Source organism: Cornus florida, unplaced genomic scaffold, assembly GCF_030987335.1.
Source record: "Cornus florida cultivar Cherokee Brave unplaced genomic scaffold, ASM3098733v1 CherokeeBrave_3.0.0_Hap2_Chr02, whole genome shotgun sequence".
Classification (NCBI taxonomy): domain Eukaryota; kingdom Viridiplantae; phylum Streptophyta; class Magnoliopsida; order Cornales; family Cornaceae; genus Cornus; species Cornus florida.
Window position 1 is genome coordinate 60,282,526 of NW_026775572.1, and position 72,089 is coordinate 60,354,614.

At 37.4% G+C, this 72,089-nt stretch overlaps 2 protein-coding genes across 3 annotated transcripts; one reads left to right on the forward strand and one right to left on the reverse strand.

Moving 5' to 3' along the window:
• Positions 1 to 18,268: 18,268 nt before the first annotated feature.
• LOC132295104 (uncharacterized) lies at positions 18,269 to 21,508 on the reverse strand. Of its 2 annotated transcripts, XM_059793195.1 has the most exons (5): positions 20,908 to 21,508; positions 20,596 to 20,814; positions 20,360 to 20,495; positions 19,992 to 20,034; positions 18,269 to 18,519 (listed from the first exon to the last, which is right to left on the reverse strand). In XM_059793195.1, the coding sequence occupies exons 2-5, from the start codon at positions 20,680 to 20,682 to the stop codon at positions 18,411 to 18,413; spliced, it is 375 nt and encodes a 124-aa protein (XP_059649178.1). In that variant the 5' UTR covers positions 20,683 to 20,814; positions 20,908 to 21,508; the 3' UTR covers positions 18,269 to 18,410. The 2 variants fall into 2 exon arrangements, with proteins under 2 accessions (XP_059649178.1, XP_059649179.1); XM_059793196.1 differs by lacking the exon at positions 18,269 to 18,519 and adding an exon at positions 18,526 to 19,700 and having other exon boundaries at positions 20,596 to 21,507.
• Positions 21,509 to 23,840: 2,332 nt separating this feature from the next.
• LOC132296298 (uncharacterized) lies at positions 23,841 to 24,233 on the forward strand. Its single transcript, XM_059794508.1, has one exon. It carries the CDS (start codon positions 23,841 to 23,843, stop codon positions 24,231 to 24,233), a length of 393 nt encoding a protein of 130 aa, XP_059650491.1.
• Positions 24,234 to 72,089: the final 47,856 nt, after the last annotated feature.

A 72,089-nucleotide genomic window follows, 5' to 3' on the forward strand; every position in this document is an offset into this window, starting at 1 on the left:
TTGATAAATTGATGATATTGTTTTGTACATTATATCATGATGAGTACTTGTCATTTATTATGCCATTTTAGACTTAGAACCCTAAGGCATGGTTTGTGTGGTTTCAAAAATACTTGTGCATGGAAGATGGTTTACTTGCCTTAAATTATGTTATATAAGTCTTGAACTTGATATATTTTGGATTCTCTTGGGACATTGTTACAAGTGGCTTGGCTAGAGTTTGGCTCTAGTAGGGGAGATAGAGAGCTCCCTACATTAGTGCGCACGGGGTAGTATTCCCATCAGGTTAGCGCCCAAAATAACCGTTTAAGTCTTAACTCTATCCGAGATTTGATGTTTAAGTTTTCCACTAATTGATTTCGCATTCAATTCCAAGTTGGCGACCAATGTTTAATTGTAACTTGTAATTTTTACTATTTGCGAATTGATGTTGTTAAGTACATTGATATTGTTATTGTATTGTTATAAAATCATTTAAGTTAGCTTAAGATGATCCCTTAGAACACCTTAAACTTAGACGTTAAGTGGAATGCTCCCTTGTATTCGTCTATATTGATCTTGCAATGATACTAAAACTTTAGGGTATACGCATATGCTTCTTCCTACGAGTAACTTGATTACTCACCCTAGTGGTTTTGGTTGTTTTACAGGTAAGGAGACAATGTTTTTGGATGCTCATCATCCTTAGAGGCTCATGAGCCATTTGAAGCATTTTTATATAAGGGCATGCACTTGTTTAGCATGCTTTACTTTTGGATGATATATTTTGTATGCCATGGATGTATGGTATTCTAAAAGCTAAGATGGCTTCCTTCTTGTAATGTGTATCTAAGTACATTTGGACGTGTTCATTTTACATGTATGATATGAGGCCAAGGGCCATTAACTTGAAAGGTTACAAGTATGTTTTTTTTAAAAAAACTAAAGTATTGCCATTATAGCTTTTTTGTGAGAATTTGAGGCTTAGTATGCCAAAACTTGTAAATGTATTGTAATGAAGCCATAGGCTATTGTAGCACATCTATTTTATCATATTACATACACTTGCATGCTCACTTTGGCAAATAATACCCTTCTTGATGAAACAAAAACTTAAGGTTGCATTTTTTTGAGTTTTACCCTATTCTGTTCCAGGGACGTTTCGGGTATTTCACAATGTGTTTTTTCATTTTTGCCCACGCTGCTGAGTAGAAAACTCGATTTCGGGGGGGGGGGGGGGGGTTCTTCTTTGTGCTTTTCCAAAAAACGTCGTCTCGGACACGAAAACCCCATTTCAAATTTAATTTTTCTAATAGAAAAAATTTGCTTGCGGTCAGCCTCATCTAATCGATTAGATGAACCATCTAATCGATTAGATGGTCATCCGTGGGAGTTTCAGCATTCTGTTTTGGCATCTAATCTATTAGATGGTCCTGAGTTGCATATTTTGACCCTTTTTCTTCATTTAATCATAACTTTGTCATCCGGACTCTGAATTAAGTGATTCTTGAGTCTAAGTTCATTAATTTTTTGTTATCTTTCTGATGGTGTGCTCGGTAGTACCCACTTTTACCTTTGAAATGATCATTTTACCCCTAGGTTCATTTTTGTCCATTTTTGAAACGTCACTTCCGCAATTATTTTCTTTGGGTTCCGTGACCTTATTGAGGGTCACATTGTTATCCTAGAGACGTGTTGTATCTCTAGAGATCGTTGTTTCACCTTTCGCTTTAGCATTTTGGATCCGTTATCGGGTCATCTTTTGGTCATCACTAACACACCGGGTTTACAAAACTTGGGCCGTCACAAAAACACACTGTAAATTACCCAGAATGCCCCTAGATCAGAAAAGGGTAAGAGGGTTAAAAAGCTGCTACAAACATAACAGAAAACTGAACTTTGCATAGGATTTCCGGCACTAAGACGACATTTTATGAAAAAATACGAAGAAGAAACCCCCCATAAAATCACGTTTTCTAAGTGACCATATTAAACCCGGAATTTATTTCCCGAAAGAAAACCCCAAAATGCCCTTAAAACCGGATTATGCAAGAAAAATGTAAAATGAGTCCATAGGAGGCTCAAATCACAAAGAAAAGGGTTTTTCTTGAAAATGAACATGCACGAAGATGTAACTTACTTATTAGGATGCGCTACAATGATCCACGATGTAAAAATACTTCCGATGCAAAATATGACCCCCCAACGACCAAAAATGGCTAAAATGAACTAAAAATGAAAATTTTGAAAACCAAAATTAACAAATGATATCAAATTACCGTTTGGTTCTTGGCCATACTTCATACATGATTAATGAGACCCTATGAAAGAATAAAAACGGAATTCCCACACCCGATGCAAACATGGTGAAGCAATAACTTGGCATTTTTCAATATTTTCATAATAAACCTTGAAAGTGAAAATGCATATAATACAAATTTGATGTCATTGGTCTATGGCCTCATCTCATATATGTCAAATACATTGTAAAGAGCGTACTTATATACAAATTACATGTTTATAATCAAATATACACATTTCGACATATAAGGCAACAAGTGGCTTTTCAAGCCAACCTTTACAAGAATTGAAACTTTTGAGTTTACAAATCATCCAATGAATGATGAGCATCATGAACCAAGCCTTCGTACCTGAAACAAATCCCCAGTAACTACGGGGTGAGTAACATAAAGCTACTCATAGGAGATGAGCATGCATAGACCTAGCATTTTACAAATTTATCACCTTAAGGTGAAACATGTTAAAGGGGCTCATGCCACCTAACGTCTATGTCAAAGTGAGACTCAGGGACCATCATAAGCTACCTTAGAGTATTTCTAGCATAAACCACATCATCCATACAATTTAGGCAACATAGAAGCATGCGATACACATAACAAGATATTCAATATACAAGTATACGTACACAAGTATACAATCAATATTGAAATGCACTTAAGACAAGTATACAATCAATATTGAAATACACTTAAGACAAGTATACAAGACACAAGTATACTAGGTAATCTAGAAATCAAATCATCAATATGCAAGTGTACATACTAAATGCGCTAAGCAATATTGAAATAGAATACAACATATATCTTCAAGTATACATTTCTAAGTATACTAAGCAATATTGATATACATGGCATACAAGTTACAAATCCAAGTATACAAAGCATTTTTGATATATACAGGGCATATAAATATACAAATACAAGTATGCTAAGCAAGAAATGAAGTACTATGCGTCTAAGCACAAGTTAAAAGTAATCCACAACTATAACTAGGAATTGAATAGAAAATCAACCAATGGCGGAAAGACAAAGGACATATGGTCTCAATGACCAAACAAGTGATCTCGAGTTACTAGCCCGCAAGGAACTACCTAGTGCGCAGTTTATGTTGTAGAGGGAACTCTCATCCCCCATACTAGAGACATACTCTAGCCTTAACATATTATAATGTCCATACAAGCTTCCCAAAAATCATCAAGTGTGCAACAAGTATATCACATATACACAATAGACATTGTCAATTACCATGCAAAACCAAGTTATGGAATATACACAAGATATGCTCTAGGCCTTCAAGCTACAATGGCATATTAAATGTTATATAAGTATAATGTGTATACAACAAGTTAAATCATAACTTCTACTTATGGAATACCGTCTTGTAATCATACACCAAGTTACAAATTATAAGTTAAGCAAAAATATAACATCAATACTTAATTACCTTAATGAAAGCATACAAATGGAACTTAATTAAATTAAATAATTAAATTCTCAAGATTACAAAGCAACTCCAAAAATTCTAAATATATTATATGTCAAAGGTCATAGCAAAGCCTAATTTAATTTTAAGTTACAAGCCAATTCTACCGTAGTTACAACAAGGTAAATTAAGATCAATGCCAAGAAAATAATTAAATAAATTTCTCAAAACTCATTCAAATATTCTCTATGTAATATATATGAAATAACATGTCAAGATATTGTTTAAAATCAAGGTATAAGTTAATTCTACATTAGGTACAACTAGGTGAATTAAATTTCATACAAGAAAATAATTAAATAAAGTTTTCCAAACTCATTCAAATATTCTCAATTTAATATATGTTAAAGAACATACCATGCTCATTCCATATATCAAGTCAGATGTCAATTTAAATGAATGTAACACTTGAATAAAAATTAATTAAACTAACTAATTAATTTCTTTAGTATTTAAATCAATTTCAAATGACTCCAAATAATTATATGCTAATGGTACTATCATGGTAATCACATATATCAATTCAAAAACTTAATTAAGCAAGTGGATCAATTAAATAGAAATTAATTAATTCTAAAAAATTAAATCTCTAGACTCTAAAACAACTCCAAATGACTTTATACTAATACAAGTTATAGATCAAGTCATGGCCTTCAAGAATATCTTGTCCTAACTTAATGTCATGCAAGGTACTATAACCTAATAATTTAAAAATTAAGTATAAGACTTGTAAATAATTTATTAAAGGCTATAAAAACAATTAAACACTTAGATTAAAACCTAAATCACTCCCTACCTCACAAGAGGATTGTTCCTCTTCAATCCAAAGCAAACAAAGGAATTTTTAAATTTCCTTCATGGTTATGTAAAGGAAGGTGAAGCAAGTATTTTGTGTTCCAAGCTTTTAGGTCTAAGGTGAGTGGAAGGAGATCAAGACTAAGGTTTTAAGCTTAGGTTAATGGTTTCCTTCAATGGTAGCAAGGGTTCTAAGTGAGAAAGAAGAAGTTTAATGTGTAAAATGAAATAAATAAAATACTTTAGTGTATTTCTCCACTCACTTGGTCAGTGGAAGTCAAACACACCTAGTCTTGCACCATCCCCTCACACACACAAAAGGTAGACTTTAATTTGGAGTCTACACTTGTCATTAATCCAATGGTTCATTCTAGGTTTAATTTAAAGCCTACACTTGTCAACAATCCAAGCCAACAAATGCACCAATGCTAGGTCAACAAGTGGGTGAATCTCCACCCTCCATATGTCATCATCCAAGGCTTCCAAGTGTGAACCAATGAGATACTTATAAGTGGACCAATGAGAATGCGACACTTGTCACACTTTTCTGTAATTGCAAAAAGGTCCTTTTTGAAAATATTTTCCAAAATAAATTACAAAAAGGTCCCTAAAAAGAAAAATAATTACTTTCTAAAATTACGAAAAAGCCCCAAAAACAAATAATGTTTCCTAAGAAACTATGTATCCATGCCCTTTTACGTAAAAGTAAACAACTAGCATACTTTTCTAAAAAAGTAAAAATACACAAAGCATGTAATTTAAATATCATAGATGCAAGTAAAATCGGAACCAAATCTGAGCATAAAAAGTAAGGTTACGCGAAGAAAATCATTCTCAGAAAAAAGACGAAAAATGAATAGTATCAAATAAATGAAAATGTTGAAATGACTCAGTTCTTAAAGGAAGTTATCAATCCAAAAGAAAGAGTCTCAGAAACCATTTCCGAGCACTCGAGACGACACTAAGTGATAAGTAACTGAACTCAGAAAATAAAATTCAACGAAAAAAATTTATTCGTAAAATTTCAGAAAAAAGAAATGAAGTAAAATAACTGGGTCATTACACTATGTGATCATGCTTTTCAACAAGTTGTTCACTTACTAATGTATGTTCAATATTATCACATAAAATTACAATATCCGTATTAATTCTAAATGATAGCTGGGCTACGAATACTTCAATTTTTCAAAGATGACCACCAACACGGAAACACTCTCCCATAATGCTTTTCATGATGAACTTCTAGTGAGATGTTAAACTCACACATGATAGAATCATATCCCATTTCATAAAACTCACACACCAGAATACGTGCCGTAGCCCTATATCTATAACCTTGCTTCATGGGTTACTAACCCACTGGCAACGAATCTTGTTTGGCCAAGTTTTAGGACTTTCAATCCTAGGGCTCCAAGCCCTTCATATTTTACTCGATTCAATCCAAATCAATTTTAAACGTTGAAACTTAACATACACCCAATGCCTAACACAACCCATACACGCACCGTGACCATTCCACCACATGATGTGTGCCCCATGCATATGAACATCAATAGTAGTATATATATAAATATATCAGTCCAAATTCCTTTCCAAATGTTATATCATGATAGCATCAATATCAAGTCATTCCATGGCATTTATCCATATAGGCATCTCATTAAACACATGTTGTGTATACGCAATATCAAATTACTCAATTTCAAGATAATATTCCTAACTAATCATTCAAACACACAATATGGGGTAGCAAGCATACACATACATCATCTTGCACATTCATATAGTAATTAATCGTCAAAAAGCACATCCTATGCATACATACATCAATACTACCCATTTAACATAAAGACCCATATCAAATTTCCACCACATACAACCCATTTCATCACCCACACATATATATAGGTATATATACCATGGTTATCAAAATCGCGATTCTGAGTCGAAGAATCGCACGATTCTGCGACTCAGCTCTTAAAATCCACTCAAATCGGATCAGAATCGCCCAATTGGTAGAATCGGTGGTAGAATCGGTAGAATCGTTGGTAGAATTGTAGAATCGTACGATTCTACACGATTCTACCGATTCTACCAAAATGTGTGTTTGGGCGGGCTTTTATACTATTTGGTCTTTGGGCCTTTATTCTTTTAGTTGTTTGGGCCAAAGCCTGGCCCAAATTTTGTATAGAAATTTACTAAATTATATATTTAATTATTTATTCTATAAATCATAAAATACAAAACCTACTCTATTATAATATTAGAAACGGGGACCCTATCTCAGAGAGGAGAGGAGTGAGGACTGAAAAGAGGCGGCAGTGCAGAGGCTTATAACGAGCAGATCGGAATCATCGAATCCATACAGCAGCTTGCAGGTTCGGCCAGGTATGTTCTTCCTTGATCAAGAAATTTCTAGAGTTTTTTCTAATCTATATGACCCTTCGTAGCTTAATTATTCTAAGATTGTTCTAACCTTGATTATTCCTTGATTATTCTAACCTTTTATCTACTTGTTCTTAGAAATTATTCATCATGTTTTGATAATCTTTTGCATTAATGGTCTAATTTTAGTTTTAATTTTAAGTTCTGAGTCTTCTGACTATCTTTTCCAATTTCTTTAGTTTTTGTTTTAATTTTACCTGGCCATTTAAATTTTTATCACTATTTTTAGCACTATTTATGAAACTAAAAAAATTAATAGAAACTGAAACTGAAAAAATTAATAGAAAGGAAAACTAAGCAGAAAATCACTATTTATGAAACTGAAATAGTGATTTTCTGAAACTAAAAAAATTAATAGTGCGGAGGATGAGTGCAGAGGATGAGTGCGCAAATCACTATTTATGAAATTGAAAAAATTAATAGAAAGGGAAAAATAAGAAGAAAAAAAAAGTGAGTAAGAAGGAACAGTGTAACATTGCAATACTTAAAAGTATGTGACAAAATGAATTTGATTTGTAATATAGACATTTGTTTCATCAGTGTGAATATTCCAAAATCATACGAAGTGGACTCCACCACAAATGCGGATTCTACATATGCCCTAACTCTTTGGAAAGATTTTTTAATTTGGGCATCTTTAAATTGGAAACAAAAATTAAAGAGAAGCAGGGTCATGATTTGGAAGCTAACCTCAGCTAGTGATGTGTATCATATTTGGAGGGAAATGAATATCAAATAGAACCTTAACTCTAGGACAAACAATGAATGATGTGATCAATTTTGTGTTACATCTTCTTTTATTTATATTCAGACTTTGAAATATTTTCTTTTACTTTTATTTATATTCGGACTTTAGAATATTGTTAGGATTTGAGATTTGAAGTCATGGATATGTAATATGGTGTGTTTTGGCCTTATTTTGGTTATATTTTACATATCTTATTGTTTAGGAAGTTAGTTTCAATTTTTTTTTACAATTTGGTAGAATCTTACGATTCACGATCCGATTTTACGATTCCGATTCTACGAAGCCCAAAACGATTCTACGTAGAATCCCGATTTTAACAACCTTGATATATACACACACACACATATATAGGTATATATATACACGCATATATATAGGTGTATATATATATATATATATATATGTATACATATATCATTCTCGTGTGAATTTTTATCAATCTAAGGACGTTTTTTCAAAACAAAACACATAAAATTACTCGTAGACATAAGAACAAGAAGGTTATACACCCCTACGTCAAGAAGAGTTAAGAACCCCAAATTGCACCGGACCAAACTTCTTCAAAATGGAAAAACAAGCCAATCGATTTATAGAAGAGGTCGAGGGTAGCAACATTTCTTCTTGGAGCTTCTTCAAAACTTCTCTAAGTACATCAAATCAAGGGAGGAAGATGGAGTCTTATTGGGTTTAGATAATGGATAAAGAGGTAGTGTGTAAAGATGAATTAGTGGCCAATAATTATAATCTCTTTCTTGATATAGTCAACCCACTTTTATTTATTTACAACTTAATCCCACCTTTCTTTTTTTCACCCTCTCTCCTAAACACTTTAGGGAAATTACACAAAGGTTACTTCCCACCACACATATATCATTTTGGCCCCTTCTAACAATTCTCGAGTACTCGGCTCGCCCGAGCCCACACACCCATTATTGCAGACCCACGCGCCTGACTTAAAAATGCACTTGCCCAAGAAACTAAATGAACTCGAAAAATCCCAAAACAAGAAAGAATAATCCCGAACACCCAAAACAATATCTCATATGGTAAACTCTTGTAAAGCCCATAAAGAGAATAAAAGAGAGAAAAAAAAATCCAAGAATTCCGGGTCTCTACATACTAGCAATTTCAATTCTGTACAATCTAGCAGGATTTACACAAGACCATATCAAATAAACACTTGAAATGGGGAGTTCGCTACATAAGTACTTATAAATCATCAAAACTTCTCTAATGGAATAATTAAAGTGGAATAAAAGGGATATTTTTCATCTTTGTTTCATAGCATTGTGGAGAATACAGTAATTTGTTTGAAGTAGAGCAAGAGCTACAACAAAAGACCTAATTTGAACAAATTGCAAAACAAAAGCATGATTTGGGCTAAAAATGTTGAATTAAGATGCAACATTTTTATTTACTGAAAAAAAAAACTAATTTTTGCCTTCTTTTGGGGTTCCATAGACTTTATGTTTACCTTTGGTACCGTAGAAAAACAAATCTTGATCAAACCATCATATGAGTTTGCTCAATGGATACCATCTGTTCAGTATAAAACTTCATATGAGTCTTTAGGTTTGACAATGTCCTGGAGTATTAAGGTTGACCCAGCTACTTACTACGTAGAAGATTGGCCTCAACTCTCCCTATACACAAATTTGGTATGGGCCGCGAAGATTTGGAAGATCGTAAGTGGGGTAAGGGTCTCCACCCAACCGAAGGGCTTCTTCTGTTTAGATTGCCCTAAAAAACTGAAGCCCAATGGGTTTTGAAAAAGGGAAAATAGAAGTGAGGTGAAAAACAGTTATTCTTGGACCCTTGATGCTCTCGTGTTGGTTGCTCGGGTCTAAGGATGAGATTCAATGGCAGAAGAATCATCATGTACAGATTTCCTATGCATTTATGGTGCCAGAAGCTCTTCCAAAGTGTAGGTGATCTCTGCGGAGGCTCTAAGGAAATTGAGGTTTTTGAAATGTGTGATATTGAAAGGACTGCGTGTAGACACTAAAATTTTAGTGGGCTTCGATTTTGACAAATGGACCCGTTAAATATGGGCCTAATGTTTAATTAAGTTATTTAATTGACCCAAGTTTGGTCCACTTAAATTATTTAATTAGCCCAGCCCAGATGGTTAAGTATAAAGGTAATTATTCCTAATAAAATATATTTGGAATAATTATTATAATATAATCGACCCGGCTCAGTTATTATTTTATCCTTATCAGGAGATGACACATGTCATCATCTATGGATCCAAGAAGCCTATAAATAGAGGCCTTGAGGAAGAAGACAGGGGGACAGAAATCTAGAGAGTCCAGAAATCAAGAGACTTAGAAGTCCAGAAGGTCCAGAAATTGAGAGAATCAGAAATCCAAAGGGCCAGAAATCCCGAGGGCAAACCTAAAGGGGAAGAAAACCAAGCAGATCCAAAGTCGTGCCGTTTTTCACCAAATTTAACAAATTATCTCCTCTCTGAAGACGAAGAACAACAAGCACATCCAAAGACGTGCCGTTCTTCCTCAAATTCAACAAAGGACACAAATTCAGAATTTAAAAGTTCAGAAATTCAGACACAAATTCAGAATTCAAAAGTCCAGAAACAAATGACACAAATTCATAATTCAGAAGTCCAGAAATCTAGAGACTCAGAAATCTAGAGACTCAGAAGTCAGAGACACAAATTCAGAATCCAAACTCAAAAGCGAGGAACATCAAGCACATCTGACAACGTACCGTTCTTCATCAAATCCCATGGTGATCAACAACAAACACATCCAACGATGTGCTGTTCTTTATCAAATTCCACGGTGATTCAACAACAAGCTCGTGCCCTTGGATCCAACCAACAACAAAAAGGAGATCGAATTAGAGGACCATTCTTTTTGTAAAAGATATCACAAAGGATTGTACTCCAAATATTTCTGATTTAATAAATTATTATTTTTCCCATATTTTGCTTCTATTTGCAAACTTACAAAAATTGTGTGTACAAATTTTTGGCATGCCCGGTGGGACATCCTTTGCCTCTCATCTCTTTCTCCTACATTAAATTCTTAACAAATTCATCGTCAGATTCTATGACTTCCAATAAGATTTAGACAAAGAGCAAGAATACCACCAAAGACATCGCGGTTATGACGAACAACATCAATACTATCACAAAAGGTGGCAAGAAGGTTACAACTTCGTCAAGTGGTACAAACACCTCTGCAAGTTCAATGATGTGGAGCATGGTCAAATCATCCGTTCCTGCCAAAAGACAGCACGATGCGATGAGAGTCAATTCTGCCAAATCTGTCAAAATAACAACTCAAACTCATACTGCCTTCACCTCGCTGGGGACAAGAAGGAAGGTTCCTATAACCTCAAAGGTTGCTACAGTCACAAGTTCAAGTTCCACCTCGCTGGGGGCAAGAAGGAAGGTTCATACAACCTCAAAGGTTGCTTCAGTCAGAAGTTCAAGTTCAAGGCTGGTCCACCCAAGGCCAAAGATTTTTTCTGACTCCATCACTATGCCAGTCATGATGATGAGTACTACCTCGTACGAAGAGCAATTGATGACTATAGCCCATGCAATTGAAAGATTACAACATTCTCTCAAGGAGCAAAATCTGAAAATTGCCTCGCTGACAGAAAAGTTAAAATTACGTGACGACAATGCTGAGTCCAACAAAGGCTGAATTCTTCATTCTAATTCTATACCAAAGAATACTCCAATTGACGATCAAAATGACATGTTTGCTAATCCAACAATTGAAGTTGTCTCCGTTACCTCACTTTCTGTTCAACAACTTCAAGACATGATAGTGAATTGAATAAATGAACAATACAGTGGCATTCCTCAAAGTTCTCACATGTACTCAAAGCCTTACACGGAAAGAATTGACATCTTAAAAATGTCGGTTGGGTATCAACCTCCAAAGCTTCAATAGTTTGATGGAAAAGGCAATCCCAAACAACATGTCACACACTTTTGTAGAGACTTGTGGTAATGCTGGTACAAACGAAGATCTCCTTGTCAAGCAATTCGTTTGTTCCCTCAAAGGGAATGCATTTGATTGGTACACAGACCTCAGAGCTAGAGGTATTGACAATTGGGAACAGATGGAATGAGAATTTCTCAACCGTTTCTATAGCACTCGTCGTACTGTAAGTATGCTGGAGCTTACAAACACAAAACAGATGAAGGGTGAACCCGTGGTTAACTACATCAACTGTTGGCGAGCTCTAAGTCTTGACTGCAAGGATCATCTATCTGAAATTTCTGCAGTTGAAGCATGTATGAAAGGCATGCGCTGGGAGCTTCTTTACATCCTATAAGGGATTAAGCCTCGCACATTTGAAGAGCTTGTTACTCGAGCCCACGACATGGAGCTTAGCATGGAAAATCATGGTGCTAGAGAAGATGTTCCTGATATATCTGACAACCTTCAAGAAGATAAGAGAAGTGAGTCCGAAGAAGAAGACAATATACTTCCTAACTCGGATGACGAAATAACTTCATCTTTCATTATAAGCATCATCTCAAAAGACTTGCATCAAGAAACGCACCATGTTACAACAATGACTTCAACCAAAAGTGCAAAATCACAAGGGGCATTAAGTCAAGGAAACTAAGAAAAAAATCCTCAAAGTGACGCCGAGATAGTCCATACCCTTCAGCATAAGCTTGGATTGTTGTCTGACTCTTGCAAAGTTAAAGAAAGTTATTAAAGTCGAAGTGCTCCCAGATACGAGCCTAAACTGTCGAACTGCTCCTAGACACGAGCCTAAACTGTCGAAGTGCTCCCAGACATGAGCCTAAACTGTCGATGACACTCCTTAACACGAGTTTAAACTGTCTACCTGAAAATATATATATATATATATATATATATATATATATATATATGACATTCATTGACACAAGCTTAAACTGTCTACTTGAAATAAAGAAAAAAAATGATGCTCCTTAACATGAGCTTAAACTTTATACCTGAACAAAATTGACACTCCTTAATATGAGTATAAACTGTCTATCTGAAGGGAAAAAAAATTAAAAAAAATAAAATAAAACACTCCTTGGCACGAGTATAAATTGTCCGCTTGAAGAAAAAAATAAATCAAGAACTCTTTGACATGAGTATAAACTGTTTACAAAAAAAAAAAAAAAAAATCTCTTTGACACGAGTATAAACTTTTTCGAAAAAATTCACGTCTCTATTGAACTACGTGATAACTTGATCCCTCTTTTGAGGGTACGTAGGCAGCTTAGAAGTTTATTTTAAGTTCAGTATGACGCTTAAAAAAAAAAAAAATCCTCACAGTATGCAAAATGGCAAAGTGTGCTTGTCACAAGATATCAAAAGGACTAGTCGCAATTAATCAACTTGGCTTACTGTCAAGATATTGTTGTCGCTCATCATAAATTTTCAACTGGGCTCGCTCTCAAGATGTTGTCACTCATCGTGTGATATCAAAAGTGCTCGTCGCACCTGTCAACTTGGCATGCCACCAAAGTGTAGTTGTAAAGAAAATTTTCGTCTATCGCCAAATTATAGTTACAAGGAAGAAATTTGGCCCATCGCCAAAATGTAGCTGCAAAGACCAATTTTGGTCCCTCGCCATAATTGTAGTTACAAAGGAAATTTTGATCTAGCAAAATGTAGTTGCAAAGAAAAAATTGGTTCGTCGCCAAACTGTAGGTGCCAAGAAAAATTCTGTTCACCGCCGAGGTATTGTTGGCAAAGATTTTCATTGAGCTATCATTGAAGAAAAAAAAAAATTCGTCATTGAGGTATGGCTGGAAGAAATAAATAAAATTGACTTGCCGCTAAGGCACCGCTGAAGAATCTGGGTCATCACCAAAGTGTTGCTGCAACAAGGTTTTGACTCATCGTCGAGGTGTCGCTGAAAAAAAATTTGCTTGCCGCCGAGGTGTTGCTGAAAGAGAAATTTGGTTTTCTATTGAGGTATTGCATCAAGGAAAATTTACAGCATCGCCAAGATATTGCTGAAGTAAATACAAATCACCACACGGAGGCATAGACATGCAAGTTTTGTCTGTCACATCCTTACAGCATCTGCAACAGAGCTCTATCTTCAAGACAGATATGCACAAGCACACTTGCGTAACTCGGTAACTTCATGTCAAGTGGCTACTAGTGTCTGGTGGATAAGTAAACTTCTACACTGAGTCAGATCTTTTGGTGGAGCTTTGGCTTGAAATCATCATCGAAACTGATAATGGCTAATGATGCTGGTGGTATGACCTCTCGAAGTATAGTCTCGCTCTATCAATGGCTGCTAGATGATCCATGGCGGATGAAGACGTTCTAGCGATCGCTAATAATGCTGGTGGTATGACCTCTCAGAGTATGGTCTCACTCTATCAATGGTTGCTGGATGATCCATGGCTGATGAAGACGTTCTGGCGATAACTAACAACGCTGGTGGTATGACCTCTCGGAGTATGGTCTCGCTCTATCAATGGCTGCTGGATAATCCATGGCTGATGAAGACGTTCTGGCGATGGCTAACAATGCAAGTGGTATGACCTCTTGGAGCTTGTTCTTACTCTCTGAATGGTTGATGTCTGATCTGTGGCTAATGAAAAATATATCTGTTGTTACTCTCTGGATTGATTCATGGCTATTGACGACACTGTCTGTGCTGGTCGCATGACCTCTCGGAGTATGGTCTCGTTCTATCAATGGCTGCTGGATGATCCATGGCGGATGAAGACGTTTTGGAGATGGCTAACAATGCTGGTGGTATGACCTTTCGGAGTACGGTCTCGCTCTATCAATGGCTGTTGGATAATCCATGGCTGATGAAGACGTTCTGGCGATAGCTAACAATGCTGATGGTATGACCTCCTGGAGTTTGTTCTTAATCTCTGAATAGTTGTTGTTTGATATGTGGCTAATGAAACTGCATCTGTCGTTACTCTCTGGATTGATTCTTGGCTGCTGACGACACTGCCTGTGCTGGTGGCATGACCTCTCGGAGTCTATTTTCGCTCTATCAATGGCTACTAGAGGATTTATGGCTGACGAAGATGCTCTAGCAGCGGGTGTTGACAACGTTGTCTGAGCTAGTGGTAAAACCTCTCTCCATCTACATCTAGCTCGTTGCTCTCCGAGTTGATCCGTGGCTGCTGACGACACTGCCTGTGCTAGTGGCATGACCTCTCGGAGTTTATTTTTGCTCTATTAATGGCTGTTGGATGATCCATGGCTGATGAAGACGCTCTGACAACGGGTGTTGGTAACATTGTCTGAGCTGTTGGTAAAGCCTCCTTGCGTCTACATATCTCGTTGCTCTCCGAGTCGATTCATGGTTGCTGACGACACAGTCTGTGCAGGTGGCATGACCTCTCAGAGTCTATTCTCGCTCCAAAGCGGTGATAGTATGGGGTTTGAAACTTTTAAAAAACACCATATTTGACTAGCACCACTAAAAAAAAAAAAAAAAATGTTGCGTGAAAAAGAGAGAGAAAAAAAAAAAAAAAAAAGGAAAGAAAAAAAAAATTGCGTGGAAAAAAAAAGGAAAGAAAAGAAATTGCATGGAAAAAAAAAAAGGGAAAGAAAAAAAGATAGAGAAAAAAAAAGTCGTGAAAAAAAAGAGGGAAAAAAAAAAAAAAAAAAAAGGAGAAAAAAAAAAGTTGTGAAAAAAAAGAGAGGAAAAAAAAAAGGAAAGAAAAAGAACAAAAAAAAAAAACGGAAACGATGAAAAAAAAAAAAAGGAAAGAAAACAGAACGGAAAAAAAAAAAAGGAAAAAAAAAAAACTACGAAAAAAAAGAGAAAAAAAAAAAGAGATGAAAAAAAAAAAAGAAAAAAAGAAAAAAAAAAAAAAACGATGAAAAGGAAAGAAAAAAAAAAAACAATGAAAAAAAAAGAGTGAACAAAAGTGTGTTAAAAAAAAAAAGAGTGGAAAAAATGTGTTGAAAAAAAAAGGTTAAAGAAAAAAGAGTGAAAAAAAAAAAAAAAAAAAGAATGTTAAAAAAATAAGCGTGAAAAAAAGTGTTAAAAAAAAAAGAAAAAAAAAAAGGAAAGAAGGCACAACAATTGAGGTCATTGATTGACTTTGGATGGCTTTGAGGTCATTGATGGACTTTGCATGGTTTTATAACTTTGTATGTATGGATGGCTTTATAGGTCAGGTCATGCTTGCATGTGGTGGACACACGAACCCAAAGATTAGGCATCGTTGTATTGACAGAGCAAATACGAGACGAAAAAAAAAAAAAAAATCTTAAGCTTTGGAATAGAAGAGAAAAAAAATCGTACCATAATAGTACCCGATCAACATTGTCTCATGGCAGTAGAAGAATGGCTTCCAAGATTGGCTTCTGAATTGATGTCAAACCCAATGCCACGAGTTGAATATATAGCCAATAAAAAATTTCTATTTGCAGTAGGATTGGCAGGTTCGTAAGTAGGAAAAGAAAAAAAAAAGGAAATTATGATTTGATTGGACAAGAAAAACCAAGACTATCATAATTTGAAAAGGAAATTAAAGTTGTCTAATAAATTGGATACTTCAAGTCCCACTTGAAGAAGGAGACAAGTCCTGTCAAAATTGGACTCGAAGTGGGGGCAATTTGTAGACACTAAAATTTTAGTGGGCTTCGATTTTGACAAATGGACCCGTTAAATATGAGCCTAATGTTTAATTAAGTTATTTAATTGGCCCAAGTTTGGTCCACTTAAATTATTTAATTAGCCCAGCCCAGATGGTTAAATATAAAGGTAATTATTCCTAATAAAATATATTTGGAATAATTATTATAATATAACCGGCCAGGCTCAGTTATTATTTTATCCTTATCGGGAGATGACACATGTCATCATCCTATGGATCCAAGAAGCCTATAAATAGAGGCCTGGAGGAAGAAGACAGGGGGACAGAAATCTAGTGAGTCCAGAAATCTAGAGACTCAGAAGTCCAGAAGGTCCAGAAATTGAGAGAATCAGAAATCCAGAGGGCCAGAAATCCCGAGGGCAAACCTGAAAGCGAAGAACACCAAGCAGATCCAAAGTTGTGCCGTTCTTCACCAAATTCAACAAATTATCTCCTCTCTGAAGATGAAGAACAACAAGCACATCCAAAGACGTGCCGCTCTTCCTCAAATTCAACAAAGGACACAAATTCAAAATTCAGAAGTTCAGAAATTTAGATACAAATTCAGAATTCAAAAGTCCAGAAACAAAGGATACAAATTCAGAATTCAGAAGTCCAGAAATCTAGAGACTCAGAAATCTAAAGACTCAGAAGTTAGAAATACAAATTCAGAATCCAAACTCAAAGCGAGGAACATCAAGCACATCCGACAACGTGCCGTTCTTCATCAAATCCCACGGTGATCAACAACAAGCACATCCAACGACGTGCTGTTCTTCATCAAATTCCATAATGATTTAAGAATAAGCTCGTGCCCTTGGATCCAACCAACAACAAAAAGGAGATCGAATTAGAGGACCATTCTTTTTGTAAAAGATATCACAAAGGATTGTACTCCAAATATTTCTGATTTAATAAATTATTATTTTGCCCATATTTTGTTTCTATTTGCAAACTTACAAAATTTGTGTGTACACTGTGATCACCATTGACAGAGGAGGGAAGATTCTGGCATTTATGATAGAGGGGTTTCAAAATTTCTTTGCATGAAGAAATTGATCCTTCAATGGTTTCTAAGGCTGCTTCCCTCTTTCATATAGATGTTTTTAAATCGATGAGGGAGGAGAAGGGTCTAAAACACAAAGATCGTCATCTTGGGGCCGGATAAGAGGCTCAGGTGAAGGGGGTGGTCGAAGGACAGGGACAATCATACTCTCACGTGCGTGAAAAATAAGTAGACAACCTCCTGATTGGATCGCCACGTGTCCACCATCCAGATTCTTCCCATTGTAGGTGGGAAGTGATGGGTGATTCTAAGGTAGGCTCTCAGTCTTATTTTGGGCCTCCTTCTTCAAATAGTTTAAAAGGCCTAATGCCTTCTAAATATGGTTTGTGAGCATACGAAAAATGCCTGGGCCGGGAACGATCCAAATTGTTGAGACCAGGTCAAGCAAGAACAACCGCCCCGAATCAAGTCTTCACTAATCAGGCCTAGGACTGGGAAATCAAATTAGAAGTCTAACCTAAGAGAGAAGAAATTAGGCCCATGACTAAGAATAGCCCAGGTGATCAACCCAATGCAAGGAGTTAGTTAAGAAGTTTCTAGAAGATCTGTAACAGTCTATAAATAGACTGAAAATACACTACAAGAAAAATGACTTTTTACCACGGTGGAAAAGGCTTTCTACCACAGTTTTGAACTATGGTAGAAACAGCCATGGTAGAAAGTCTATTTTCAACCACGGTTCCTCACCATGGTAGAAAGTGGTTCTTTCTACCACAGTGCAGAACCGTGGTAAAAAGTGTTATATAATTTTTTAAAAAAAATAGTGTAAAGCCCCCATGAGGCCTTTTTTTTTTACCCTAGCAAACCCTATAAATAAAAAATAAAATCATAACCAAAATAACTTGGCCAATAACTTCATATGTATATAACCAATTCCAAATCATGGTTTTATACAAAAATATATACAAATTTCAAAGAAGTACATTATCCACATCTTATATCTTTACTTAACCAAAATGAAACAAAAATTCTTCATATCTTCTTTCTTTGTTTTAGTCTCTCTCTTCCATATATGCAACTTCTTGATCATAAACCATACAAAAAATATAACGGCAACAAAAAAAGTAACGGGAACCACAATCCCGCAATCTTAGCTTTGACCTACAAAATGTAATAGTTGTAGTAAGAGAATGTAAAGCAAGTTGTAAAGTTGCCAAAATTAAACCAAACAAAGTAAGCATTATACACGGATGAGAGAGGGAATTTCTCTATGGCCATCTCAAAAAGGCATGGATGGTGGTGGTAAAAAAAAAAAAAAGAAGAAACAGAAGAATGTTTACACAATAGAGACTTCAAACCATTTGCTTAATTACACATGGATGGGGCCTGAAAGATGCATTTTTGATAGGGTTGGGAGGCTGAGAATAATCCTATCTCTTTTTTTATGTACAAGTCTCTGACTTTTTTGAACCATCCTTGCCTTGATGCATTGGACTAAGCATATTGGTAATTCTAGTAATTTAGTATAAAATCTTCAATTTGGGACCATATTAGCTATCTCTCATATCTCTTATCAGTTAACATTTAAAGAAATCCAAGAAAAGTTGGGATCATTAATTTCATTCAAAATCTTTGTTGAAGAATAATAAAATCTAGAATTAAAGACAGCTGATACTTGGATTCCAAGTGACCACTCAACCATTAAGATTTTGACTAGGATTCATGAGACTATTTTCAAGAGAAAGAAATCTTTTTTCAGGAAAATATTGTCAATTGACTAAAAATTAGCCTAGATTTGGTGACAAGTTCCTACATTTGGTGACAAGTTCTAGAATTAAGTTTTTGTACTACATTTGGTTACAAGTTCCTAATTTGCCACTTGTTCTAGATGAAGGGAAGCTTCAGTTCTTGGTTATAGTTTGTTCATTTAACTCATAATCTCATGCTCCTAATATTTTGTTATTAAGTAATAAGGAATAAATAAATCTCTTGAAAATACAAATTCTTACCCTTAAGGACAATCCTAGATACAGACGTGCTATATAGCATGCTAATGCAATAATTCATATCTAGAACTACATTTAAACATATAAGTATGTCAATAGATTCAAAAAGGTAAGATATCGTGCTCCATCAGGACCACCACCGATAGATTATTTTCAGATTTAATGATTTTATATGGAAACAGGTGAGGAGTGAAAAATGCCTCATGACAATTTTATATGTTGGAAAAAATAGCATATATATATGTAAGAACTATGCTAAAAGTTAATACCATAATTTCTATTCATTGTGCTCAGTCAACAACCGAATCTAGCATCAACGAACAGCTAGAGGATCTCCTAGAATAGCATGATAAGAATTATACATGAAATGAGAAAGAAAAACAAGCAAAATTGAGTGATATATACATCTTTGTTTCTTGTTGCAAAAATGATGCAATTGCACGAAGTCCACTTAGATACTTAAAATATATTTTGCACATGAAGTACATATATTATTTATAGATATTGCTTGTAAATTTTTAGTAGGTCTCAACTTGCTAGATTTAAGTGACAATCATAAAAAAAAGAAAAGAAAAAAGAAAAAAAAAAAAGAAAAAGAAAAGAAAAGAGGAACAACCAAGGAATTACCTTTGATAAATGGCATCTTTGTTTCTTGGTGAGAAGATACACACTATCGTAAAAGAAATAAGACAATATGAAAAAAGGCAGAAAAGCAGTTAGATTTTAGATTAACAAACAGTAAAAACCATTTATGTGAAAATAGAATGCAAAAGTATCATGATAATCTGAAATTATAGGACATGTTCCTGTAAGATTATACAATATGCTTTTATCTTAATGCACAGTTTAGATCTCTATTACTCCCGAACAAAACACAAACTTGAGCATTTACAATATTTAATGGTAAACAAATATGGGATTCAGAATAGAAAAGGAATGGAAACAATTATAGAAATTTTCTCAAAGCAGCATAATTAAGCTACTAAAATCCCTACTAATTAGATGACAAGTTGAAGATGATGATATGAAATGCCTATAGTCTAGATCCTTTTTTCTTCCTTTCCCCTCAGTTTTTCTCTTCTTCCTAGAGATCATGAGCAACAACAATGTCCTCTTCCTTTCCCTCACAACCTACAACCAAATAGAATTGATGAATCTAAGCAAATTGTTTTTTCTTCATAAAAAATCCTCTTCATTTCATTACAAACAATGATTTATACCAAACACTCACCGGTAACTCATAATTGCTCCTTTGTCTCTTCAAATTTGGGCCGGCGAAGCTTACCCTACAACGCAATTTGGCCGAAAGCTCCAACATAACTTGTAATTGCTCCTTTGTCTATTTGAATTTGGGTCGGCGAAGCTTACCCTACAACGAGGTTTGGCCGAAATCTCCAAGATCAAACAAAAGCAACCACGAAGAGAAGTGCGAATCAGAGGCAAAAACCCTCTGCGAAATGCAATATAACCAAAACTATAAAATCCCTAAATCAAAAGACGAATCAACCAATGACCAGATCTAAACCCATGGGTAGAATGGAACCTTCTGATGCGCTAAATGGAGAGGTACGTCGCTGAAAATCGTGGTTTTACCGTTGAATTCGGTGTTTCAATCAGTTGCTAATTCGATGACGGCTAAAATTGTATGCTATGCCTAGGGTGTAAAGATGAAAGATCATGGGCAAAGGTTGAGCTGAGGCGGAACAACATATGGACCTGATATGAGGAATGTTTGTAGTCAAGAGAGAGATTAGGGTTTGAGCACGTAGTCAAAATATATATATATATTCATTGCAGAGATTTAAGTAGTGCAGAGAGAGGGGCTTGAGGGTTGAGAGATAGTGGGCCAACGGCTGAAGATTGCGAACGGCGAACTCGAACTGGAACAGTGGGCGATGGAAACTGAAGGATATGGGTGTTGATTTTTTGAACAATCTGAAATGATATGCCGATATGGGTTTTGATATAGGTAATAGGTTTTGAAATTTTGATTCTTGTATACAGATAGATAAACTGAAATATATGGGTTTGATTCTTGTAGATTTTGTAGTTTGCAGTTGCAGGGACATAGAGAGGGCAAGTTCAGAGTTGAGAACGAGAATAGAGACGGAGGCGATTGGGGAGGCCGAGGCTGAAATGATTTGCCTTAAAATTGAAAGGCTGAATTTTTTTTTTCAAGAAGCTAGCCGGAATAAGACCCGCTCATAGAATTTCACTTTCTACCACGATTATAAAATAACCGTGATAAAAGAATATACTTTCTACCATGATTATTCATTAACCGTGATATAAAAGGTCTTCTACTATGGTTTTAAAATAACCGTGGCAAAAAAATATACTTTCTACCACAGTTATTTTAAAACCATGGTAGAAAGGGTCTTCTACCAAGGTATTTTTAAAACCGTGGTAAAAAAAGCGTAGTAAAAAACTATTTTTCTTATAGTGATAAAAGGAAAAAGGGTTGGAAATTATTTGAAGTGTAGAATAATTCTTTCTAAATTGAGAGCATTTTTCTTGCATCTTCAATGGCGCCATCTGTGGGAACGATGAAGATTGATTCGATCACGACTGATTCATAAAGGAGAAGCTTGATCTCTAAAAGGTGAATTCAGATCAGCGAGATTGTAGTCTGTCTTGTCGAGTGTTGGTTCTAATTGATCTTTGGAGATTAGAATATAATTTGAAGAATCTTGATCTGTTTACCTAGATTAGATCTGGAGAGTTCACGGCAAGAATTGAATCAATATATTGCGGATTAGATCTGGTGGAAAGAGATCAAAATTTCGCTGGTTTGAGGCCAGATCTAGTGAGGTCGCATTAGCAGAGGTCAGATCTGATCAGGAATTCACAGTTGATGACTCTGCTCCGATCAGGCATGATGATCAGAGGTGAGAGTTCTAATCCATAGGAAAATGGCCAGCAAATAAAGTTTGATGAGTTGATGAGCATGATCGAAGCCTTGCAAAGAGAGAATGCAGAGTTACGCGCCGGAATGGAACGTCAGGAGGTTCCGGCGATTCCACGACCAGTTCTAGTAGGAAATCGAGGTATGCAACCTGATGTTGCTCACCAAGGCGAACAGGAAGGTAATGATCGTGTGGATCTTCATTGCGAAGAGATCAGGTCAGGCGATTTACCGCCAAATGCTCATCACGTGGACGATGGGGAAGGATCTATTCATTTGGATCCGCATTGTGAATGGATCAGGGGAGAAAAGGCCATGGCATTTAATCTGAATCAAGAAAGGCTGAGGCGAGAGGAAGCTATGGAGAACGGTCGTAACAAGGTTATGCCATCATGGCAAAAGGAGTTAACAAAGGAACGATCCTATGATCCTCCTTATCGTCCATCAATGTTCACATACGAGTATGGCGGTTTGGACAGGGGGTCTGTTGAGCTGAGGACATTTTCAAAGTTTCCAAGGGAGAATGAAGCCCTCCGTTCATCAGAAAGAACGGTTGCTTCACCATTTACTGACGCAATCTTGAACACTATGAATCCGAGGAAGTTTTCCATACGATCGATCATATTTACCACATTCAGTTTGAAATGACTTTGAACATGAAGAATAATCCTTTGATGTGTAAGTGCTTTCCTACCAGTTTGATCGGACCAGCACTCAATTGGTTTAAGAATTTGGCCAAAGGCTCAATCGATAGCTTCTAAGACATGTGTGACAAATTCATAAGCCAGTACTATGGGAACAAGCGCCCAGCCAAAGGTGTCTCAAGCCTGTTTATAATAAAACAGCATAAAGATGAGCGACTCCAAGCTTTCCTCACCAGGTTCAACCTCGTCAAGAGTATGGTAATGGGATGTCATCCATCCATAGCAGTCCAGGTGTTCAAGCTAGCAATGAATCGAGGGACACCGTTCCACGCCAATTTGGTGGTGAATACGTCGAAGATAATGGATGAGTTGAATGAGAGAGCTGATGGTTTCGTGCGATTGGAAGAAGAAGAAGCAGCTAATGCAAGGAAGACATCAATTATATCAACTAAGGAGAAGTTAAAAACCAAGATCCGACAAAAACAAGCTCCGCCACAACGTCAGACCACCTGGAAGGCAAAGAAGAAGCCCAGAGAAGAGGAGTTAGTCACTCCACTTAAAGTCACTCTCGCAAAGCTAAATTAGGAGAAAAAAGATAAGTTACGCTCCCCCTTACCAATTGGACAACCTCTCTAGCAGAGAGATCAATCTAAACATTGTGTTTTCTATAACGATTTTGGTTAACAGACTAACGAATGTAGGAACCTAAGGAGGCAAGTGGAGATGTTGATAGCAAGGGGAGAGTTTACATGATACATTTAAGGGCTGGCGGTGAAGCAGAACTGGCTGACAGAGCAGGTGAAGAGGAGCCAAAAACTGAGTTACCAGAACGTACAGCCCGTCTGGATAATAAATGTAATTCACAGCCGACCTGAGGCGACTGAGGAATTAGAAGAATTGCTCTAAACGCGCCTTCGTCAAGCGCAGATGAAGAGAATGATAGGCAGCGTGAATGCTCTACACCAACAGAGCGCATCGGTTCATATAAAATTTGCTAGAACAGACCTGCTAAGAGTACAGGTCCCACATGAAGATCCTCTGGTCATCAGCTTAACAGTGGCAGAATACTTGGTGCACAGAGTTCTGATCAATCCAGGGAGTAATGCGAACATCATGCCAAGAATTATGTTTGATCGGCTCGAGATCATGCCCGTCAAGCTCAAATCCACCAGAAATCCATTGCTGGGGTTCGATGGGAAGCGAGTAGAGCCCATTGGTATGGTAGAATTGTCAGTACAAGCTGCTAAAAGAGTTCTGACAGAGAGCTTTATAGTCATTGAGATCCATCTGTCTTACAATCTCTTGATGAAAAGAGGGTAGATCCACAGAGTTTAAGGTGTCCCATCAACTCTACACCAGGTGATGAGGTGTTTGAGCCAAGATGGGAGCAGGGTGATTAACATTCATGGGGATCAGGTTGCAGCCAAAGAATGCTACTCCGAGACAATAAAAGCTGCTGGAAAGAGAAAAGCTCCAGCCCGGTCTGATAACCCGAGATAGCAATTACAGAAACCTCCCCCCAAAGTGATCAGGGCAAAGGATGAGCCTGTGGTTTTTACCGAGGAGCCCCTCATCGATGTGCAGATAGATCCTCATAAGCCAGATAGAACAACAAGGGTAGGGTCAGGGCTTGCAGAGGAGGAGAAGCAACAGTTAATTGACTTCTTGTCTCAAAACGCAGATATTTTTGCTTGAAGCCATTCAGACATGCCAGGGATTAGTCCCTCCGTGTCTTGTCACTCCCTCAATGTGGACACGAACGCCAAGCCTGTGAGGCAAAAGTAGAGAAGGTTTACCCCAGAGCACAATCAAATCATAGATGATAAGATTGATCGATTGCTAGACATAGGGTTCATCAGAGAAGTTCAGTACCCAGTTTGGCTCTCAAATGTAGTTGTTGTGTAGAAGAAGAATGGGAAATGGAGAGTATGTATTGACTTCACCAATCTGAACAAAGCATGCCCAAAGGATAGCTTCCCATTGCTGAAGATTGATCAAATAGTGGATGCCACTATTGGATACGAATGGTTAACCTTCCTAGATGCTTACTCAGGCTACAATCAAATCCCTATGGACCCAAATGATGAAGAGAAAACTTCTTTTATCACCAGACGGGGAATTTACTGCTATAAAGTCATGCTATTCGGACTAAAGAACGCTAGAGCTACTTATCAAAGGTTGGTCAGCAAGATTTTCAAAAATCAGATGGGAAAGACTTTAGAAGCTTATATTGATGACATGGTGGTAAAGAGCAGGAGGGAGGACGATCACTTGGAGCATCTGCACGATGTGTTTGGCGTATTGAACAAGTGCTCATTCGGCGTGGGCTCAGGGCAGTTCCTAGGACACCGTGGTCAATTACAGAGGAATTGAGGTTAGCCCAACCCAGGCAGAAGCTCTGATAAAAAATGTAGAACCAAAAATAGTCAAAGAGGTGCAAGTACTCATAGGGTGGGTAGCAGCACTAAGTCGATTCATTTCTAAGTTGTCGGATCACTGTCAACCGTTCTTTGATACAATTAAAAGCCATAGAAGGTTGGCCTATGGGGATGAACAATGGTAGGCACTGACCAGCTTGAAGGAATATATGCAGAACCCTCCAGTCTTGTCTGCTTTTGATCCAGGTTAAAAGCTCTTTATGTATCTTGGTGTATCTAGTATTAGAACAAGTGTCGTTCTGGTGCGTTGTGCAGAGGGAAAGCAGTTCCCAATGTTCTACATCAGCAAAATGATGGTCGAGCCGGGGAAAAGGTATTCAAAGGCCGAACGAGTAATCTTATCATTGGTAAATGGAAAAAGGAAACTTAGGCAGTATTTTGAGTCCCATCTAATCGTCGTTATGACCACTTTTCCTATAAGGATGATCCTGCACAAGCCAGAACTGTCAGGAAGGATAACAAAGTAGGCTATAGAGTTGAGCTCTTTTGACATAACCTATAAACCCAGAACGACCATCAAAGGATAGACGGTGGCTGATTTCCTGTTGGAATGCGATGTAGAAGACATAGAAGAAGATCTTAGAAGTTCTTCATGGAAGCTCTTTGTAGATGGCTCTTTAAATCGAATGGGGTCAGGAATTAGGATCAAATTGCAAACGCCAGAGGGAACTCTGTTGAGTCAAGCGGCCAGACTTGAGTTCAGCACAACCAATAATGAGGCTGAATACGAAGCATTGCTGGCTGGATTAAAGCTGGCTAAAGAATTGAAGATCAAAAGTCTAGTTGCTTTTAGTGATTCACAGTTGATTATTTGGCAGGTGATTAGAGAGTATAAACCAAAGATGAGACAATAGAGGCATACCGTTCTGCAGTTCTGCGCGAAGTAAAAAATTTCAATCAGATCAAATTCATCCAATTGACGGGGGAGTACAATGAAGATGCTGATCGATTGGCTTGTAGTGTATCAAGTTATGAAGAAACATTGGCCAGGGTTATACCAGTTGATGTGTTGTCTTAGCCATCTATCTTTGAAGAACCGTCCAGTTCGGACCCTTGGCATGTAAATGTCATACCATACGAACCAAGTTAGATTGACCTAATCATGACTATCATACGGGATGATGTATTGCCCAAACAGAAAGATAAGGAAAGGAAAATCAGGTCAAACGCTATAAAGTATGCAATTATGCATAATTAGTTGTACAGGCAATCCTTCTCGGGTCCGTACTTGAAATATGTTACCCCCACAAAAGCTATACAGGTCTTGCGAACCATCCATGAGAGTGTATGTGGCAATCATTCAGTAGGAAGATCTCTAGCGCATAAGGCGATGACACAAGGCTACTTTTAGCCAAACATGTCGTGAGATGCAGAACAATTCTCTAGAAGATGCGATAAGTGCCAAAGGTTTAGACCATTAATCCACCAACCACCTAAAGACTTGCATGTAATGGCCAAACCATGGCCTTTCGTGCAATAGGGGATGGATATGGTTGGCCCTCTACCAACCGCGAGGTCACAGAACAAATATGTTCTACTAGTGACAGATTACTTTACCAAATGGGTGGAGGCAGAGCCGTATCCTAGTGTGACCCAAACTTAAGTAAGGCGCTTCATCTAGAGTAACATTATTTGTCGCTTTGGCGTACCAAGGTCGATCGTTATGGACAATGGAACTAATCTCGACAGCAAGCAAGTGAGGGAGTTGCTAGAAGAGTACGGAATCAATTAAAAGTTGGCAGCGGTCAGCCATCCACAGGCAAATGGTTAACCTGAGATCACGAACAGAACAATCTTTGTTTGTATCAAGAAGAAACTTGAAGATGAGAAAGGGAAATGGTTGGATGAGCTTTCGAACGACTTGTGGGCTTATAGAACAACCCCGAAATGACCGACCGAGGAAAGCCCATTCGCCATGGCGTAGAGGCAGTAATACCAATCGAGCACTTAGCTCCAAATGTTCAAAGTTTAGCGTGGAATCAAAAGCAGAATGATAGTATGTTAAAGTTTAACCTTGACCTACTAGAAGAGAAAAGAGATGCCACAGCAGTAAGGCTCGCATCTTATCAGCAGACACTCGTGAATAGCCACAACAAATGGGTAAAGCATAGAAATTTTGCACCTGGTGACCTGGTTCTGAAAAAGAAGCTGTGTCTTGTCAAAAAGGTGATGTCACCATGGGAAGGCCCATATAGAGTGGCAGAAGCCATAGGGAAAGGGGCATACGTGTTTGAAACTATGGCAGGAAGATTGGTCAGCAAACCGTGGAATGCCACGTCTCCGAATAGGTACTATCAGTAAAAGATTGAATCACATTGTAACCACTATTCATTCAGAGTTATGCTCTGATAGATGAATGGACTTTGCAAAGATATATAAAAGGAATTCAGTTTATTTTGAAAATTAAATTGAGCAAAGAACACTTTTCTTTTACAAAGAAAACACTTAGCCAAGTAAGTGGCAAATGGCACTAGAAGCTGAAAGCCAAACACTTGTACAAAGATAAAAAGTGGCAAGTGGTATTCTAGCCGAGCGCCAAACACTTAGCCAAGTAAGTGACAAATGGCACTAAAAGCCGAACGCCAAACACTTGCACAAAAATAAAAAGTAGCAAGTGGCATTCTAACCGAACGCCAAACACTTAGCCAAGTAAGTGACAAATGGCACTAAGAGCTAAACGCCAAACACTTGCACAAAAACAAAAAGTGAAAAGTGGCATTCGAGTCGAGCACCAAGCACTTAGCCAAGTAAGTGGAAAATGGCACTAAGAGCCGAACGCTAAACACTTACGCAAAGATAAAAATTGACAAGTGGCATTCTAGCCGAGCGCCAAGCACTTAGCCAAGTAAGTGACAAATGGCACTAAGAGCCGAATGCCAAACACTTACACAAGAACAAAAAGTGGCAAGTGGCATTCTAGCCGAGCGCCAAGCACTTAGCCAAGTAAGTGGCAAATGGCACAAAGAGCCGAACGCCAAACACTTGCACAAAGATAAAAAGTGGCAAGTCGCATTCTAGCCGAGTGCTAAGCACTTAGCCAAATAAATGGCAAATAACACTAAGAGCCAAACGCCAAACACTTGCACAAAAACAAAAAGTGGCGAGTGACATTCTAGCCGAGCGCCAATCACTTAGCCAAGTAAGTGGCAAATGGAACTAAGAGCCGAGCACCAAACACTTGTGCAAAAAAAAAAAAGTGGCAAGTGGCATTCTAGCCGAGCGCCAAGCACTTATGAAGTGAAAACCAAATAGAAAAATTAAACTGACAGCTCACTCAAGTGCAGATTGAAGAATGGGAGCTTTACAAAACAAAAATGTCATTCCATTCTATAATACCCCTAATTTCAAAATGATAGTCCTGGTATTTAATTTATTGTTTTAATTGAATTTTAAATTGTTTAAATTGTTTATTGGCGTGTTTATTTGCAATGATTGATGACTTGTTATTTAATGGTGATTTTGTGAACTAATTAATTATTAAATTGTTTTTATTTTTTGTTTTATGTTACATTGGAATTTTATTGTTTCCTTTAATTGAAGTAATTATTAAATGGCTTAATTAATTATTAAGTATGAAAATATCGTTAGGGTTTTACTTTTGTTTAGGTTTAATTTAAGTGATAAGCCGACGTAAATTTGGGTTGTCTATGGGTCGGCAAGGATTCAGATTCGGGTTTGAAGTAAAATTTGGTTTCTTGTAAAAACCTATAAATGTAAGTATTACGTTCAGTTTAGGGTTTTGGAACCCTATTCACGACGTAAAGAGAACAGAGAGAAGTATGGAGGAGTTTGGGAGAGAACAGAGAAGGAAAACCAAAGGACCACCGGGAAAGCTTAGGAGAAACACGCTGAGATTTTTGAACCGAGTCTCACAGGCAAGTTATAGTCCTATCTCTTTCCCTTAGGCTTGTGTTCTTTGCATGACTAATACAATTCCAGGATTTAATAAGGACTAAAATTGAACTGGATTGCATGTTTTAGATGCTAACAAAAACTGAATGTGTTTTTAAGTTGAGTAAAGTTTTGTTTTAAATTCTTCATTGCGAAATTTCTATTTAATTCATGGAAATTGATGAGTAACAATTTTAATAAGTCATATACTATGTTGGGAATTATTTGAATTAATTTAGTTTGCAAGTTTGATATGTTAAAACAGTTGGTGACCCGGAACGCATAAACTGCTCGTATTAAATCCTTGTTGCAAAATTCATGCTTTAATTGATTTTGGTAATTGAACAAAGAATTTGGTGGATTATGGATTAACTTGGAACCTAGTTTAAACATCTAAGTACCTTAGGAATGGAAGTCAGATCAACAGAAACACACTGGAGGTGAAAAGGATGAAGAATAGAGAAGAGACGGCTCAAAGTTTGAAAGAACAGGCTCTTTGGAAACAAAGAGCAGGCTCAAGGGGACTTAGACTTGGCTCCAAGTCTAGGAGAGCCGGCTCCAAGCAAGAAAGAGCAGGCTCCTTCTTTTGAAAAAGCAGGCTCTTTCAACTAGCTTCCAATTTTATATTTTCTGCGACCTGTTTGGCTACGGAACTCGGATTTTGGGATTTTCAGATTCTGTAGGAAGCTATACTTGGGTGTTTTGAGATGTTCTAAGTCTAATTAACACTTGTGGGAGTAGATTAATGCTTAATAAACCAGTAGGTGTTTATAGCTTGAACATTGTTAAGTCTCGGCGGAAATTGGTTTATTTCAGTACAGATGAATTTTAAATTACTGAACCTTAATTTATTTATTCTCTGTGAGTGGAAATTTTATTAATATGATATTATTAATAATGGACAATCACGATAATAAATATGATTTTTTTTTGTTAGACTTGTCATGGTTTATGGATGAGAGGAATAAATTATCTGCATGCTCAAGTAAGATAATTTGTAACGGAGTTATGGGGTGAACATGATGCTTATCTATTTAATTTGTGTTCATCAAGGAATTAATTGATATGTCTTATTATTTTGATCTATCAGTTACTGGAGTAAGCATGTTAGTCTATATCTCTATTTATGCTTGTTATGGTTCAGTTGCTATGTACATTGATTATGTATTCTATCAACTGTTGGATGTATTGGATTGTATGTACCGGTATGGGACGGTGACATACTAGGTTTGGATTAGCTCAAATTGCTAAGTCCTACCTACTTTGGAATAAGGGTATGGATCACAAAAATAGAATCCTCCTTATATATAAGTCTGTGCGGTTGAATAAGCTGAACGACTTACTGGATTTCTTATGGATGAATGTGAACGGATTTCAAATATATTATTATGGTACCATGATTTGAGCATGTGTCTCAGAGTCAACGGTTAGGGAGCGTATATGCAATCAGACGCGTAACTGGCTATGTTGGTTGAGGTGTACCCTGTTAGGCTTAGGTAGTCATGCCCACTCAGGTGCGTTTTGCATGTTACCTTCTACTCAGGTTGAGACTCGTATCATAGTCCAATGAGAGTCCATAGTGTGGATATATATATATATATATATATATATATATACATGGATTATATATTTATTGTTGAGTTGGTTAGAGTGTATATGCGTATCAAGTCTTTGCTTGGATTATAGTAGGATAGAACTTGTTTGTGGGCCTGACCCACTCCTATTTTTCAGGTGTACGTCAGTTCTAGACTTGACCTTGTTCGTGCTGAGCAGATGCGACCACTCATTCTTCTGACAACGTTGGAGCTCTATGTTTATCATTTTCTTTTAGTTTTCAAGTTAGTTTGGTTTTCTTATTAGTGGTCCACAGGATGGATTCTCGAGTTGTACCCTTGGAGGTTTTGGAGTTGGATTATTATTATCTAGGATTTTAAGTGTTTAATTTTAAAGGATTTATACTTAGTTTCTTTCAACTTAAATTTTTTTTCTTAATTCAATTTGTATTCTGTGTTCGTTATAACATATTAATTATTTGATATCCCTCGGGTTTGGGCCTAGGCCTGATCAACCCGTGTCCCGGATCCGAGGGGTATCACAGTTGGTATCAGAGCATTCCAGGTTCAAGTGCCTCTAGGGTGTTTTGTATTAAGTATTCGGCGTAGTGTTTTCTCTTGATTAGAGCTTAAGTGTAGGATTCGTTGAATTCTTTTACGGTTCATTTAGAATGTACTGATGTCTGTCTTTTCGTGTTAACAGATGGTTAACGGTAGGAGAAGAGGACAGAATATGCAAGGAAATAAGAGGCAGAGGAGAGCGGCACGTAGACAGCAAGAACACCTATAGCGTCAGCTAACGGAAGAGGAGCAGCAATTGCCTGGATTTGAGGATGACAATGGTTAGTTTCGTAATGAGCAGGAGGAAGTTCAGCAGACTTTGGGTCAGGTTAGAGATCCAGAGTTTCCTCCTCACTTCAATGACTTCGTTGTTTGGGCTATAGAAGCTGGGGTAACAGTTGTACTTCAGAATCAACCACCGGTTCAGCAGGCACCTGTACCAGCACCGGTTGTCTAGACTGACTCATAGGAAAAAGCTAAGAGTTCTTTCACAAAAGGGAATCCACCTATGTTCTCAGGCTCCACTGATACGAGAGCAGCTCACCAGTGGAAACAGGACATTGAGTGACATCTTCGTTTTGTTCAGTATACAGAGGTTTAGAAGCAGATGCTTGCTACCTTCAAGCTAGTTGGAGATGCACTACAGTGGTGGGAGTCAGTTACTACCACAGAGGAGAGGATGTCATTGACATATGATCAGTTCAGTGCACGCTTTGATAAGAAGTACTTCCCTTATGCAGTCAGGGAAGCTATGAAGACTGAGTTTCTTAATCTGCAGCAAGGGAACATGACAGTGGCAGAGTATGAGAAGCAGTTCACACGCTTGTCTCTCTTTGCACCGGAGAAAGTGGATACAGAGGAGAAAAAGCGCAACAGTTTCATTAAGGGACTGATGTGGTCTATCAAGAGAGCTATTACAGGTAATCCAGCTTATACTACCTGTGCTCAGGTGGTAGACGCCACTCTACAACAGTATCAGTTGACCATGGACATCAGATAGGCCAAGGGTGAAAAGAGGGGTGATAGAGACTCTGCTAACCAGTTAGCTGAGAAAGGGAATGGGAATGAACACCGATAGAATGACAAGGGCAGATTCCAGGGACAACAGCCTTGGAAGAACCACAAGGGTGGTTCAGATGCTCCCAAGGATGTGGCACCTATTCAGCGTCAACAGAATGGGGGACCACAGGCAGGACAGGGTCAGCCACAGGCTAATTGACAGAAGAGGCCATTTGGTACTTTCCAGGGTAGTTGTTACACTTGTGGAGAGTATGGTCACACTTCCAAGTAGTGTCCTATAGTTAGACAGGGACAGGGACAAAGACAGGGGCAGGGATAGCATGTGCAGCAAGGGCAGAGGGCGCCAGTGCCTCTACCAGCTCCACAGGTTCCTCGAATTCAGGGATAGACTTATCTGGCATTACCGGCACCGCCACAGCTTCAGGGACAAGCACCGCAGCAGCTACATTATGGCAGGGTGTACAACCCCATGCCACAGGATATGCAAGCACCTCAGGCTGTTGAGGGTAAGTTTCCTATTTATGGTTTACTTGGACGTGTTTTGTTTTAAACGGGTGCTACACACTCATTTGTAGCTAGATCATTTGTTACTTTGTTTGGGATGACGACTCAGGTATGCAGTAGACCATAGGGTATTTCTACACCGTTGGGCAATACAGCCATTCTTCATGAGAGTGATGGGCCTGTGGCACTAGATATTGGCAGACTCAGGTTTCTAGCTAATCTATTGGTCCTGGACATGCACACTTATGATGTGATACTTGGGATGGATTGGTTGTCTCACTACTATACCCAAGTTAATTATTTTGATAGGTCTATTATGTTTACCATACCTGGTCAGGACATGTATGTCATCGCTATGCTACATTCTAGCGGGGTTGGTAGCACCTATTTGTTCCATGTGGAGGAGGAAACGGAGGAGGGGACTACTGTATCATTGGATAACATACTAATTATATAGGATTTCCCGGATGTACTTCAGGAGATTCCAGGGTTGCCACCTAGTCGCGAGATCAATTTTGTGATAGACTTAGCTCCAGGCACTGTGCCTATTGCTAGGGCACCCTATAGGATGGCACCAGTAGAGATGAGAGAGCTGAGGGATCAGATTCAGCAATTACTCAGCCAGGGTTTTATTCATAGGAGTACATCACCTTTGGGAGCACCAGTTCTATTTGTGAAGAAGAAGGATGGTTCGCTTCGCCTGTGTATAGATTACAGGGAGTTAAATAAGGTTACTATTCGTAACAAGTACCCTCTACCCAGGATCGATCATTTGTTTGATCAGTTACGGGGAGCCACATACTTCTCTAAGATTGATCTGTATTCTAGGTATCATCAGCTGAGGATTAGGGAGCATGATATTCCTAAGACAGCGTTTCTCACGAGATATGGTTCTTATGAGTTTCGTGTCATACCGTTTGGGACGACTAATGCACCTACAATGTTCATGGATTTAATGAACAGAGTCTTTCAGGCTTATTTGGATCAGTTTTTCATTGTCTTTATTGATGATATCTTGATCTATTCTAGGTCTGAGGACGACCATGCTAGACATCTACGCATAGTCTTGTAGACGCTTCATGAGCACCAGTTATATGCCAAGTTCGAGAAGTGTGAATTTTGGCAGTGGGAAGTGAAATTTCTGGGTCACGTGGTGTAAAAAAAGGGAATAGCGGTAGATCCGGCCAAGGTTTCAGCGGTGGTTGAGTGGGGACAGCCTACTTCACCTACCGAGATTCGGAGTTTTCTCTGTTTGGCAGGATATTATCATCGGTTCATCCAGGGGTTCTCCAAGATAGCAGGACCACTCACTCATCTAACCAAGAAGGGTGTACAGTTCGTGTGGGATAAGCACTGTTAGCGAGCTTTTGATGAGCTGAAAAGGAAGTTAACTTTTGGACCGGTTCTGGCTACTCCACAGAGCAGGATAGACTATCTTGTCTATGCGGATACTTCATTGCAGGGTCTTGGATGTGTTTTGATGTAGGAGGAGCGATCGATTTCTTATGGATCTCGGAAGCTTAAGCCTCATGAGCTTAATTATCCAACATATGATTTGGAGTTAGCAGCAGTAGTCTTTGCCTTACGTATTTGGAGGCATTATCTGTTTGGTGAGTCCTTCAGATTATTTTGTGATCACAAGAGTCTGTAGTACTTGTTCACTCAGTGGGAGCTAAATATGAGACAACGCAGATGGTTGGAGTTTATGAAAGACTATCACTTTTCTATACAGTATCATCCAGGGAAAGTGAATGTGGTGGCAGATACACTCAGTCGCTAACCTATTGGTAGTCTTTTTGCTCTATTCACTACTGAGTGGAATGCTTCGAAGAATGTAGATGAGTTGTCAGACGCTTTTATGGCTTACATGGTGGTTACACCTTCTATCATTTGCAAGGTTTTGCAAGCCCAACTCATCGATCAGTAGTGCATTGACAAGGTTGCAGAGATAGCTTCCGGAGAGGTTCCATTCTACTATGTTGGGGCTAATGGAGGTTTGAGGTACAAGAGACGATTAGTGGTACCTTCTGCTGATGATTTAAAGAAGGATGTGATGATTGAGACTCACCACTCTGAGTTCTCTGTTCATCCAGGAGGTGATAAGATGTATCAGGATATGAAGCGGCAGTTTTGGTGGGCAGGGATGAAGAGGGACATTGCTCTTTTTGTCTCACGATGTAGTACTTGTCAGATGGTCAAGATTGATCATCAGAGGCCGCCAGGAGCTCTACAGCCACTACCAATATCGGAGTGGAAATGGGAGAGCATTTCTATGAATTTTGTGGAGGGATTGCCAAACTCTTTCAAGGATCACAACTCCATTTGGGTTATCGTGGACAGATTTACGAAATCAGCTCACTTTTTGCCTATTCGTACTGACTACACTTCGGAGCAGTTGGCGAGGCTTTACATTTCAGAGCTTGTGAAGTTAAATGGCATTCCATTGTCTATTATATCAGACAGGGATTCGAGCTTTGTGTCTAAATTCTGGAAGAGTTTTCAGCAGGCTTTGGGTTCAGAGTTACACCTTAGTACTGCTCATTATCCTCAGACTGATGGACAGACTGAGACGGTGAACCAGATTATGGAGGATATGCTTTGGTCCTGTGTTCTTGACTTCAAGGGCCATTGGGAGGATTACTTATCGCTTGTGGAGTTTGCTTATAACAATAGTTTCTAGAAGACTATTGGGATGGCACCATTTGAGGCATTATACGACCGACCGTGTTGATCGCCTATTTGTTAGATGGAGGTTGGTGAGAGCAGATTCTTGGGTCCTGAGTTCATCAAGGATACTTTAGAGAAGATTACTCTTATTCGAGATTGCATGCGTACTGCCCAAAGTAGGCAGAAGAGCTATGCTGATCGTCGCACACGTGCTTTAGAGTTTCAGATTGGGGATCAGGTTCTTCTCAAAGTATCGCTTATGAAAGGCGTCATGCGCTTTAGGAAGAAAGGGAAGTTGTCCCCACGGTTTGTCGGTCCATTCATGATTACGGATCGAGTTGGCGCTGTAGCTTATAGGTTGGCACTTCCGGATAGCTTGGATCACGTCCATAATGTATTCCATGTTTCCATGTTACGAAAATTTCTACGAGATGAGGATCGGTATCAGCATATCGATGTTGGAGAGATTGAGTTGTAGCCGGATGTAACCTATTTGGAGCCACCGTGTCGTATTGTCGACCGTCGGCATCAAATCCTTCGAAATAAGGTTATCCCTTTAGTTCGTGTTCAGTGGAGTCATCACAATGAGGCTGAGTCTACTTGGGAATGGGAGGATGTCATTCGCTCGCAGTTTCCTGAATTATGGGAAGAAGGTAAGAGCGAATTCCGAGGACGGAATTCCTTTTTTTAGGGAGGAAGAATGTAATACCCTAATTTCAAAATGATAGTCCTGGTATTTAATTTATTGTTTTAATTGAATTTCAAATTGTTTAAATTGTTGATTGACGTGTTTATTTGCAATGATTGATGACTTGTTATTTAATGGTGATTTTGTGAATTAATTAATTATTAAATTGTTTTTATTTTCTGTTTTAATTATAAAATTGTTTTTATTTTCAGTTTTACGTTACATTGGAATTTTATTGTTTCCTTTAATTGAAGTAATTATTAAATGGTTTAATTAATTATTAAGTATGAAAATATTGTTAGGATTCTACTTCTGTTTAGGTTTAATTTAAGTGATAAGCCGACGTAAATTTGGGTAGTCTATGGGCCGGCTAGGATTCAGATTAAGGCTTGAAATAAATTTTGGTTTCTTGTAAAAACCTATAAATGTAAGTATTACGTTTAGGTTAGGGTTTGAGAACCCTATTCACGACATAAAGAGAACAGAGAGAAGTCTGGAGGAGTTTGGGAGAGAACAGAGAAGGAAAACCAAAGGACCACCGGGAAAGCTTAGGAGAAACACGCTGAGATTTCTGAACCGAGTCTCACAGGCAAGTTATAGTCCTATCTCTTTCCCTTAGGCTTGTGTTCTTTGCATGACTAATACAATTCCAGGATTTAATAAGGACTAAAATTGAACTGGATTGCATGTTTTAGATGCTAACAAAAACTGAATGTGTTTTTAAGTTGAGTAAAGTTTTGTTTTAAATTCTTCATTGCGAAATTTCTATTTAATTCATGGAAATTGATGAGTAACAATTTTAATAAGTCATATACTATGTTGGGAATTATTTGAATTAATTTAGTTTGCAAGTTTGATATGTTAAAACAGTTGGTGACCGGGAACGCATAAACTGCTCGTATTAAATCCTTGTTGCAAAATTCATGCTTTAATTGATTTTGGTAATTGAACAAAGAATTTGGTGGATTATGGATTAACTTGGAACCTAGTTTAAACATCTAAGTACCTTAGGGGACTTGGAGCGGCTCTTTCTTTTGAAAGAGTAGGCTCTCTTTTAGCTTCGAATTTTATATTTTCTGCGACCTGTTTGGCTACGGAACTCGGATTTTGGGATTTTTCTGTAGGAAGCTATACTTGGATGTTTTGAGATGTTCTAAGTCTAATTAACACTTGTGGGAGTGGATTAATGCTTAATAAACCAGTAGGTGCTTATAGCTTGAACATTGGTAAGTCTCGGCGAAAGTTGGCTTATTTCAGTACAGAGGAATTTTAAATTACTGAACCTTAATTTATTTATTCTTTGTGAGTGAAAATTTTATTAATATGATATTATTAATAATGGACAGTCATGATAATAAATATGATTTATTTTTATTAGACTTGTCATGGTTTATGTACGAGAGGAATAAATTATCTGCATGCTCAAGTAAGATAATTTGTAACGGAGTTATGGATGAACATGATGCTTATCTATTTAATTTGTGTTCATCAAGGAATTAATTGATATGTCTTATTATTTTGATCTATCAGTTACTGGAGTAAGCATGTTAGTCTATATCTCTATTTATGCTTGTTATGGTTCAGTTGCTATGTACATTGATTATGTATTCTATCAACTGTTGGATGTATTGGATTATATGTACCGGTATGGGACGGTGACATACTAGGTTTGGATTAGATCAAATTGCTAAGTCCTACCTACTTTGGAATAAGGGTATGGATCACAAAAATAGAATCCTCCTTATGTATAAGTCTGTGCGGTTGAATAAGCTGAACGACTTAAGTCTGTGCGGTTGAATAAGCTGAACGACTTACTGGATTTCTTATGGATGAATGTGAACGAATTTTAAATATATTTTTATGGTACCGTGACTTGAGCTTATGTCTCAGAGTCAACGGTTAGGGTGCGTATATGCAATAGGACGTGTAACTGGCTATGCTGGTTGAGGTGTACCCTGTTAGGCTTAGGTAGTCATGCCCACTCAGGTGCGTTTTGCATGTTACCTTCTACTCAGGTTGAGACTCGTATCACAGTCCAGTGAGAGTCCATAGTGTGGATATATATATATATATAGACACAGATTATATAGTTATTGTTGAGTTGGTTAGAGTGTATATGCGTATCGAGTCTCTGCTTGGATTTTAATAGGATAGAATTTGTTCGTAGGTCTGACCCACTCCTATTTTTTAGGTGTACGTCAGTTCTAGACTGAGCAGAGGCGATCACTCATTCTTTCTACAACGTAGGAGCTCTATTTTTATGGTTTTCTTTTAGTTTTCAGTTCAGTTTGGTTTTCTTATTAAGGGTCCATAGGATGGATTCCTGAGTTGTACCCTTGGAGGTTTTGGAGTTGGATTATTATTATCTGGGATTTTAAGTGTTTAATTTTAAAGGATTTATACTTATTTTCTTTCAGCTTAAAATTTATTTCTTAATTCAATTTGTATTCTGTGTTCGTTATAACATATTAATTGTTTTATATCCCTCAGGTTTGGGCCTGGGCCTGATCAACCCGTGTCTCGAATCCGAGGGGTATCACACATTCATCACAAAATAATGAAGTACATGAGTTAATGTTAAAAAATAAAAATAAAAATAAAAAAAAAAAAAAACCTACAAAAGTCGGCAGAACGCTAATTTGCTGTTTTCTCTCCTAGTTCAGATCTATTTCCACCCCCATCATTACCAGCTGGCTCGTTGTTGTCCTCTTCACCATTGACTGCATCACTATCTCTGGAGGGAGAGTCAAGATGGATGACCTCCTCAGTCAGTAAAATTCTGTCAGAGGCAACTGATGTGGAAGAAATGATGGTGGTGATGGGAGGAATGTTCAGAGGATGAAAGGGTGGGACGATCCCTGAAGCTGCAATCTCTTTGTACTCAATAAAAATGTTTGTAGTAAGGGCAGGGTGTGGATCTTGGTAAGTGTTCGGCGGGTTAATATCCAGATAGGCAACTAGCTCATCTAGACCAGCACAGGTGTTCGATTCGCCCTCAGGGGGAGAACGGTTAATGAAACCATCTATATATCCCTCAGTATATCTAAGAGCCCCTATCCTGGTGAAGCGAGCATGGAGAGCTCGCATGCCACCATCAACTCTGCCTATGACGTTTAACAGAGTAGAGCGTTTATTTAAGAACTTTTCCTCAGATTGGAATGGGTCAACCGTTCAGCAATTAAAACACGCTGAAGGTCCCCCTTTTCCGCTCTTAGTGCATTCCTTTATGTCTGTGCGACGTTCCTTTCTGTCTTTAGAATGTCAACCTCATCCTAAAGGGAATCCCGCTCAGCTTTCGAAGTGTCCCTCTCAACCCTCAGAGCGTCCTTCTCTTTCTCTGATTCATTCAAGTTAGCCAGCAGCTCTAAGTATTTGGCTTTGGTTGCCCTCTCTGATTCAACAGATCTTTTAAGACCAATAGAGAGGGATTTGACATTCTTGTTCAAAGTTTCAATCCTCTTCTAGAAAGTGAACATCCCAAATAGAGTCTTCATAAAGGCAAAGGTGTTCGGATAAGTGCAAATGTCAAATGATCAGAGCGGGAAAAATAGAAAGTAAAAAGGAGAGGAAAAGTTACCTCAACAGTAGCTGCTGGGAAGCGTTGGTACATTTCATTGAAGGTCATTTTATTCTGTACTTCAATGTCTTTAGGGGTCAAAAACCCTTGTAGATGGCAAATGATGTGAATGGGCCCTTGAACAAAGAATCTGTGGGGGCAATAATCGACCCATCCTCACGAGTAGGCAAAGGGCGCCATGGGGTCACTGTTGGTGAAGAGCCAGAGGTTTTAGCTGATTCACCCTCAGCGATGGGTAGCTAAGGGGGAGAGAGTTGGTGACTCTGAAAGAAGTCCGGGCCCTTTGAACAGAAGGAAGATCATTCTGATCAGAACCACCCTCAAGCATGGGTCTTTTTCTAAGCCTTCTTTCTGAAATGATAGCTTAGTTAGGAGGAGATCCTTCAGCATTTTTGGAAGAATCCCCAACATTCTGACCATTATGAGGGGGATTTTCAGTCAAAGTGCCAGAGGGTTCATTGTTCATCACAATAGGCTGAACTTCATTTGAGTTTGATGCAGAGGGCCCAGTGATTGGATGCTCGATAGTCTAGGTCATAACCGGGACAGTAGAGGTGTTCACGGTGGTGGAAGGTGTAGTTGAAGGAGTGGGGGCAGAGTGCCTCCTCCTGCTGAAAGAAGGAATTTGGATACTCTCCATTGTGGATCCAAGGATAGATATGTCAAAGAGATTGTCAGGGGTGAGCAAGTCAGTGGTTAAGGGGATGTTATTCAAAACTCTCTCCTTTAGAATGTCAAGCCTGGCCCTGCAAACACTGTAAACTAATTCGTTATGTTAAATTTGAAGGCGTCTATAAAGAAAAATGCAGAAACTAGGAAGGCAAGTTATATATATATTTTTATATAAAAAAAAGGTTCGATATTTTTAAGTGGTGGGACCCACCACTACATTCTTTAGTGGCTAAGAGGCCATTTTGGCCTCATTTCCTTCTCTCTCCCGTAAGCTCTCGTTCTCCCTCTCATTTCTTGTTTTTCTTTTTCTTTCCACATCAAATTTCAATCTTTAATTATTCTCTCATCTTTTGGAATTTTTGGGTGCCGTTTGCGGCAAATTGGAGAGCTCGTCGTGATCTTCACTTTGATAGGAGCAAAGCACCACTTTGGCCAACCCTTAATTTTTTGAAATTTGAGGGTTCAAATTGGGAGTCTTTGCATTCTAAGAAGTAGGGGTCTCTAATCCATACATTCTTGGATTTTTATGAGTTAATTCTTGTTATTTGTTGCCTAGCATGCTTGATATATTTTTTAAAATGATCTAATTGCTGTGTATGAAGCATATGAATATGTGTATTAGTTGATTTGTGTGAAAAAACATGCCTAGGTGGTAATATTTCATGCCTATTGTGTTTAATTTATTAGAAATTGCTATATAGAAGCATGTTGATTGTTGTACTATAAAATCCTCTATTGTTAGAACATTGGAAAGCTTGTTCCATCCACGCATATCATTGGGCATGAAAAAGGAAAAATTGTTTTGAAATAAAAAGAAAAAGGGTTTTGGGGAAAATTTTTGATAACAGGTTTTGCGAAAACCCAGACGCTTAGGAGTTACCTAGGGTCTGTGGCGTTAATGTGACCTAGAGGGAACTAGGGAGATCACCCTAGCGTGGTTGAGTTATCTGGGCCCTAAATGACGCTACGGGGTTATCATGGGTCAGGGACAGTAGCCAATCCTTCTATCGTGTAGCCATGGGGCCATTGTGGGACGGGTTGTGTTAACGGTTTGAAAAATGATGAATGGAGTGGATTTTGAAAGTGGGGAGTGAAATAGCATGGCATTGCATTCCATAGCATCACATTGTTTATTTTTGGCCTTGTAACTATCGCATTTTTCCCCGGCATAGCATGATCCCGTTCTCCCTATTTTTATTCATTGTTTGGATTCACGGGTTCATAAGAGCTTTGTCTTAGGCACTACCTACTGAGCAATTTGCTCACCCCTTTATTATTAACATTTTTCAAGACATGGCAAAGAAGTGGCAAATGACGGTCCACCACAAATTTAGTTTAGAGAATTGAAGCTCAGTTTTGCTATCTTTTGTTTTTTGGCAAACAATTTCTTTGTAAAGTCTCAACCCTTGGAAAAATGTATTTGTTTTTGTAAAGCATAATCATGTAATGTAACTATGACTTCTTGACAGTTATTTGTCGTAAGTTGAGACTACGATGATTGTTGTGTGTTTTTGCATACTATGTATAAATTTACCAGTCGCAACAGCACGAATCCTTGTAGAATATACTACAGAGAGGGTGTCAAACCCACAGAGAGATGAGTTATTAAATTTTGCTTTTAACTAATTCTTATTGGTTCATAGGTAACTGATTGAATTGATTGATTTGACTTCACCGCAACCCTGTAACTCTGGTTAATTGTTTCAAATCTGGGGATTTAAACACATTATATTTCAAATGAATTGAACTCAATAACATTCGTTCAACTTGAGTTTTAAAGAAAGATGTTTTATAAAATTCAGTTAACTATAACCTATCTATGGTTTGCATGGACTATCCACCTATCTACTCTAACTACTTTGTAAACAATCCATCTTTCCTAAGCATAGACTATGAAGACATTCTTTTATAAAAAATGTTAGAACACCATTACATAACCTCCATTCTTATGTCCGGCAAGGCTCCGCCAGATACTGCCCAATAAGAATGGGTTGAGAATAGAAGACGAATAGTTATATCTAAAACAAGGTAATAACAATTCGAAAACTATTTAAAACATTAAATCCAATTGAGTTGTCTCAATTGATCATTGTCATGTAATCAAAAACATAATATATATCAAAACATCCCAGAGTTAAAATAATCAAACCATAGTACTAGATTGGTTTACATCAGTGCCCTAAGAAAGGAATTAATTACTCATGACAATGTTGGATATCATCTATACTCTAGTTGTAATACCCCTAATTTCAAAAGGATAGTCCTGGTATTTAATTTATTGTTTAAATTACATCTTTATTTATTTAATTGATTTAAATTGCATTATTTGTTTTTAATTGAAGTATTTGATTTAATTGTGTGACATTTGTGTGAAATTTTTGAATTAATTGAAATTGAAATTTTCTTTTGTTTCTTTTGGTTCCATTAATTTTTATTGGATTTAATTATTATCATTAAGTTACGTGAGTTTTAAATATACATTTTTTTTTTTTTAAATACAATTCTTTTGGACGTCACCTAGTGTTGCCGACATAGAATTTAATCGTAGGTTTTGTTATATGGGCCGACTAGGATTACGATTAGGGCTCTGTCTCTAATATTATAAGGATTAGGGTTTTAGAATTTAAACCTATAAATACAACTATTATGCTTTAGTCTAGGGTTTACGATCATAATTCATATTACATAAACGTGAGGTTAGTTCATAACACAGAGGGTTATGAACGGAGGCACTGTAAGAATTGTCAAGGAGAAGAACAGTGAGTCCCAAAGGAGGGTGGTGGTGGATCAAATCAAACCTATAGGAGGCTTGAAGGAAGTTAGTAGTTGCCAAAAACTTAGAGACGATGCCGGGATTTCATTACTGAAATCACAGGCAATTTCTTTTCTTTCTCCTTCCCATTGGCTTGTGTTCTGTGCACCTAGATAATCTCTAGGGATTAATTGGACATTAATTTAACCATGCGTGACTATTATATGTTAAGTTTGATTATCTATTATCCGTGAAATTTATCTGTAATAATTGTATCATGAATGGTTGCATCGTCTCTGTTTTAGAGTAAAAAGGTCGTCACTGTTTTAACATGGTATTGAGTTTGACTGCTATAAACGAAGGTCTAAATTAATACTAGATGAGATTTAAAACCTTTAAAAATTTATATTAGAGGAAGAACAGAGGGGTTGGAATGGAACTGTTGCTGCAAATTAATTTCAGTTTAGTTCCTTAAGCATGTTTTAGTTCAGTAACAAATTTAATTCAAATTTAAATTCCTGTAATTGATTCCAATGATTGAAATGAACTAATGGGATGCTACTGGGTGTTAATTAGACTCCTAAGTTCAGTTTTAAAATCCTACAGAGTGATAGGAATAAGCCGGTGAAGGAGCAAAGAAGTTGAAACGGAGCAGAACGAAGAGAAGGCTCACGGGGGGGAAGAGAGCCGACTCTGGAATACCAAGAGCTGGCTCCCACCTGATTAGAGCCAGCTCCAAGGTTGTATGGAGCCGGCTCTAGGCTGAAATGGAGCCTACTCTAACTTTTCCAAGAGCAGGCTCTTTTCCAATTTGATGCATACTGTAATTTTTAGCTACTATTTGGGCACTTGGGGTTTTTGAACAGTTTTAAAACTTTAGTGGGGTTTTCAATGATTATTTTAACATGTAATCAAGGTCTTGAATTGCATAAAATGCCCTCTTTGTGTTAATGGAGTTAACAGTGTGCTATTTAACAACTATACGTACGGTTAACGACTGGAAGGAAATTAATTGTCTAGTTTTAATTCGACAAATTTAAGATGCTATAACATGATTCTAAATTAAGTTTGAGATGCACAATGGAGTTTTTTAATTAACAAATTAGACTTGTGGCATAGTGTATGGCTCTGTGCTAAAAGATAGAACAAAATATAAGTATAGAACTTAGTACGCTGCTATTGGATGGAAATAACTAAATTGCTTAAATTAATTTAGCAAATTTATTGGACTATAATATGATTATAGAATTTGTTTAAATGTATGATAGAGTTGTTGATTTATTAAAACTAATCTATGCATGCTCTGGATGCTGGTTATTGAACTATTAAACCATTTATTCCAATTACATGGTTTAGGTCTTGGATTTAAATTGCCGAAACTTTGATCACTTTTCTGCAATGATATGGATAATTGGTTTTGGACTGTAAATTACTTGCTTATTAGTTATATGTTGTAATTTACATGGATATGGAGGATTGTATGCACCGGTATAGGACGGTGACATACTATGTATGGTTTAGCTCAAAATGCTAATTCCTACCTTATGGATTTTAATTGGTGAACAGTTTTACCTGTTCAATCAATTATATGGATTTTGTGGATTGTATGCACCGGTATGGGATGGTGGCATACTAGGGACAGACTGACTCAAAATAACTCAGTCCTACCTATTTTGGATTAAGGGTGCGAATTATAAAAACATAATTCTCCTTATATTTAAGTCTGTGCAGTTGAATAAGCTGAACGACTTACTGGATCTCTTATATAAGTCTGTGCAGTTGAATAAGCTGAATGATTTATTGGAGTTTATATGGATGGATATGAATGGACTTTAAATATATGGTTATAGTACCACGAGATGAGCTTGAGTCTTAGACTCATTGGTTAGGGTGCGTATATGCAGTGGAAGCGTAGCTGGCTATAGTAGGTTGAGGTGTACCCTGTTAGGTCTAGGTACTCATGCCCACCTTTGGGTGCATTTTCTCATGTTACCTTCTATTCAGGTTGAGACTCCTACTGTAGTCCAGTGAATGTCCTTAGTGTGGATATATATATATATGTATGGACTAGATAGCTATTGTTGAGATATCTAGGGTGTATCTGCATATCGGGTTACTGTTTGGATTGTAATTAGAGAAGAATTTGCATGTGGGCCTGACCCACTTTTATTTTTACAGGTGTTCGTTAGTTTCAGTCTTAGAGCTGGATCGTGCTGAGCAGATACAGTCATTCACTCCATCGATGCTGTAGGATTTTGTTTCATGTTTTAGCCTTTGGTTTTATTTCCAGTCATTTGAGTTCAGTGGGATATTTTAGGGGTCCACTAGATGGATTCTCGAGTTGTATAATTTGGAGAACGATTTATATTCGTGGAGGATCAGTTCTAATAGAATAGTTTATTTATCAATGGAATTATTTATTCTGAGGTTTCAATTATTGGATTATCATTTTTAGTTTTCATTTTAGCAAATTTTATTTATCTCATTTGTTTTAATTGTATTCTGTGTTCGTTTATTGCTAATTGGTTTGATATCTTCGGGTAATTGGGCGTGGGCCTGGCTAACCCGCATCCGAAAATCCGGGGGTATCACAGTAGTTGTCTTCATCATCACGGACGTCACTTCTTGTAACGACCTAGTCATTTGCCTTCCTTTCCTTTTTCCTAGAATTTTACGGATAATTTTTTTCGTTTAATTTTCTTTTCTGAGCACTGTTTTGTGTCGCTTAGTGTCATCTCGAGTGCTCAAAATTGGTTTCTGAGACTCTTTCATGTGAATTGACAACTTCCTTTGAGGACCGAGTCATTTCTGTATTTTCACTTTCAGACACTATGCGCTATTTCGTCCTTTTCCCTATTCTGTCTTATCTCCGTTTGTTAGTTTTTGGCACAACCTCACTTTTCATGCTCAGAGTTGGTTTTTGACTTCACGTGCCTTCATCTTGAGTAGTTTTCTCGAAATACGTATCTTTAAAATCTTTTTCATTTTTTGGGTTGTTTTTCGTAAATATCTTTTGAAGATATTTTATTTCAGGGTTATCTAAGAAAATATCTTTTGGAAGATATTTTTATTCTGGGGCAGTTTCGCAGTTAACCCTTTTTGTAGAGGTCATTGTGCAATTAACAAAAGTTATTGCAAAATGTCTCGTCTAAAGCCTGGATTCTCGTACGGGATTCATTTTCACATTTTGTTGAGTCTTGGACTCTTAGAATTCCGTAATGGTCATTTTTCTCCAGTTTCAGAGTTTTTGAACCCGGTTGCTGCCGAATTTGTTCGGGGCATAACTTTCTGCTCGGAATTCAGTTTTTAACGCCGTTTCTTTCGTTGTTCATATTTTCTCATTTTGAATCTTTTTCATTCATAGAGTTTTTCCGTTTGAGCACGTCTACTCAAATTCCACTTTTTCAGACCCGGCGGGCCCTTTCGGGGCACTTTTTGAGATTTTCTATAAATAGGGGGACTTAAAGTTAAAAAAATCAGATTTCTTCTTCTTCTTCCTCTCCCATGGCCAACCAAGCTCCCTCCCATGGCTTCCACATTCTCTCTCCTCCTTTGGACCACTTTTCCTTGGTGAAAAGTCTTCGGCCTTAACGTTTAATGCTTGTCTTGACGCCGCGCATCTTATGCCCTTATTAGAATCCATTTCCGACGATTTTTCGAGTTCGGGTTTGGAGTCAAGTTGAGATTTTCACGGGGCTTCTTACGGATTCTTGTTCACAGTGTTGTTCCCGACAAAACCTCTCGGTATTGTCAGATTCGGAGCACTTTCGTTTTGGTGGAAATTTGAGATTTTCATCTCAAATTGAGGTAGGGGATGTTCTAGGTTTAAATTTTTGTTATATAGCATGCTTGTGATGTTTATACAACTTGTTGGCATGATTAAATATAAAATCTAGAGATTTTATTATTTATTTTTCTTGTACGGGATCTGTTTTTCCCGGTTACCCATGACTTGGTTTAAATATGTAGCATGATATTATATTACTCCTTGATATGCTTATTGTCGTGTATAAAAATGGGAACATTTGAACAAGTATTAAAGCTTTTATTTAATATTTATCTTAAGTGAAAGATTAATTCACATGGCCTTAATTAGCTTGAAATCAATATGTGTTAGGATATTATATTAGGCCTAGCATGCTCTTCAACATAGATTAAATTGGGAGTAATTGGAGTTGTTTAAAAATCTAGAGATTATTTAATTAATTGATTAATTAATTTGCCCCGAGTGTACTATTCACTCCATTTAATTTTTGACTTGATATTTATGATGTACATGTCATCTAGTTTCGTATATATTAAATCTAGAATATTTGATTAGGTTTCGAAATCTATCATTTATTATTTTTCTAGTATTAAAGTTTAATACTCATGGTCGTATCTTGTATGTAATTCACTTGTATTGTGTTTTTAAAAACAAGTCTTCACATGTTGTATAACATACATTAAATTGAGGTTACTTGGATGACTTTTAAAATCTAGAGATTTTAATTAAATGAATTAATTAAAATCCGTTCAAAGGTTCTGTAACGACCCGGTCATTTGCCTCCCTTTCCTTTTTCTTGAAATTTTACGAATGAATTTTTTTTCGTTTAATTTTCTTTTCTAAGTTCTGTGTCGTGTCGCTTAGTGTCATCTCGAGTGCTCGGAATTGGTTCCTGAGACTCTTTTCTGTGGATTGACAACTTCCTTTGAGGATCGAGTCATTTTCACATTTTTCGTTTTTTGACACTATGCGCTATTTCGTCCTTTTCCCTATTTCGTCTTATCTCCGTTTGTTAGTTTTTGGCACAACCTCACTTTTCAAGCTCGGAGTTGGTTTTTGACTTCACGTATCCTTATCATGAGTGGTTTCCACGAAATAAGTATCTTTACTTTTGCAAGAAAGTACTTTTGTTGCTCCCGGTGCCCATAGCGGCATAAATGCATAAATCTTTGGAATTAATTTCATTTCTTTGGGTGTTTTTCATAAATATCTTTTGAAGATATTTTATTTCAGGGGCATCTAAGAAAATATCTTTTGGAAGATATTTTCATTCTGGGGCAGTTTCGCAGTTAACCCTTTTTGTAGGTGCCATTGTGCAATTAACGAAAGTTATTGCAAAATGTCTTCTTTAGAGCCTGGATCTTCGTACGGGATTTATTTTCACTTTTTGTTGACTTGTAAATTCATAGAATTTCCTCCTGGTCGATGTTTTCCAGTTTCGGGGTTTCTGGCCCCAGTTTTCGCCAAACTTGTTTTGGGCATAACTTTCTGCTCGGGACTCAATTTTTGACGCCGTTTCTTCCGTTGTTCATATTTTATCATTTTGAAACTTTTTTATACACAAAGTTTTGCCATTTGAGTGCGTCTGCTCAAATTTTACTTTTTCGGACCCGGCAGGGCCCGTTCGGGGCACTTTTTGAGATTTCTATAAAAGGGGGGTGAGATATTTCATTTTTCATCTTCCTTGATATGCTCATTGTCGTGTATAAAAATGGGAACATTTGAACAAGTATTAAAGCTTTTATTTAATATTTATCTTAAGTGAAAGATTAATTCACATGGCCTTAATTAGCTTGAAATCAATATGTGTTAGGATATTATATTAGGCCCTAGCATGCTCTTCAACATAGATTAAATTGGGAGTAATCGGAGTTGTTTAAAAATCTAGAGATTATTTAATTAATTGATTAATTAATTTGCCACGAGTGTACTATTCACTCCATTTGATTTTTGACTTGATATTCATGATGTACATGTCATCTAGTTTCATATATATTAAATCTAGAATATTTGATTAGGTTTTGAAATCTATCATTTATTATTTTTCTCGTATTAAAGTTTAATACTCATGGTCGTATCTTGAATGTAATTCACTTGTATCGTGTTTTTAAAAACAAGTCTTGACATGTTGTATAACATACACTAAATTGAGGTCACTTGGATGACTTTTAAAATCTAGAGATTTTAATTAAATGAATTAATTAAAATCCGTTTAATGGTTCTGTAACGACCCGGTCATTTGCCTCCCCTTCCTTTTTCTTGAAATTTTACGAATGAAATTTTTTTCGTTTAATTTTATTTTCTGAGCTCTGTTTCTTGTCGCTTAGTGTCATCTCGAGTGCTCGGAATTGGTTCCTGAGACTCTTTTCCGTGGATTGACAACTTCCTTTGAGGACCGAGTCATTTTCACATTTTTCGTTTTTCGACACTGCGCTATTTCTTCCTTTTCCTTATTTCGTCTTATCTCCGTTTGTCAATTTTTGGCACAACCTCACTTTTCAAGCTCGGAGTTGGTTTTTGACTTCACGTATTCTTATCGTGAGTGGTTTCCACGAAATATGTATCATTACTTTTGCAAGAAAGTACTCTGATTGCTCCCGGTGCCCATAGCGGCATAGATGCATAAATCTTTGGAATTAATTTCATTTCTTGGGGTATTTTTCATAAATATCTTTTGAAGATATTTTATTTCAGGGGCATCTAAGAAAATATCTTTTGGAAGATATTTTCATTCTAGGGCAGTTTCGTAGTTAACCCTTTTTGTAGGGGCCATTGTGCAATTAACGAAAGTTATTGCAAAATGTCTTGTTTGGAGCATGGATCCTCGTACGGGATTCATTTTCACTTTTTGTTGACTTGTAAATTCATAGAATTTCCTCCTGGTCGATGTTTTCCAGTTTCGGGGTTTCTGACCCTAGTTTTCGTCAAACTTGTTTTGGGCATAACTTTCTGCTCGGGACTCAATTTTTGATACTATTTCTTCTGTTGTTCATATTTTATCATTTTGAATCTTTTTCATTCACAAAGTTTTGCCATTTGAGTGCGTCTGCTCAAATTTTACTTTTTCGGACCCGGCGGGGCCCGTTCGAGGCACTTTTTGAGATTTCTATACAAGGCGGGTGAGATATTTCATTTTTCATCTTCTCCCCTCTTCATGCACGACCTGGAGCTCCCATGGCAGCCCAAGGGGTGCTGCCATCTTCTCTCTCCTCTTTGAGTTCACTTTTCCTTGATGGAAAGTCTTCGGCCTTAACGTTTGTTGTTCCCCTCGCCGTTCTCTACCCTTTCCCCCTTATTAGAATTCAGTTTTGACGATTTCTTAAGTTTGGTTTTGAGGTCAAGTTATGATTTTGATGGGGCTTTCATAGGGGTTATGTTCACGGCGTTGTTCCCGACAAAACCTAGTAGTTTCATCGGATTCGGAGCCGTTCCATTTTGATGGCATTTGAGATTTTCATCTCAAATTCTTGTTATATAACATGCTTGTGATGCTTATACTACTTGTTTACATGATTAAATATAAAATTTAGAGATTTTATTATTTATTTTTCTTGTACGGGATCTAATTTTCCCGGTTGCTCATGACTTGGTTTAAACATGTAGCATGATTTTATATTACCCCTTGATATGCTCATTGTCGTGTATTAAAATTGAAACATTTGAATAAGTATTAAAGATTTTATTTAATTTTTATCTTAGGTGAAAGATTAATTCACATGGCCTTAACTAGCTTAAAATCAATATGTGTTAGCATATTAAATTAGGCATTTGCATGCTCTCCAACATAGTTGAATTTGAAAGTAATTGGAGGTATTTTGAAAATTAGTAATTATTAATTAATTTGATTAATTAATTTGCTCCGAGTGTACTATTCACTCCATTTAAATTCTGACTTGATATTCTTGACTTACATGCCATATAGCTTCACATATGTTTGATTTAGAATATTCAGTTAGGTTTTCAAACCTTTCATTTAATTAAATTCCTTGTTTAAGATTTAATCCTCATGGTGATATACAATTTGGAATTGAATTATGGCATGCTAGAAAATTAAGCTTTGGTGTGGTTGTTCACATATATTAAATTGGAATTAATTGCATGAGAATTGCAACTTTTAATTTATATTTAACTTTAGTGAAAGGTTAAGTCACATGGTCTTAAATTGAATGAAATAAACTTGTAATGTGATATTACATTAGTCCTTGGCATATTCTCTAAGATATGTTAAATTGAGAGCATTTGGTTAAGTTTGAAAATCTAGAGATTTTAATTAAAAGAATTAATTAAAATCTATTTTGTGGTCCCATTAGCTTAATTAAGATTTTAACATGATATTTGTATTGGCCATGACTTGTTTACTAGTATATATTAATTGTGGACCATTTGAAGTTGCTTTAGAACCTTGGTAATTAAATTAGCATGATTTAATTAGAGTTCTACTTTGTTGTTCCAATAACCTAATTGAGTTTTAGAATGGATATGGATGATGACCATGCCATATTCTTTAATATGTATTAATTTGAGGTTATTTGGAATTGAATTAGAATCTAAGGGATTTAATTATTTTTATTTAATTAAATTCTATCGAATTGAGCCATGGATTTAATTGTGTTTGAAAGTCGTTTCTATATCAAAATCATGGACTTGGACTTGTTGTATATTCATTTGGTTATGTTTTGAACATTGGATAACATAGTTGCTATGTTTGTATTCATGAGAATATGTTTTCCTTATTGAATATATTGTTGCCTTGTGTAATGATTTGCACACTTCGTGTTTAACATCTTTCATGCATAGCGTGTAATGAATTGCACATTGAAGATTCGACATTCATCATATCATATTAGTTGTGGATTTAGAGCATGTATTGTATAGGTTTCCAAATTTGGTTGTGCTTAGTAGATAGTTGATTATCTTGCATATTCCTGTTGATATATGCGTTGTTGCACAACTTGTTGATTTTGGAAACTTGGGGATGTTGTTGTTTGACTATGGCTAGGACGTGGTTCTAGTACGGGGGATAGTCCCTCTATATATAGTCTAGTGCGCACATAGGGAGGTTACCCATGGGCTAGTAACCCTAAAGTAACTATGTTGTCGGTCTGATCTAGCGTGACGTCCGAGTATCCACTTTGTTTGATTTCGCATTTCATTTTCAAGTTGATAACTAAATGATGTTGTAACTTGTTGTTTCTTATTTGTCGTTCCATTTTAAGTTACAGGATGTTAACCTTGCGAAATTATGCATTATGCGTTGTATTGGAAGTTCCAATGTTGGTTAAATTGCATCAATATTGGAAATCGTGTTTTGACATTCTAATAAAGCTTAGGATTGATCCTATTGATTCTTTTATAACATAGACGTTAGGTGGCATGAACCACTACTGTTATTTTGTGCTTTAGATTCTAAGTTGATGGCTTTGAGAACTTAAACCTTGTTGCATTGTATAACATGCTCTTTTGTTGTTGAATTGCATGGATAATGTGATTCTTGTTAACTTGTATTCAACTATGCTTTTGTTATGTTGTATGGATTACTCTAGGCCTAGTTCAATTGTATTGAAAATGCAATTCATGTTAATATATGCTCAAGCATTCTTCTTGTCGTGTTCTTTAGATTATCCCAACCATGATTCATTTCATACACGTATGTATATCATGATTCTTGTTGCTTAGACTCTAAGGTAGCTTAGGATGCTCCCCGAGTCTCACTTGGACATAGACGTTAGTGGCATGAGCCCCTTTAACATATTTCACCTTAAGGTGATAAATTTGTAAAATGCTAGGTCGATGCATGCTCATCTCCTACGAGTAGCTTTATGTTACTCACCCCTATGATACTGGGGTATATTTCAGGTACGAAGACTTGGTTCGTAAAGCCTAGCATTCCTTGGATGTCGAGTAGCTTTCAAGTTTCCATTTCATGCAAATGTTAGCATGAAATGTCATTTTGTAGACTTATATGTCAAAATATGTATATTTGATTCCATGTATGTAATGTGTACTTAAGTACACTCCTTTCAATGTATTTGATATGTATGAGATGAGGCCGGAGGCCAATGACATGTATATTGTATTTTATGCAACTTTTTAACTTCATGAAATGTTATGAAAAACTTGAAAAATCGTAAGTCATTGCTTCATCATGGTTGCATAGGGTGTGGGAATTCCATTTTCATTCTTTTATAGGGTCTTATTAATCTTGTATGAAGTGTGGCCAAGGGCCAAATGGTCATTTGATCCCATTTTGCATTTTTGGATTCCATGTTTTCCATTCCAAGTCCATTTTTGCCTTTTTGCCCGTTGGGGGGTCGGATTTTGCATCGGCTATATTTTTAAGCCCTGGACTATTGTAGCGCGTCTAAATAGGTAAGTTACGTTTGCGTGCATAGTCGTTTCCGGGCAAAACCTCATCGTTTGTGTTTTGAGCCTCTTGTGAATTCATTTCGCATTTTTTTGCATATTCTGATCTAAGGGCATTATGGACCTTTCACCTCAGTTTTATTTTCTTCTTTTAACATAGTCGCTTAAAAAACATGATTTTAGGGGGGGTTTCTTCTTCGTGTTTTTCCAGAAAATGTCGTCTTGGTACCGGAAATCCCTCGTGAAGTTTTAGCTTCCAGTTTTGATTTAGCAGCTTTATGACCCTCTTGTTCAGTTCTGATCTAGGGGCATTTTGGGGATTTCACAGTGAGTTTTTTTTTTTATTCTGTCAGCGCTGTTAGGTAGAAAACTTGATTTGAGTGGGGGTTTCTTCTTCGTGTTTTTCCAGAAAAGCTCGTCTTGACCTCCGTTTCAAGCCTCAGTTCTGGGTAGATCAAAAAAAATGTAGCAGCAGCAGCCAAGGGCTGCCACCAGCCATGTCCTTGGGCGCCAGCATGCACGCCGGTGGGCTCGTGCATGGGCGTCGTGTGCGCCATGGCCCCTAGTCGGGCCGCCGCGACGTCAATTCTTCTTTTGGGCTTTTCTCCTTCGTCCGGACTCTGATTCAAGTGAATTTTTTTTTGAACTTAACTAATTTTTCGTTGTCTTTCCAACGGTATGCTCGGTTGCATCCAGTTCTTCCTGAATAATTACTGGTTTACCCATTTTTCTTTAAGTGCTCGTTTTTCTTCATCATACCGTTTCTCCTTCGTTCGGACTCCGAATCATGCGATTCTTGAGTCCATCTTGATTAGTTTTTTGTTGTCCTTCCAGCGGTGTGCTCGGTGGCACCCGAATCTATAGTTTTCAAAAATAACTATTTTGCCCCTGGGGGCTTATTTGTCATATTTTCGATCTATTGCTTCCGCATCAGTTCTTGTTGAGTTCCACGACCTCATAAAAGGTCACTTTGACTTCTTAGAGTCTTGTTTTTTGTTTTTGCTTCCGCATTTGGATCCGTTATCGGATCATCCTTATGGTTCATCACATGACACGCTGGAATAAGAACCAGGGTCGTCACAGGTTCCCTAAGCTAGATTAAGTTTATAACCTTGTATTCATGATTTCCTTGACAAGTTCTTTCATGTGTATCAAATCAAGAATAATTGGATAAGTTTTGAAACTTATATTTAATTAATTCCTTTGTATGGAACTTAATTCACATGGTTGCATCTTGTATGAAATAAACTTGTAACTTAACATTAAACTTGGCCTTAACATGATCCTTGACATGCCTTATTGTAGAACACTTGAACTTACCTTGAAATCTTGATAACTTGATCCCTTGAGTAGATTAAGTTCCCTTTTTTATGCTCCCATCGATATAATCATGACCCCTTGTATCTAGGTTTCATTAACGTATTTAATGAACATATACTTGTCTTGAAATGGTTTAATTACACATGTGTTGCTTCGAAGGTAATTGAATCATGTATCTTATACTTGTGGTATATTTTCTTCAATGAATTCCAATCACTATATATCATGGTTGTTGCCTATATAGTTGCACACTATGATTTCTTGACATTTCACATGCCATCATAGTTGAGTACTTACGGCATGACTTGTATGTTCCAAAATCTTGGTTGTGCATGAAACGTGGTTAATGCATTTCTTGTATTTGATACAATCTTGACTTGCACAACTTGTTGATTTTGGGACTTAGGATATCAATCAAGAATTGACATGGCTAGGACTTGGTTCTAGTACGGGGGAATGTCCTCCTACAACTATAGTGCGCACTAGGGGAAAGGTACCCATGGGTTAGTAGCCCTAAATTGATCTCAAGAGTACGGTTTTAATCCGGGCGATATCCGAGTTTCCACATTAGTTGATTTCACACCTTGTCTTTGTCATGCTATGTGAAATGCACCAACCTTGTTAATTGCATAGATACTATGCCTTGATCTTGATTTCTTGTATTACTTCTATCGTGTTAATTGGAATGTTCCAATCTTGTTAATTGCATAGATATTATGCCTTGTTCTTGACTTCACGTATGACTCTTTTCGTGTTTCATGGAATGTTCCATCCTTGTGAACTCACATAGATATTATGCCTTGTTATTGATTTCTTATATTACTCTTATCGTGTTACTTGAAATGCTCCAACATTGTTAATTTCATAGACATTATGCCTTGTACTTGGTTTCATGTATAATCCTTGACATGTTCATTGGAATGCCCCAATCTTGTTTACTTGCATAGAAATTATGCATTGTCCTAGACTTCATGTGTTTTTCTTATCGTGTTAATTGGAATGCTCCAAACCTTATTTAATTGTATTGATAATATAATTCATGTAAATCTATGTTCAAGCATCTTTCTTGTTTTGTTCTTGGATTATCCCAACCTTGATTCATTTCATATATGTATATATATCATGATTCTTGTTGCTTAGACTCTTAGGTAGCTTAGGATGCTCCCTGAGTCTCACTATGACATAGACGCTATGAGGCATGAACCCCTTTAGCATGTTTCACCATAAGGTGATAAAACTGCAAAATGCTAGGTCGATGCATGCTCATCTCCTACGAGTAGCTTTATGTTTCTCACCCCTACGATACTGGGGCATATTTCAGGTACAAAGACTTGGTTCATGATGTTTAGCATTCCTTGGGTGGTTTGGAGACTTGAAGTCCTTTTAAATGCATTCTTGATCACATGCAAGTGTTAGCATGCTTAAGTCTAGTTTTTGAATTGTACTGTGTAAGTAGGCCAAAATGTCATTTTTTTGCCTTTGACTTGTAATATATGCTTAAGCACACTTTTTGGCACTCATTCTATGTATATGATTTATGGCCGAGGGCCAAACTTCATTTGAAATCCTTGCGTATAGAAAAAATGTATAAATTTGTCTCTAATGTGAATGCTATGAAAACCATGTGAATTACCATGTCATTTTTGCACTGGAGTGTACATCGAGTGTGTAATTCATCCTTTAGTAACCATTTACCATGTATGAGGTGTGGCCAAGGGCCAAACACCAATTTGTCTTCACTTTAGCATTTTAGTCTTATACATTGCATTTTGGGCCAAAATAGTTAAAACCGAGCCTTTAAGGGTTCATTTTCAAATCGGGTGGTGTAAAGTGTGTTCCGACACCTCCACTAGGTCTCATTAATCTTGTATGAAGTGTGGCCATAGGCTAAACGGTCATTTGATCCTCTTTTGTATTTTTGGATTCCATGTTTTCCCTTCCAGGTCCATTTTTGCCTTTTTGCCCGTTGGGGGGGGGGGGGGTCGGATTTTGCATCGGCTATATTTTTAAGCCATGGACCATTGTAGTACATCTAAATAGGTAAGTTTCATTTGCGTGCATGGTTGTTTCCGAACAAAATCTCATCGTTTGTGTTTCGAGCCTCCTACGGATTCATCTCACCTATTTATTAAAAATTCTAGCTTAAGGGCATTTTGGGTATTCATTTGGGGAATAAATTCCAGTCTTGACTTTGTCACATAGAAAATATGATTTTAGGGGGAGTTTCTTCTTCGTGTTTTTCCGAAAAATGTCATCTTGGCCTCGAAAACTGCATCGCAAACTCAAATTTCTGCTAAAACACTGTTCCTGCTGTCTTGGGTTGCTTCTGCCCATTTGGGCGGGCGCCCGCGGGTCTTGGGTGGGCCCCCGCCATGCACAGGGCTGCTCCGCACCATTTCCCATGGTTCTGCCCATTTGGGCGGGTGCCCGCGGGTCCTTGGCGGGCGCCCGCTGTTACTGTTCCTGCACTGGACACTCTTCTTCAACGGGCTATATCTCACTCGTTTTAACTCCGAATTGGTCTGTTCTTGAGTCTAAACTGACCGCGTCAAAATGAGATTTCCAATGGTACTAATTATAGCTTCAAATTCTATTTGTAACTCAAGTTATTCAAGTTTTAGTGAAGTAGTGTTAGGATTTGGTTCGAACCGGGATAGGGTTTCCCTTCCTTCGACTTCGGGGGTTGATATCTTTGCCATCTGGACTCCGAATTATGCGATTCTTGAGTCCATCTTTGTTAATTTTTAATTGTCTATCTAATGGTGTACACGGAGGTATTCAATTCAGTTTAGAATTACCATTTTACCCTTTTAGCCTCAGGTGCTCGTTCTAATTCATCTTGCCGTTTCTCATTCGTCCAGACTCCGAATCATGTGATTCTTAAGTCCATCTTGATTAGTTTTTCATTGTTTCTCCAGCGGTGTGCTCGGTGGCACCTGAATCTATATTCTCAAAAATGACCATTTTGCCCTTGGGGGCTTAATTGTTACCTTTCCGATCTCTTGCTTCCGCACTTATCCCTTTGGGTTCCGAGACCTCATAAAAGGTCATCTTAGGGTCTTAGAGGTGTGTTGTGCCTTGGGAGACCATTGTCTTGTTTCTAGCTGCCGCATCTTGGATCCAGTTCGGGTCATCACATGACACACTGGGTTAAAAAATCTAGGGTCGTCACACTTCTCTTCTCAGGATCTTTACCTTCTAAGGTTATGGAAACCCTAAAAGACACCACGCTATCAGCCTTTTGAATAACACCAGAGAAAGGACTTGGAATTTTGGACCTCTTCTATCAAGGCTTATACCTTCTTTTATAGAAGAAAATAAGGATCTGGTGGGCTTTTAGGTCTTCTGGCTCATCTGGGGTGAAAAACGCCTCAAACAGGAATAATCCCGTAACTTAAAATCTAATCTGCCATGGAAAGCTCGAGCTTTAAGAAGTCGAGCTTGAGCTTTGAGGTTCAAGCTCGAGCTTTGGGAACAAGGCTCGAGCTTCGTAGCATTCACGCTCGAGCTTCAAGGAATAGTGCTTGATCTTCACTTTGACACTTAGCTAAATTTCTTCAACTATTTTTTGAAGCGTCTTTTCCTTTAAGACTTGGAATTTTTTTAGGATTGAAATCTTTTAATAGTGCTCGATCCAAGCTTCATGGGCTCGAGCACTAGGTACCAGGCTCGAGCTTTAGGTACTCAAGGCTTGAGGTTTGAGTGATGGTGCTTGTTCCTTGAGTCTTGGCATGAGACCCTGGGAGCTTAGTTCTTTAATTAAATCAACTCTTCAACTTTCGACGCTTTGTGCTCGAGCTTAAGGGCCAAGGCTCGAGCACCCTTACGCAAGGCTCAAACACCCTTTGTTAAGGCTCAAGCTCTAAGGTACAAGGCTCGAGCTTCAATGTCTTATTAACTTTTCTTCTTTTCTTCTTGCAAGGCTAGAGCCTCAAGACTTGGGCTCCAGCTCTTGTTCTTGAATTCTTCCAAACTTCACCATTTAAGCTTTCAGCTTGCTCTGGATGACCGACAATGACTCTGTAAGCTTCGATATCATCATAAAGTCCCGATTTTAACTATTTCTCTAGGAAAGTACCTATAAACATACATTAAACATAAATTAGTCTAACTAATGATAGAAGTATCACTTTAGGCCTTATAATATGTATATTTAGGGGCTCAAATATGCAAATATGCAGCACTCATCAATGATATTTTATGTTGAATGGGAATGTGGCATGGTATTGTATCAAAATATTGATGTGTGTAGACATGGCATGTAGCTTTGTCAATTGTAGTGTTTTAGAACAGGTTTAGAACAGATTGTAAAGTTTCTACATTGGCCATTTTTCATCTCTACTCTTGCTGCATTCTAGTTGCAATTTTTTTTTTCAGCTCGAAGAGTCATTTCGGCCTACCGAAATGACTCTTTCGATTGACCGATTACTATTCATTTTTAATTCCAGTAGCCTTGCATCATTTTTTGTCACAACCGGTTGATCGGTTGGCTATTTCGGTTGACCAGTATAGAGGGGTTCACTTCGGCTGACTGAAGCTCCATTTCGGTCTACCAAACTGTTGCTGCTTGGTTTTTCTTTGTTCTTTCTCCAGTATTATCCACCTAGAGCCTTCAAAAGTTGCATAAAGCCATTGTGAAGCATAATTATGACCTAAGAATGATGTTTTTGATACTAGACATGATAGGATTTGATAATCGCTGAAAAATGCGTATTTAAACCCCTTAAGCTCAAGTATTCTAGGACCTTTATTTATCTTACTTTCCCGTTTTAGACTAATTTCATGTTATTGTCCTTTTCAGGCACTTATCCCCAAAATAAGTTAATTTAGCCAAATTAGAGCATAAAAGAAGGAATGTCAAGCTAAATGGAATAAAGAAGCAAAAAGGAGCAAAGTGGTGGAAAACAGTAAGTTTCGATCGATCATACCTATCTTCGATCGATCTCACAGTGATTGATCCAACCTTACCAAGATGGATCAAACCCCTTGTCCTTATCCTTAAGAATTTTCATTTTTGGTCGATCCAACTTTCATTTCGATCGATCAAACTTCTTTGATCTTACCCCACCTACCACTTTTGTCTTTTTCCCAAAATATCCTAAAAAAAATATATTAGACTTGTCTTATTCCAAAAAGGAGCCACCAAGGTTTAAGCGATCTAGCCACACTTTGATCGATCTAAACATTCTTCGATCGATCTTATCAGAATTCGATCGATCGAATCTCCTCAAGTTCGAAATAAAACAGAGTCCAGCTCATTAAAAGATGGCTCGTGGTGTAATCATTGAAGAGGCCCTAGTGCATGAGACCTGACCATTGGGAGTGACATTAGAGCTACCTATATAAGGATTTTTTTAGCCATTTTTACAAGGGACACACAATATACAATCTAGGAGAATCATCATACAACATGATAATAGAGGAGAGAGCTTAGAGATTAGAGAGATATACACACCATTTAGGAGTTCTTCCATTCATCTAGGGTTTCCATCAAGGAGAAGAAGATCAATCCTAGGGTTAAACGACTACATCAATAAGTGGCTAAACATCTTCTTGGGGCTAGAGTTAGCTCTAAGCATGCCTTCTAGAACTTAATGTTATGTATTTTAAGGGGATTTATGTTGTAATTCTTGTCTTGACATTTGATTTATATATGAATCTTATTTCTACAGTGATTTATGTTGTTTAATACTTCCAATTGATCATTTTATTCTATTCATATGTCTATGTATGCTAGAATAGATGTTCATGTAATTATTTCTTGGTTTTGTGATATTGATGCATGTCTATGTGTGTTGATGCTATGACTCTAGAGATTGTTAAGGCATGATGCTTTAATGGAATACTCTTATGGTTTGTTTGATGGTTCGTACTCATTTCTTGATAGATTATGCCTCTACCTTAGTTTAATTAGCATGTCTATAGTTTAGTTATAGTGTAGTTGCCTTATTTTCTTAGATAAGAAGACAATACATGCTTGTTGTTTGTTGTTCCATGCTTATGAATGCAAGTAGTATAATTCTCTAGCTAGTTAAAGTGTTTAATTGTGAGCTTAAAGGAATGAATAATGGCTTAGTTTGATATATTGTGCTATTGATTATGTTGTCTAGATAATGTATACTTAATTAGTCTCCATGCTTGTTATTCCAATCAATCACACATATTGGTGTTGCAATATATATTTCCCCTCATTCATTACATATTGAGTATTTAGAAAGGTGATGTTTAGTGGTGACCTCTAAATCCCAAGATCCATCTCTCTTGTTCTCTACCCTTTTACTTACTTTATTTGATTTGCATTGAATTTATTTACATTGTAGTTTAATTAACCAATCAAACCACTTTTTGATCACTCGACCTATTAGCCTGACCTTGTTTCTATATTAAAATTGCCCCCAATCACTTGGGACGATTCCTACTCACCCTAGCTATATTAGTAGTTAGAGGTAGTAGTGGAACTTTACAAATTCAAACTTGGCCTCTCTTTAACACATCTGAACTTATCCGTTCACGATGACACCAAGTTTTGGCATCGTTGCCGGGGATTAAATTGGCAACACCGTGTTTTGGAAACAATTAGGAATTAGTACTCTTTTGCTCGTGTCTTTACTTTATTTTATTTTGTATTTATTGTGTTTGTTCTTCATTGGCTAGGTGCATTGAGAAATAAAGTGAAGCAAAGGAGAATTGGAAATCAAGGAGCTAAACTAAGCATAAAAAAGGCAAAATTCAAAAAAAAATTGTAAGGCATAGCAAAACTCGAAAACTAAATTCAAGTTGCTTAAGGACCCTTTGTGAGCTTTTTCTAACTCAATCTCTAGTTAAATCGTCGACCCGTGTGGTGGCAAGTTCTTACATTCTTAGATAGATCACGAGCCCGCGTGAAGGCAAGTTAATTTTTCTTGCATATTGTTCAAGCATGGGAGAATGGGATTAATGTAAGTGGAGGATGTTTGTTGATTGATTTGTTGTGGAGGTGAAGTGATTGCTACTTGCTTTTTGAGTATTTTTGTTTCGTTTATGCATGCATGGACGTAGATCATTAAATCCTCTTCTTGTCCTACTTAATTTGAATCTTAAATCCATTGTTCGTAATTCTAGGGGAAGGGGTAATTCTAGTCATTCCATTTCATCAATGGAAAATATCAATGAGGACCATGTGGAGGACCTTGGTCACACAGACCAACAAGGCATCCTCCACCCTAATGTGCATCATGACAACATTCAAGTCCCATTAGGCATGCGAAGACCATTCATTCCACCACAACAACAAGGCTAAATTCCATTGGGAATGCCTCGGCCAATTTTTGCTCCACAACCTCCCATAGTTCAAGTTAATCATGGTGTTCGTTTAGCATTACCGGTTGGGAATCCTCCCATTGCTTTTCGTGATCATTATATGCCAAATGAATATAAAGCACCTACTTACATTCAATTGCCCCCATTTAGAGCACTTCATTATGAAATTAAACCGCAAACTATTCAAATGCTTCCTAACTATCATGGACTTCCAAGTGAAAAACCTTACAAGCATTTGGATGAGTTTATTGAAATATGCTCCACGGTGAAATACACGGACATGCCGGAAGAGGTTTTGAGACTCAAACTTTTTCCTTTTACCCTTAAAGACAAAACAAAATATTGGTTCAACAATCTTAGGCTTTTTTCGATAACGTCTTGGGTGGAAATGCAACAAGAGTTCTTGAAGAAGTACTACCCGGTATCAAAGACCAATGCTTTGAGAACTTCCATTCGTGAATTTTCTCAAGGGGGTGGGGAATTGTTTCATGAGGCATGGGAAAGATTTAATGACTTGCTTAGGAAGTGTCCAAATTATGACATTCCTAAGTGGTAATTAGTCCAATACTTCTTTAAAAGTTTGTCGGATAATTTAAAAGGAATGGTAGATGCATCTACGGGTGGTTCTTATCATGAAAATGATGTTTGGCAATTGTATGAAAGTATGAGTGAAAATTCCATGCATCGATCTTTGTCCTCTAAAAATGGTAGAATTCTAGGTGGAAGGAAGAATGTCGGCTTATATCAAGTGGACAATTCCAATGACATAGCTGCCGAGGTGAAATCCTTAACTCAAAGGTTTGATTAATTTTTGGTCAACCACAATTCAGTGAACCAGGTGTCTTCATCCCCTAATCATGTTCATCATCCATCTAATAAAACATGCATGACTTGTTCTAGTGTCTTACATTTTACTTCCAATTGTCTACATGGACATATGCAAAGTGAGCACCATGAACAAGTTAATGCCACATTTTTCCACCAAGGGAAAATCCCTATGGCACACACTACAATGCCGGATGGAGGAACCATCTAAACTTCTCTTGGAAAAGCGAAAGGGAAGGCTCAAACCCTCCCCAAGGTGGTTTTCAAGGAAAGTATGTTCCACCTCTAATGCAAAGCCAAGGTTCCCAAGGTTATAGATCATCTTTTCAATCACATGGAAACCAATTTTCAAACTCTCATTTCCCTAATCAATCATCTTATTCTCAAGGAAATTCTAAGAGTCCCATTTTTGAGAAAAAATGTTGACTGCTTTGGGCACTTTAGAGGCGAACACTCAATTACTTCATTCCCATTCTCAATCTATTGCTAAGCTAGAAACCCAAGTTGGGCAAATAGCTAGTACTTTGAATGGTAGAGAGAAAGGGAAGATGCCTCTAAATGCCCCACCAAAGCCAACAATTCGTTGTAGAAAAAAATGAAGGTCACACAATTGAACATGTTGACGTGGTGACAACCTTGAGAAGTGGAAAAATTATTGGCAATCAAATTGGTGTTTCCAATGAAGAGAGTGAACCAGTGCAACCAAAAGTTGACACCAGTCCCGTTTCACATTTTATTCCTCCTTCATTGCATGTGCATAATCATCTTGTTAAGAAAGTGGTGAAAAATAATTTGAAAATTTATTTGAAAAATTCTTGTATTGAAGATGTTGTGAAGAAAGATTTTGAAAAAGCTTTTAAACCTAAAGCTCCATTTCTGGATGCCTTGAAAGGATCCATCTCTATTGAAAGGCAAAAGACCAAAGTGAATGAAATTATTGAAGTGTTCAGGAAATTGAAGATTAATCTTCCACTTTTGGATGCAATTAAACAAATTCCAGCTTATGCCAAGTTCTTAAAAGATATTTGCACCCAAAAGAGGAAGAATAAAAGCCAAGCACCAAAGAAAATGGTCTTAACCGAGCAAGTAAGCTCCATTTTGTAACACAACACTCTCCTAAAGTTTAAGGATCCCAGTTCACCAACTACTTCTTATGTCATTGGTGACCATGTTATTAATTGGGCTCTTCTTGACTTATGAGCAAGTGTTAACCTTTTTCCGTACTAGGCATATGTTAAATTGGGTTTAGGAGACTTAAAACCGACGTTGGTAGTTTTGCAACTAGCTGATCGATCTATCAAAAAGCCCCGGGGTATTATTGAGGATGTATTGATCAAGATTGATAAGTTCTTCTTCCCGGTTGATTTCGTTGTCATTGACACGAAACTGGTACCGAATCCCAAGAGCCAAATTCCAGTTATCCTTGACTGTCCTTTCTTAGCAAACACAAATGCCAACATAAATTGTAGGACGGGGATAATGAAAATTTCCTTTGGCCACATGAAAGTGAAGTTGAACATTTTTAATCCAACCCCGAGTTTAACATATAAGCATGAAAAAGCATGTGTTGTGGAAAAGTGTCTTGACAATGAATTTGAAAAAGTTAAGTCTTTGCTTGAAAATGAAATTTCCAAATGCTCATCTTCCAAAATGATTTCTAAGAATGTTATTTTGAAAACAAGTATTGAAAGGGCATGGAAGCCCAAAACTTCATTGACAAAGGACCGCCAATCTCCTTTGAGTCAAATCCAACAAGTTCTCTAGGGAACAATTTGTTAGGTGGGATTCAAAGTACTTTTCGCCCCGTTAAGGAGGGGATGCACAACAAGATCTTTGATCTGGGCTAAAAGAGCCCAATGTCTTACTAGAGACATTAAATACTAGTGTTTCGTAGGGTTTATAACCCTTTTCCTCCCTCATTTCTATTTTACCTTTCATTTCTTGCGAAGTCTAGATATATCCTAGGTTCATACACATTGCTAATGACTTTGATTGAGAATGCATGCACTGTCATTTTTGAATTAAGCATTTGAGCTTGTTTAATTGATCTCAAAAAAGGTTCGATCGATCGAACATCATCTCTGCATCCAATTATCTCTATATCCCATCGTGTGAACATATCCTGCATATTTCAGCTCTCTGTCCCATCGTACAAATTTTATGTCCGATCGATCTGAGTGTTTCAAGATCAATCTAGATTTTCCTCAGATCAATCTTCATTCCATACTTAGAAATTTTTTTGAACCCACTGAAAATCACCTCTCTATGTGATCGTTCGAGCATGTCTATAGGTTTTCACCTATTGGATCAATCGAGCTTTGATCGATCTATGTTCAATCGATCTGGGTGCTCCTGTTGACCTTTGACTTCTTTTTCAATTTAAATTTATTTCAAAAATAAAAATATATAATAATAATAAATAAAATAAAATCCAAAAATATTTTTCAAATTTTATTTTATTTTACAGAAATTCAAAAATATTTTTATTTTATTTTATTTTTATTCACCTCTTAATTTTTTTAAAAAAAAAAATTATTTTGTTTTCATTTTCAAAAATTCAAAAATTTTCAAAAATATTGTGTGCTTTTGTAAGTTCGATTGATTTGAGTTCTTTCATGATCGATCGGAGTTCGATCGATCTAATTTCCAAGTGATCGATCAAACTCGTCGGAGACCGTTTTTAAAAATATGACCCAAGGGTCATTTGGATCGATTTCAACATCGATCCAAAGCCCTCTTTTTTCTCCGGCGAGTTCCCATCTCCGATGACCTTCCGGCAACCTCTCAAGCTTCCAAACTCGATTCCGATCTCTTCTCTCTCTCGGCCCACTTCTCTTCCTCATTTTTTTTTGGTAAGCTTTAACACTTGTTTTCCATTTTCGCACTTTATCTTCGTATTTTGACATTACCATACTTAGATCTGAGCTTTCATGTTTGATTTCTTGTTATTTTTGCCATCTTTGAAGCATGTGTATATATTTATGTATATATATGTATATATTTTGTTCCAATTTCGATTTAGGGGGTCACGTGCCTATTTAAGTGACCAATATTGACTTGTTGAGGTGTAAAGTGGCCTATGAGCTTGCTCGGGTGCCCCTCGTGTTGTCCACATCACAGATCTGTGACTGTTCATTTTTTTTGCAGAGTTTGATCAGTCACAATTCTTCTCTGATCGATCTTGATCGATCTTATCCATGTCTTGATCTATCCAACTTGGATTGATCTCATCTTTTTTTTGATCGATCAAACTTTTTTATATTGCATATCATCTTTTGTGTTTCATACTATCCAATTTATGCCCAATGCCTGTGTTTTCCATATTGGATGCATTCCATACTTATAATGTTCATCATGTTTCACTATATTTTGAACATTCGATGTCTATACTTGGCTGCATTATCACTTGCATAGATTCATGTAAATTATTCTGAGTTGTCTATCTCAACTTGACAAACATGTTTCTATTTATTGTGCGTCAATTCTATACTTTATACCTGTTACTGACTACAATTGCAAGTGTTTTCTTTCTTTTGTAAGCCATGGCTCGAGTCAAAACTGTTACCCGCTGGCAATATCACCGCTAAATGAGACAACATGTAGAGGAGGCTGAGGAGCCAACTTCAGCTCAGTTCGAGCGCTCCGCCTCTTCTGCATCCGCCTCTTCATCTTCTTCATCAGCGGATGAGACTGATCATATACCACCTCCTTCACCACCATCGACACAGCCCGGCCAGGTTTGAGATAGACTTATCAGGAGATACTCATGCCTTTTAGTGGTGCATGAGTCTGCCTTTGACACTGCCTTCTTTTCCCAGTTAGTCCGGACTAGGACGGCCTTTGATGAGATAGAGCGACGTGGCATTTCAGCCATTCTTACCCCGAACGCCTACCCGGTTTACCCACAGCTCATCCTATTGTTCTACCAAAGCCTCTGGCCGGCCCCGAGTAACCTATCTGAGTTGCGGACTACTATAGATGGCCATCTCATCTGCATTACAGTGGAGAAATTGGCCATATCTTCTTGGAGCCCAGACATCTGCCCTCTCGATCTTCAGTATCCTATTCTAAGGAGGCCTTCTGACACAGACATGGCAGTCGCCCTTACTGGCCATTACAGTGATGGTGAGACATTTGCCACCCGAACTTATTTACCCGATGATCTATGGTTTTTCGAATCGGTCTTGTACTGAAATGTATTTATGGCGGGCTATAAGATCCAGCGGCGTTTAGATTTTCTAGCTGCCCTTTACGCCTTCTACATGGGCCATTGGTTTTCTATTCTTGCACTCTACTGGAGTGTCATGATGAGACTTAACTCTAGCTACATCAGCAAGGCCAAGCCCGGGCGTGCCACCTTCCTTCCATTTGCCCACCTGATTACTCAGATCCTCAGAGATTAACACTACTATTTCCATCCGACGGAGCATACTGAGTCAGGCACTTACCACTATGGCAAGAAGGATTAAGACAAGAGCTACAATGCTCTTATTCGGAGCCTTGAGGATGAGGCAGCCTTGGCAGCTGAAGAGGCGGAGGAGGCAAAGTTAGCAGAGATAGAGGCAGCAACAACAGCATCACATGATCTAGCAGACCCACAAGTGGCTGCGAACGCGCATATGGAGATTAACTTGAAGCAATAGCCTCCAGCGGAGTCACCGCATCACTCTCCAGCAGGGTGGCCAGTACATTCTCAAGAGTAGAGTCAGGATAAGCATTAGTCACTTGACCCAGTCATCCCTGATCGTCCAGTTCAGACACCTGGCCTAAGAGAGCGTATCCAGACCTTAGAGGACGCGGTTGTCTCTCTTCGGTCAGATGTGGCCTCCCTTAGCATTGATGTGACCACTCTCCGTGCAGACGTCTTGGCTGCGCTATAGGACATATCCAAAGATATCCGGGGATCCCGCCCTGCTAGACTGACCTCATCTGCCTGACCTCCCTATCTCTTTATCATTTCATATATATTTGTGAAACTTTATTGTTCCTTTGACACTATTATCATATTTGTACGACCAGTCTATTGGCCTGATACTTTATTGTATCGTACACTATTTTTATTCTTTCTATTTTATGCATGATATTTTTGATCGGTTATCGACTATCACGATAATAATCAACCCTTTGCAATAGCACAAATCATTGTAAAATAGGGCTATTGGTCGGGTAAGTCGAACCACTAGGACTGCTAGTTTATGGCAACTAAGATATCTAGAATCACTTTTAGAATGACGAAAGGGTATATAGAGTTTTGTTGGTTTGTCACTATAATTAAGAATTGAACAATGCATAAAACAATATTGTGCTAGGAATTAAAGAGATAAAAGCAAGTAGGAAGGGACTAGGGAAGTGAATCCACTACCCATCAATAAGTATGCTAAGACATGATTTACTTGGGGAAATATATATATATATATATATATATATATATATATATATATAACCATGGAATGCAACAACATAACATTGATACATTATCTTTAAGAAATATATAAAATCAAGATACAAGAATAACATATCAAGGCACTATATGTGTTAGTTACCTAAACTAGGATGCAACCTTGGACGTAATCACCAAGCCATAGATTATCAAGCGCTTAATCTCATAATAAAAGCACATGAAATAGAAATTAAGAAGAATCTATCAAAGGAAAGCCCTAAGCAATAGATTATCAAAATTCCTAAATATGATGCCAATAAAATCACTTCCATGAACTTATCTCCATTGTCACTATGAAAATGTAGCAATATAATCATGAGAGAAAAAATAATTTAAGACAAGATATTTAACTCAAAATGATCATTTATAGATAATGAAATTCATTACATCATATGAAGTGCTCTAGCTCGTAGAAAAGTTACATATATATATTATACCCCAAATATAAATCAAAACAAAGCAATGCTTACAAAATGGGGCTTCATCACCTCCCTAGATAGGGAGTTAGTTACCCATAGGAGCAATGAATGAAGGAGAAGAAGAGATCCTACCCTCCATTTTCGTGCTTAGAGCAAGCTAGAACTCCAAACCCTCAAGAACACTACTCTCTCTCTCTCTAGAACTTAGCCAAATGTGATATGCCCATAATACAAGCTTCCCCCATTCTTTTGAAGACAAGATGTCTACCAAACCTCCCAAAAACTGAGGTCCATGTCCCTTAAAAGTCTTTTACCAACAACCCAATTAAGGAGGGAATCCAAATTGAAAGGGTCAAGGAGACAAGTGGGTCTGCAGTGTGTTTACGAGCGCTCGTAGATCGCAGCATGAGCGCTCATAGATGCCTTAGAAAATTTTCAGGGCTCGAGACTTCATGGACAAGCGCTCGTAAGTGGAGCTATGAGCGCTCGTAAGGGCCTTTTTGCCTACTGCCTTGAATTGGAGCGCTCGTAGGAAGTACGAGCGCTCGTGTGACATGGTGTGGTGCACTTGGATGCTTATGAATGCCGGACGAGCACTCGTAGGTGATGCTATGAGCGCTCGTAGATACCTTAGATTGAATTTTCCTCTCCTTCTGCTTTGGACTTCTTCTACTTGGATTTAGCATTGGCCTATTTAGAATCATTTGCCCTTTTTCATTGTAGAAGGGCTTCATGGACCTACTTTAGCAGATTCTTCTTGGAAAACTCTGGATGCAAAAGCCCGGAATGATTTGATCTTCATCAAGCCTTTAAAAGCTTTCATTTTATTTCCTTTTTACAGACAAACCTAAAAATACATAGAAACACGGAACTGGAGAAAATCTATACAATTAAACCACAATTGGACTTAACTTAATGCAAATAAAGGCGCTTGAATATGCAATATTCGATGCTTATCAATTTTTAGATGTCAAGTTATTATATTTATATATTTATCTGTGATTGACTCCATTATCAGGTACATCCCAGTGACTTCAGTGAGAGAGTGTTGCCCAAAATTTTTCAGGACGATCGTTATTCCTCTCTCCTTAGTTCATTTATTCTTCCACTAACACTTGCATGCCACTGTGCACTGTTATTATCCCTTTTGTTATCTGATCAGATTTTATTCCAGTGCCATCTTTTCAGGACCACAGTCAATCCTAAGTTTGGGGGGTTTATACTACCCACTTCGGATACTTGTGTCCTGGCCATTCTTTGTAATAGCTGCACTGGTATACTCTTTTCTTTTGTTCTCTTTGTACATTAAAGACACTATGCCATTTAAGTTTGGGGGTAATAGGTGTTCTTTGCGGTGTTTATTTTCAATTCAAATTTTGAGCATGACTTGTGTATTTGAGGGATTTCTATGATTGGTCTATGGCTAGCTATGATTTTGATCTTTTGAGGACTATATTGCTTAAAATTTAAAAATTACTTGACTTGAGAGTCCAATACTCCTTGTATGCCTTATGGATGCCATTTATGAGTAAATTTTTCGAAAGATTGATATAATGTTTGCACTTGTGGTCCATATCATCCTGATTTTGTGATTGTTTTGAGATTCACTCTAGGATTCTACACCATAGGTGCACATTAGCATTCATTTGTAGGGTACATGCTTTGTTGATTATTGAATTGGTTATGTCCCAAATGAGCTAGTAGTACATTCAAAGCTTTCATTTTGACAAAAGTAGATAACAATCCCTTTTCATTGAGTAGCCAAGATTCTAGCCTCATTAAGCATATTAAGCATTGAATTTCTCGCGCCGAAAAGTGGAGTGCCCAAACTCTAGGTTAATAACTTGTACAAAATAAATAAATAAAATAAAATAAAATAAAATAAAAAAAAGAAGTTGCAAAAGCAATAAAAAAGTGAGGACTTCTCCCAAAAGGTGAGAAGTGGGAAATGATTAGATGTAGGTTGCTTTAATTTGTAGCCTAGTTGATTTGAGCTTGTAAGTCCTTAGGGGTATTTAAACACCTAATGCCCTAAAGCCGTCCGGTTTGGGAGTCATTGACCTAACGCTCGACCTCATAAATCGCTAGAAAGCTTAATAGATCAACGCATTGCACTATACTTCCATCTTTGATACTCTAGAATAGTAAAAAAAAAAAATCGAGTGAAAAGAATAAGCGCACCTAGATCAATAAAGTTTTAATAAAAGGTCCACTCCTTGTTTTGATGATCGGGACTAGATTTGTGTGCTAGTTTGAGGGTAAGGATGTGATCATTTCTTTAGTTGGCTTAGATAGCAACATATTTGATGCCGGTCCACTCAAAAAGGATTCTAGTGTTGTTTTGATTTGCATGATCATTTTCTTGATGTGTGGAGGACCATACTTGCTTGCTTGATGTTGAGGGTAAGGATGTGATCATTTCTTTAGTTGGCTTAGATAGCAACATATTTGATGCCGGTCCACTCAAAAAGGATTCTAGTGTTGTTTTGATTTGCATGATCATTTTCTTGATGTGTGGAGGACCATACTTGCTTGCTTGATGTTGAAATTTTGGGAGATTGCTTGGAAAGGGTTGAAAAATTGCATACTTGAGGTATTTTTCTCCCAATATTTGTTTGTAATATTGGTGCCTCTTTTGTGAGAATGAGCTTAATATTTATGGGTATTATTTCTGGAAACTCTCATGAGACTTCACTCATCCACTAGGGGTAACCTAGGGGTTTAAAAGACTTGTTGCATGTGCTAAATGCAATAGTGTTCCCTACGAAAGTGGCGCTATTCATTTATTGCTTTCTAGATTCATAGTTGTATATTTGTTCATTTCATTCCTTTACTTCGTAGTTCATTGCTGGGGACTAGCAATATTTAAGTTTGGAGGTTTATAAGCACTGAAAAGTGCGTATTTAAACCCTTTAAACCTGAGTATTCTAAGATTTTTATCTATCTTACTTTCCCGTTTTAGACTAATTTCATGTTATTGTTCTTTTCAGGCACTTATCCCTAAAATAAGTCAATTCAGCCAAATTAGAGCATAAAAGAAGCAATCTCAAGCTAAATGGAAGAAAGGAGCAAAAATGAGCAAAGTGGTGGAAAACAGCAAGTTTCGATCGATCATACCTATCTTCGATCGATCTCACAGTGATTGATCCAACCTCACCAAGATGGATCAAACCCCTTGTCCTTATCCTTAAGAATTTCCATCTTCGGTCGATCTAACTTTCATTTCGATCGATCAAACTTCTTTGATCTTATCCCCACCTACCACTTTTGTCTTTTTCCCAAAATATCCTAAAAAAAATATATTAGACTTGTCTTATTCCAAAAAGGAGCCACCAAGGTTTAAGCGATCTAGCCACACTTTGATCGATCTAAACATTCTTCGATCGATCTTATCAGAATTCGATCGATCGAATCTCCTCAA

Excerpts from the sequence above, each read along its gene's own strand:
- LOC132295104 (XM_059793195.1), bottom strand. The coding sequence starts at position 20,682 with ATGTTGGAGCTTTCGGCCAAATTGCGTTGTAGGGTAAGCTTCGCCGGC. Across the intron at positions 20,035-20,359 it reads TTCAACTTGTCATCTAATTA|TGTGTATCTTCTCACCAAGA; the intron begins GTAGGGATTTTA and ends CTTTTACGATAG. Across the intron at positions 18,520-19,991 it reads AAAGATGCCATTTATCAAAG|GTCAAAGCTAAGATTGCGGG; the intron begins GTAATTCCTTGG and ends TACATTTTGTAG.
- LOC132296298 (XM_059794508.1), top strand. The coding sequence starts at position 23,841 with ATGAAGAGAATGATAGGCAGCGTGAATGCTCTACACCAACAGAGCGCA.